At 35.7% G+C, this 72089-nt stretch overlaps 4 protein-coding genes across 6 annotated transcripts; 1 reads left to right on the forward strand and 3 right to left on the reverse strand.

The window, feature by feature from the left end:
- Positions 1–8248: 8248 nt before the first annotated feature.
- On the reverse strand, positions 8249–9580 carry LOC127111930 (uncharacterized). Its single transcript, XM_051046206.1, has one exon. The coding sequence runs from the start codon at positions 9578–9580 to the stop codon at positions 8249–8251; it is 1332 nt and encodes a 443-aa protein (XP_050902163.1).
- Positions 9581–19779: 10199 nt separating this feature from the next.
- LOC127111946 (uncharacterized) lies at positions 19780–29189 on the forward strand. The gene is made up of 14 exons (XM_051046207.1): positions 19780–19918; positions 25606–25610; positions 26070–26266; positions 26377–26458; positions 26559–26662; positions 26762–26888; positions 27086–27180; positions 27441–27564; positions 27677–27757; positions 27919–28017; positions 28115–28294; positions 28365–28466; positions 28573–28629; positions 28756–29189. Exons 1-14 carry the CDS (start codon positions 19780–19782, stop codon positions 29047–29049), a joined length of 1686 nt encoding a protein of 561 aa, XP_050902164.1. The 3' UTR covers positions 29050–29189.
- A 176-nt stretch (positions 29190–29365) lies between these two features.
- On the reverse strand, positions 29366–32523 carry LOC127076137 (myb family transcription factor PHL7). Its single transcript, XM_051017704.1, has 7 exons — positions 32302–32523; positions 31176–31394; positions 30914–30990; positions 30787–30829; positions 30401–30461; positions 30131–30200; positions 29366–30050 (listed from the first exon to the last, which is right to left on the reverse strand). Exons 2-7 carry the CDS (start codon positions 31381–31383, stop codon positions 29535–29537), a joined length of 975 nt encoding a protein of 324 aa, XP_050873661.1. The 5' UTR covers positions 31384–31394; positions 32302–32523; the 3' UTR covers positions 29366–29534.
- Positions 32524–47037: 14514 nt separating this feature from the next.
- Positions 47038–51479, reverse strand: LOC127076146 (protein PHR1-LIKE 2). 3 transcript variants are annotated; one of them, XM_051017723.1, is made up of 7 exons: positions 51319–51479; positions 50976–51179; positions 48574–48650; positions 48436–48490; positions 47979–48057; positions 47812–47881; positions 47038–47689 (listed from the first exon to the last, which is right to left on the reverse strand). In XM_051017723.1, the coding sequence occupies exons 2-7, from the start codon at positions 51166–51168 to the stop codon at positions 47219–47221; spliced, it is 945 nt and encodes a 314-aa protein (XP_050873680.1). In that variant the 5' UTR covers positions 51169–51179; positions 51319–51479; the 3' UTR covers positions 47038–47218. The 3 variants fall into 3 exon arrangements, with proteins under 3 accessions (XP_050873680.1, XP_050873689.1, XP_050873671.1); XM_051017732.1 differs by having other exon boundaries at positions 48478–48490; positions 51266–51421; XM_051017714.1 differs by having other exon boundaries at positions 51266–51421.
- Between the last annotated feature and the right edge of the window lie 20610 nt (positions 51480–72089).

Raw genomic sequence — 72089 nt, forward strand, 5'->3', positions numbered from 1 at the left:
CCTGAGGCAAGTAAGGCAATTCCGCTGAGGAACAGATGATCCCATTGAGGATGGGTCTTCCAGAATAGATATCACTTGGAGGATACCGGGATATCTCTGCAGTCTTGAGAGTCACTGGGGATTATCGGATGGATCCCAAAAGTGTTGTCAACTTAAAATCTCGCTGGGGACTGTCTCTGGGAAGATGCTGGTAATGATCAAATGCTTATGCAACACCGAGACTTATCGGGGAGCAAAGAGATCCTTCACAAATTTCCATGAGTCAAAGTAACTTTCGTTTCCAAATGTATTTCCGAGAAAATTATTTTGGTTTTGAAAACACTTTTCACGTTCAAATTTTATTAACAAAAGCAAATTGCATAACAAAATAAAACGGAGATAATGTGAACAAGGAAATTGAATAGCAAAAGGTACATTTTATTGAAGAATGGTAACTTGCTAAAGGCATAGCTCCATGGAAAATTACAATTTTAAATTGGCAATATGGGAAAGGTTACATTGAATCCAACGACCTACTATCCCTAATGACTAAGACTACCCAAAGCCTTGCTCATGAAGAGAGTGATTGGATTTGAAGTGGACTTCTGTAAATGTGTCTGCGATGTTTGGTGTCATCCGATGCAGTGAAATGCCATGTCCCTAACTTTTGCCTGGACTGCCCTTTCGGGTTTTCAATCCACCGGGACGCTCATTTTTGCCTAAGCCGCCCTTTCGGGTTTTCAACTTAGCGAGCCATAGTATTATTTTTTTTATTTTCTTTAGGCATAATATTTTCGGACTGCATCGGAGTTCACAGGATGTGCGAGCTCTTCTCCATCCATTGTTGTAAGAATTAGCGATCCTCCGGAGAAGACTGTCTTAACAACAAATGGACCGTCGTAATTGGGCATCCACTTCCCGCGCATGTCCTTGTGAACTGGCAAGATCTTCTTGAGTACAAGTTCTCCTTGTTGAAACTCACGGATTCAGACTTTCTTGTCGAAGGCTCTCTTTATTCGTTTCTGGTATAGCTGACCATGGCACATAGCCGTCAAACGCTTCTCGTCGATGAGGTTTAGCTGGTCGAATCTGTCTTGAACCCACTCGGCTTCATCTAGCTTGGCTTCCCTCAATACCCTTAAGGAAGGTAGCTCAACTTCAATGGGGAGGACGGCGTCTGTTCCATATACCAATGAGAAAGGGGTTGCCCCTGTTGAAGTTCGGACTGTAGTTCTGTATCCATGCAAAGCGAACGGTAACATCTCATGCCAATCCTTGTAAGTCTTGACCATCTTTTGTAGGATCTTCTTGATATTTTTATTCGCGGCTTCAACAACTCCATTCATCTTAGGACGGTAAGGAGATGAGTTGTGGTGCGCAATCTTGAAGTTGTCACACAACTCTTTCATAGTCTTGTTATTCAGATTGGTACCATTGTCAGTTATGATTCGGCTCGGAATTCCATAGCGGTAGATAATCTCCCTCTTGATGAAGCGAGCAACAACCTGCTTGGTCGCGTTGGCATAGGAAGCGGCTTCTACCCACTTGGTGAAGTAATCAATAGCAACTAAAATGAACCGGTGGCCGTTAGAAGCTTTCGACTCAATCGCCCCAATCATGTCAATGCCCCACATTGAGAAAGGCCACGACGAAGTCAAAACGTTCAACGGTGCCGGAGGTACATGCATTTTGTCGGCATAAACCTGACATTTGTGACACTTCCTGGCGTATTGGATGCAATCTGATTCCATAGTTAACCAGTAATATCCAGCCCTCAAGATTTTCTTGGACATGGCATAACCGTTGGCATGAGTTCCGAACGTCCCTTCATGAATCTCCTGGAGTAACATATCGGCTTCACGTTTATCAACACATCTAAGTAGAACCATGTCGTGGTTTCGTTTGTATAGCACGTCATTGCTGATGAAGAACTTGGATGCCAATCTTCTCAAAGTCCTTTTGTCCAGATGAGAAGCATCTGGTGGATACTCTTGCGTGAGCAAATAATTCTTGATGTCATGAAACCAAGACTTTTCATCAGTTTCATCTTCTTCAATCACCAGACAGTAGGCGGATTCAATTCTACGTTCGATTCGAATGAGTGGCGCTGCATTGACAAATTTGACCTTCCACATGGATGCTAACATGGCTAAGGCGTCAGCAATATGATTCTCAGACCTCGGAACATGCTCGAACTTGATCTCATCGAAGTATTTAATCAACTCCACAATATAGGCTTTGTAAGGGACTAGCTTCTCATTCTTGGTTTCCCATTCACCTTTCACTTGATAGATAACCAAAGCTGAATCTCCGCTTACTTCAAGAAGTTTGATTCGGAGGTCAATAGCTGCTTCAAGGCCAAGGATGCATGCTTCATATTCGGCGATATTGTTCGTGCATTCAAAGTCTAACCTTGCTGTAAATGGGGTATAACCACCTTTTGGATTCATCAAAACGGCGCCTATGCCGTGCCCACTGTAATTTGAGGAACCATCAAACATCATCTTCCACCAGAGACCCGGTTCGGGACCCCCCTCGAGCTCTGGCTTCTCGAAATCTTTTACCCACATAATGTCTTCGTCCGGGAAGTCAAACTTGAGAGGCTCGTAATCTTCGACCGGTTGGTCCGCAAGATAATCTGATAAGATGCTTCCTTTGATAGCTTTCTGAGGTACGTACTGGATGTCATATTCTGATAACAACATGTGCCAACGAGCAAGTCTCCCTGTCTGAGCAGGCTTTTCGAAAATGTACTTTATTGGATCCATCTTCGAAATCAACAAGGTGGTATGACACATCATGTATTGCCTGAGACGCCTAGCAGCCCATGCTAGCGCACAACAAGTTTTCTCCAAGAGTGGGTATCTGTTTTCACAATCGGTGAACTTCTTGCTCAAGTAGTATATAGCATGTTCTTTTCTTCCAGTCTCATCGTGTTGCCCCAGCACGCAACCCATAGACTTCTCGAGAACCGTCAGGTACATGAACAAAGGTCTTCCAGGAACAGGAGGGATTAAGATAGGAGGCTCTTGCAAGTAATCCTTGATCTTTTCAAACGCCCGCTGACAGTCAGGATTCCAATCAATAGTCTGGCCTTTGCAAAGCAACTTGAATATCGACTCACAAGTAGCAGTCAGGTTAGATATAAACCGGGAGATGTAGTTCAAACGTCCAAGAAAACCTCTGACTTGGGTTTCGGTCTGCGGAGCCGGCATGTCTTGAATGGCTCGGACTTTATCAGGGTCTACCTCGATTCCTCGTTGGCTGACGATGAAACCAAGTAGCTTTCCAGATCTGACACCAAAAATACACTTAGCGGGATTTAGTTTCAACTGATATTTTCGGAGTCGTTCAAACAGTTTTAACAGATGAACCAAATGTTCCTCTTCGTTATGAGATTTGGCAATCATATCATCCACATACACTTCGATTTCTTTGTGCATCATGTCATGAAAGAGAGCCGTCATAGCACGTTGATAGGTTGCCCCTGCGTTCTTCAAACCGAAAGGCATAACTTTATAACAGAAGGTTCCCCAAGGAGTGATGAATGTAGTCTTTTCTCTGTCGGTGGGATCCATCTTGATCTGGTTATAACCGGAGAAACCATCCATGAATGAGAAAACTACAAAACTAGCTGTACTATCGACAAGGGTATCAATATGAGGCAATGGGAAATCGTCTTTTGGACTAGCTTTGTTCAGATCCCTGTAGTCTACGCACATTCTGACCTTACCGTCCTTTTTGGGCACTGGAACAATGTTGGCAACCCAATCAGGATACTTTGCAACTGCAAGGAAACCCGCATCCAACTGTTTCTTAACCTCATCTCGAATCTTCAAAGCCATGTCAAGTCTCGTTCTTCGAAGTTTCTGTTTGACAGGAGGACATTCTGGCTTAAGCGGTAGTTTGTGAACTACAATATCTGTGTCTAAACCTGGCATATCTTGATACGACCATGCAAACACGTCAACATAGTCCTTCAACAGCTTGATCAATCTCTGCTTGACCTCGACCCCAGGTATTGCGCCAATTTTGACCTCTTTCTTGTCTTCATCTGTGCCGAGATTAATCAAATCTACCTGCTCCCTGTGCGGTTGAAGCTTTGTGTACTCGTACTCAACCAATCTCGTCAGTTCCGCGGGTACTTCAAAATCCTCTTCACCCCCATCTTCAGCTTGATAAATGGGTGAATCCCAATCAGGAGAGACGATAGAGTCATTGGATTCAACAAGGGTTGTAATGTCACTGCATGTTGAAAGGCTTGTTTTATTGAATGTTCAAATGAAGATGCAAGAGAGTGGAAATGCTTTATTTTGTAGCTTTTGAAAAGATTGCCAATTTCATTTTAAAAGGTGAAAACGAAAAGAAAAAAAATGCTAATAGAACAAAGTGGAAGCAGAACAAAATGCATTGATTAATAATTGTTTTAAAAATGAAAGGTGGCCCTACAAAGCAATCCAATAGCCTTGGGCAGAGCTATGGATATGAAAACACAAATGGAACTGTTAATTTACTTCGAAACGGGAAAAATGATAGGAATCTCTATAGCCTCCCAGTTGCTCAAAGCTGCATCGCTCTTGAATACCAGGTTACTCAGGTCTTCGTCTTCATCATAGTCACTGATGGCATTGACTTGGAAACCTCTGCTGACAAAAACTTCTTGAAAAAACTTCGGACGCCCTTCGACATTTGTAGAAGCTTTATCATGAGTTGGTCTGTAACCCAACCCGTGGCGATCAGTTTTGGTCTTGACGTTGATTATCTCTCCCCAACCTTCAGGAATGCCCCTGTCAATTGTTGATCTGGTACTCTTTAAGGATGAAAAAGATGGATTACTCTGGCCTTCCACAGTCTCTTCGACCTCCACTAACACAGCATTGGCGATCTCAAGTGCTTGGAAAGAAGTTTCCAACGCGTCTTCATCGGCCTCAATATAACGGAACGAAGATAAATTACTGACCATTAAATCCTCCTCACCGTGAATAATCACCAGCTTATCATCAACTACAAACTTCATCTTTTGGTGCAAGGTAGAAGTCACAGCCCCAGCAGCATGGATCCAAGGTCTTCCAAGTAGACAGCTGTAATTGGGATTGATATCCATGACTTGGAAAGTGATATTGAAAACATGCGGACCAATCAGAATTGGAAGTTCCACTTCTCCAATCACAGCTCTACGAGAACCATCAAACGCCTTGACAATCAAAGAAGTAGGCTTCACCATAGCCTCTTTATAGGCCAACTTGCTAAGAACTCTCTTGGGTAGGACGTTCAAAGATGAACCGGTATCCACAAGCACCCTGGCTAAATTATCCTCTTGACACTTCGCTGATATGTGCAAAGCACGGTTGTGATTCGGGCCCTCTTTCGGTAGCTCTTCATTGCTGAAGCTAAGAGTATTACATGCGGTAATATTGGCGATCACACTATCAAACTGACCGGTAGTAATATCTTGAGCGACATGAGCTTGCGTCAATACTTTCTGCAAAGCAGCCCTATGAGCGGGTGAATTCAATAACAGAGACAGGATAGAGATCTTCGAAGGGGTCTGATGAAGCTGATCAACGACTTTGTAATCACTCTTCCTGATGATCCTTAAGAATTCAGCATCTTCATCATTAGTAACAACCTCTTTATTTTCATCTCTGGCAGGCACAACAGTGTTAGTAATTGTCTCTCTAGGTGGAGCCTCATCAAAACGGGGAGTGTACACGCGACCACTGCGAGTCATCCTGCTTGCCCCAGCTATGTTAGTCACACTTTCACCATCAACCTTCACTTCTTCTCTTGGAATGACCTTCCCAGATTCTTTTTCAACCGCGGTTACACCATACTTCCAAGGTACTGCTTTGGGATCACTGAATGGAAATGGACTCGGTTTTTGGATAATCAACGGTTTAGGCTGGTCCACTGTTGGAGTAACGGGAGTCGGTATACTGAACACTGGCATGACAGAATTTGGTGCTGGAAGATTAAACACTAGTATCCTACCCCTTGATTCTGGCAAGTTGAAGGTAGGCTCAATTGCGGCTACTTCTTTCGCCTGGTTAACTACTTGCAAAAAACCATCATCAATCAATCTCTGAACGTCTTTCTGAACCATAACACAACCCTTATCACATCCCTTACAGCTCGTACAACCGATATGGGAAATAGATACTAGGCCTGCTTTAAACAGCTTTGAATGGAATTCCTTGAGCGGAGTCTTAATCTGAGCTACATCAAGGATAGAATTCTCTTCAGACGAAGCATCAATGGCATTAACAGCCCCATGGTCAGGCAAAGGGTTACTTTTGACATTGGGCGGCGGATCGTTGAATGACAGAATCTTCTTTTCCATCAGATCCCTCACAAGGTTTTTCAAAGCATAACAGTTCTCCAAATCGTGACCTGGCGCACCCTCATGAAATAAACAATGAGCGGCGGCGTTGTAGTTGGCTGGCAAAGGATTCGGAGGCGGTCCCAAATCTCGAGTAGTGACCAAACCGCGTTGCACTAAGTAAGGATAGAACTCGGTGAACGTCATCGGAATCGGTGGACAAGTCTTGTATAGTCTCCTTGGAGCATTCTGGCGAGGTGCCTGGTTCCTCGGTTGTTGACTCGCCTGAGCGTTGGATGCTTGTTGATAATTCGGAGGAGGATAAACCGAAGGCGGATAACCAGGAACCTGTTGCATGGGCTGATAAACGGGCGCTTGTGGAGCTTGTTGGTTAAAAGATGGTGCAACAGCAGCCACGTATGGCGGTGGTGCATACTGAACCGGGTATCCCTGTGGTTGGGCATACTGTGGCGGATATTGATACTGCCTATTCCTTCTCCTATCTGAAGACACAGCATGAGTCTCTCCTTCCTTCTTTCTCTGAGGATTGACGGAAGTCTTCTTAGCTTGGTCCTTCGAACTCGTACTGCTAGACCCACTGGACATCTTTCCACTCTTCATAGCTAATTCAACCTTTACTCCAACAACAACAATATCAGCGAAATTCGTGGTTACACTACCCACCATCCTTTCATAGAACTCAGAACGAACGGTGTCAACAAACCAGTCAGCTAATTCTTTATCAGTCAATGGAGGTTCAACCTGGGAAGCAATTTCCCTCCATCGCTGGGCGTATTCCTTAAAGGTCTCAGAACTTTTCTGCATCATACTCAAACGTTGTCTCCTGTCAGGAGCCAAGTCCATGTTGTACTTATAGTGCTTAATGAAAGCGTCAGACAAATCTTGAAAAGACTTGATGCGAGATTGGTCCAATGTTAAATACCACTTCGACGAGGCACCTTTCAGACTGTCTTGAAAACAGTGGATCATCAACTTGTCATTTTCCACGTGGGCAGCCATCCTACGGTAGTACATTATCAAATGGCTTTTCGGACATGTAGTCCCTTCATAGCAGTCAAAGTTCGGAGTCTTGAACTTTGGCGGAATAACTAAACCGGAAACCAAACAGATGTCTCTAGCAGCAGCACCAAAGATCTGGTCTCCTTCCATCTTTCTTAATATTTTATCAATAGTAACAACCTCCTCACGGAGCCTATCACGCGGCTGGTACCCTTCATCATTATCATCCAGAATTTCATAAACAGGCTCATTAAGATAAGGCTGCACCCGAGTATGGACATTAGCTTGTGTGAAGGTAGGGACCACCTTTGGAGGCTCGGGAACCAAAGGCACAATCTGTTGAACGTTCTGTATAACCGGCATGGCTTGTTGACCACTTTGTGCAACCGGCATAGTTTGTTGAACTGACGTAACAACAGGCGGATGTATGAAACTCTGCGAAAGACCATAAGGAAACGGGTTCTCAACTAAAACAACCGGCGGATCTACGGCAGCGGTAGTGTTGATCTCAGAAACCACAGTAGGCTGAGTATCCATCTTTGCATTGATAACCTGAAGTAGTTCCATAATTGTTCCTACATTCCCTCGAAGGTCTGCTAGCTCGTTGTTAACGCGATCCATCTCTTGAGCGTGCTCTTCCATCCTTCTTAGAGCTTGAGCTCTAGTGTTGTATCAATTCAGAGTGACGAAACTGTACGCGAGAGAACCGAGTATGAGACAACCGGGAGACACATGAAATGCAAAATGTGATGCAAAATGCGAATGAAAGATTTCATGGAATTCAAGCCTTTATGAACATCGCGGAATACCACTGGGATCTTTATTTATTAATTTGAAAATGGATTACAAATAAATATTCTTAAAAAATCTTAACAAGAAAAATAGCTAAATAAAAGCTACGAAAGCCCTAAGGAAGCGTAGTCCACGACTTCAACGAGTAGGCGGAGAGTCGGAGGAAAATAAATCCTCGTAGATTCTTCTCTTTTTGCAGGAAAGCACTTCTTCATTCTTCGCCTGCAGCTGCTTTTGTAGCTCTTCATTCTCACTGACGATAACCTGATATTTATTTTTCCACGTTTCTGCCTCATGTTGTGCTCTCTTCAAAGCGATTTCCAACTTTTCAGCTTCGGACATGAATACTAAAACAGGTTCTCTTCTCGGAGGTAAAGGATCTTGGCGAGGATAAGGCATGTTCAGCTTGATGGCTCTTTCCCGGACCCAACGAAGATAAGGTTCCATAGACACACAATTCGGCTTTCCCAAACTTTCTTTGCCCTTCTTGTGCAAATGACGCCAAGCGGATACAATCTGATCTTGAAGTTCTTTGTCACCCTTAAAGAAGATTTTCTCCACATGAACACTTTTAGGCGGTTCTTTCAAGGGATACCCTAACTGTCGGCGAGCTAGGACTGGATTGTAGCTGATTCCTCCATTAAAACCAAGTAAAGGTACGTTGGCAAAGTCTCCACAGCTGTCAATAATTAGTATTCCATCATACACACGATTATACCAAACGATGTCCGAGTGTGTCAGCGCCATGACCCTTGGTGACCAAAATCCCTTGTCAAGACTCAAAAAAGACTTGGGCAAGTGCGAAATAAACCACTTGTATAATAAAGGCATGCAACAGGGGATCATTCCTCCACCATGAAAATTCCGGAGATGTATGGAATGATAAGTGTTACCCAATAACGTTGGTACTGGATTGTTCTTCATGAATATTTTGATGGCGTTAATGTCAACGAATCCTTCAAAACTTGGGAAGAGTAGCATTCCATAAATAAGCAAAGCAAGGATTGTCTCAAAGGTAGGCATGCTTAAATGATCGGCATAATATTGGGCTTTCTTGATTAAGAAATGCGTAGGTAACCCTACAGTTCCACCTTTGGTGATCATGTTGCCTTTGATGTCGGACACCTTTAAGCATATGGCTTTAGCAATGTCTTCCTCTTTAGGGTCCTTCTCTAAGAAAGGGAACGGAGACTTATCCACAATAGGTAACCCCACCAACTGAGAGTACTCTTCTAAGGTAGGTAATAGCTGATAATCTGGGAACGTGAAACAATGGTAATCCGGATCATAGAACTGTAGTAACGTAGAAAGAAGTCCATCCTTCACTTGGATTCTCAATAAGGATAATAGCCTTCCGTACTTGTCCTTGAACCCCTCTTGATCTTCAACCAAAGCTCCTAGCTTCCTTAGGTCATCCAACTTAAAATTCTTAAAAGAGTATTTCAAGGTGTTTCTCTTATTGTAATCCATGGTAGCCTGCGATGTTCATAAATAAAGTTTGAATTCCATGAGATGTAATGCAATGTGATGTTTTATGGATGTAATGCACATAAACACACAAAGTCCTAGGTTAAAGGTATACGAGCGGAAGTCAAAGTCTACCCATCCCATAGAGGTATGTACTATAGGGTTAATTGTACCTGCGGAACAAGGGTTCTAAATCGGTGCCCAAAGTCATCAGTCCATCTTTCGGATATTATCAATTTCCCAATTGACTCGGTGGTTAATAATATTCTCAAGAGAACCTCTTTTGAGTGTGGTATCGCGTAGCAACTATTTTTGGATTACTCCCTCATAGTCCCCGCACTACGTCCTAGATAAGGCCAAAGTGGTGTTAAGGTAACTACGGTCCCCAGTGTCATAGGCTCCCATCGAAGATAGTAAGTGTCTTCACGATTACTCGTTCAACAGAACTACCTTTCAAAAGGGCCTCAACTGAGCGGTGATTCTCAAGTCGGCTTGGTCGGGATTCAACTCCCTATAAGCTTCGTTGAATCTATCACCTCCTATAATAAGTTCACTCAAATCCGGGTGTAGGACTTACCTCACAACAAAGATACCCCTCATAATACACAATAATATATACATACAATTAATAGTATAAAATATCATACAATAAACAAAATAGGGGCAACCCTTAATTATGTTGCTCCCCAGTGGAGTCGCCATTTTCTGTTGCGGTGGAAATAGGATACCAAACTATTAATTAGTTTGAATCACGATTCAAATTCACAACCGCTCTTTGATTTATCCGAAGGAAAAGGTCAAAAGAGGGAAAAACTTATTTTTGCATTGTAAACTAATGCGAGGAGAGCTCTAGGTAAGGGGTTGACTAAGCTTAGGGAAGGTACTAGCACCATAAACTTCTGTAGTACTCTACAGGAACCTTTTGTTTACTGTATGCTTTTTTATTTTTATTATCTGCTTTAAATAAATACTGAGCTAAGGGATAGAGTGACCTAAAAGACCTAAGGGGTTAGTCCTAAATTTACTCGGCAAGACGTCGCATCTTGTGCCTACATATCCTGACGGGAATGGAATCAGAGTAATTGTAGTTCCCCTCGAAAGGGAGGTTAGAAATTTCTTGACTGTGGTCAAGGTTCCGATGGGGAATAAGCATTTCTTAAGGAAACGCTTACGTGGAGTGTTGAAACTCCTATTTCTACGTTGAGACGTTGAATTAAAATTAGGGATAAAATTAGGGATTCCACGGCGGGAAACCCTAAAGCAGAGTACAGCGACTCTTTGACCTAATGCTAGGGTAAAGGGCATTTTCGTCCACGGCGGGACGCCTAGGCTATTGAGGTTTTGGAAACGGTCAAGGGTTTGAAAAGGGTCAAAATTTAGGGTTATTGACTCGGCGGTCACACTGCTAAACCTAATTCCTTCGGAGGGCAAGGCGGTAAAAACATGCCAGCAACGGAATCATTACATGGCAGGCATAAAAATATGAAAATAAAGCAAGCAGTAAAGGAAAGCATCGCGACCACTCGCGTAAATTACAAATCCCCAAAAATGCGAAATAAAATAAACCGCGACCATGGCCTCGCGTAAATTACATCCATGGAACAAAAACGAGCAAATGAAATAATAATGATAAACCGAAACAAACAAACTAACGAGGGTTAGACGAAAATGAAACGGCTAAGTCAAAACTGAATTTTTGAGATTTTTCTTTGTTGAAAAGAAAAGTTATTATATATTTTTTCATATTTTTGATAAGGAAGGGTCATTTTAAGGCTAATGCCTTTTTTCTAAAAAACAAATTGTTTTAATTTGAAAGGTTTTTTTGATTAAGAAAAGAACTTATTTTTAACTTTTGTGGTAAATAAATAAAAACAAATTAATCTAAATATTAAAAAAAACTGTGTTATTATTATCCTTTTTTAAACGGTGGAGAATGATAAAAATAAATTATAAATTATGTACCTAGCTTTTAAAACAAAATAATTATAAATTATGAATAAAAACAAATTAATTTAAATAACAAAAACAAACTTGATTATAAATTATGTACCTAGCTTTTTTAAACAAAGAAAATTTGTTACGTAAAAGTTATATATAAAAAAATCTTACTTAATAGCAATTATTAACGTTACTAATTTTATTAATTAGAAGTTATTAGAAAACTTTTCAATTTACTATGTTAATGACTAATTGACTCTTAGTGGTGCTTTTTTATTTAAAACAATTACTAATACCAATTTACCAAAACCAAACAGACAAGCATAAACGTGAATAGAAAAAGGTCATTTGGCTTTGTGCTTGCTGCTAGGGTTTGTCAATCCTTTCTCTTTCTCTCCTTATACCGGCGGCGGCCATTGTTGCATGCTCCATCTTTCCTTCTTCTATCCTACACATCTTCTTCTTAAACCTGAAATGCACACATTAGAGCAAAACGATTTACGGTGATAAAATCCTACCTGTACGCGTTTGTTATTGACGGCGTTTGTTGAGGTTCGTTAGCCGATGATGTTTTGCGACTGAGGCGTTGCTCGATGACGGTAATGGGTCCCGGTGGTAGTGGCAATCAGAAGGATCCACGGCCGCCACGAGTTCCCGACGTTGATCCGTTACGACGAAGCTTCGGTTCTGGCTTCTCTTTCTTGTTTCAGGATTTCAGATCCCTCTTAATATTTATATCCCCCTCGAATCCACTATGGGCTTTGGTTTTTCATGATTTCCGCTGAAGTTGTTGCTAGATTTGTTGAGGTATTTTTGGAACAGATTATTAATGAGTTTTTGACTGAACGGCTTTGTTATGTTGTTGCTGTGCTTTTGGATCCGGATTTTACGTTTATTGATTTTATTTCGGATTTGCTAGCTGGTATTGTTTTGGATTTAATTATGATTTACGGATCTTGGATGAGTTTGATTCTTTTATGATGTTGATTTGGATATCTGTTTTATTTTCAGATATTGGATTTGCCGAAATATTATTCTTGGATCCATAGCTCCAGATTTGGGTTTTCTGTTGGCTTTGAAATCTGGATATTTGGATTTGTCTTGGATATATTTACTTGATAGATGGATATGGATTTTAGATTCATGTGGGTAATCCGTTTGGCTTCGAAACAATTTTCCGGCAGAATCATTTTCGGCCCAGGACTTCTTTTTCTCTTCTTCTCTGCTGTCCCAAAAAGAACGGATACTACCGGTTGATGCCGAGTTCGTGAATCGGAATGGGAGCTGGTTTCGGCAATTGTCGTGCCCTCCCGACACCCAGTGATGACATTTTTCTGAGGGTGTCAAAATAAATTCTAACACTTTTTACTCCGCTTTTCTGTTCTTTGTCTGTGTGCAGGTACGGAAGGAAACATCGGATGAAGAAACATGAAGAACCGGCATGAAGATCATAGGACCTAGAAATAAAAATCAAAATGTATTTCCTTTTATAATTTGTAATAAAATTATTTATGAATAAAATTCACAAACATTTCTACCCAAGAACAACGTTTGATTCTTCTTTCCATGATTTAATTTTGTCGCAACCGAACGACCCAAAACAATATCTGATTAAAAATCAACTTGGTCAAAATTCTCTGAATGAAATTAATCAGTTAAATTTAAACGATTAATAATAAAACCAACTTCACCGTACGAAACCAATATGAATAAATTCCAGAAAAACCCAAATGAATTAAACTTCGTCATCTCAAACCGTGTTGCTTAAACATGATGTAACCTTCAGTTCCAATCCAATATTTCCAGATTAAATCGTGCTTGATGATAGAATCGATGATAGTCTTGAACGAATTAAAACAGGAAGGAAGCAGAGAAAACCGATTAACAGTGAAAACAGAAATATATTCCGCATTAAAATTCAATTTGCATCTCTGATAAAATACCAAACCATAAACCAATTCAGCCCATAAACCTCAATCAAACAGCAATCAAAACCCGAATCTGAATCAGAATTTCTACTGCTTTGGCTTCAAAAAAAACTGGCAGATAGCAGAAGAACAGAAAAATAAACTGATTAACAGAAATTCCGCCGTATGGAATCTTGTCCCGATTTGAATCGAACCAGCTTAATGTCTCATACTCAAACCCAAGTGACAAAATAAATGTCTCGGAACTCAATTGACGACAGAGTCTCAGCCCGTTGAATTAATTACCGTATCTCAAGAATCCTGATGCCAAAAGTTACCGTGCATCTCTGTTTATCCTCAAAGAAAATGAAAATAAAATAAAAAACTCGGAAGCGAAGGCCCTAATTATTCAATAAATCCCTGATGATAACTTAGCTTCGAGGACTGTCAGTAAACAACGTGAAAATGACCATTTTGCCCTTTAACAACTAAAGTGTACCAGACGCGGTTTCTGCAAAACGAAACAAAACTACACAACCCGTTAATAGTTAGCTGATGCGAAAATGAGATGACATGCGACATGAATCGACTAATCTGAGGGTAAAATTTGGGGTATTACAGTACCTAAAGTAAAAAACTTAAGTGAATAATGTGGGTATGATTTACAATCTCAAACGTTAAATGATATCTTAATTGTGTTTTGTCAAGAAACCCTAAATTGTTCTTCGAGCGTAAATCAAATTTGATTGAACCTGACCATGAGTGATAATTGAAGTTATTGAGGGATAGTGAGCGTGTGGTGTACTAGTACAAATAATATATTTTATCACAAAACTTTCACTTCAACCAATTAAAAATTGAGGTTAAATGCATTGGAGTGCGACATTTTTTTTTTATAAATTAAACCTACTCCTTTGATTTTTTTGTTCAACTGACAGGAAATATTGCTTAGGGTTTGAGACGATTCTCAACTTATGCAATTTTGTATTTTATTTAGAACCAAAATGACACCCTTATTTTATTTAATTTTTTAATGACAATAAAAGTCATCTATTCCTTCTTTTTTTTTGTTCAACCGACAGGAAATGTCACTCGGGATTTAGAGCTTCGATTTCCACCTCCTGTAATTTTGTATTTTATTTAGAACCAAAATGACGCCCTTATTTTATTTAATTTTTTAATTATAATATATAAATAATCTATTCACTCATTTTTTCAACTGAGAGCAAATGTTGTTCAATATTTTATTTTATTAAAATAGAATTCAGTTTTTACCTCAATTGTTACTGCCAATCTATATATAAAATCCAAATAATATTTTATTCCAACATCATAATGTTAATTCTTATTCACTTTTGCATTTCTCATAAAAAATATCGCCCTAACGAACAAAACACCCTCTTCATCTTCTCCATTAAACCTTAAATCAAACTCCATCTTCCAAGTCGAATGAAGTAAACAAATTAATAGGAAGGAAGCTCAAATAAGGAAACTCGATACTCAAGCCAACACATTTCTTGATTCTATCATCATGTTTCCGGAGGTGCTCCCCGGGCAAACCTCGCATCCAAGGGGACCATGAAGAGAAAGATATATGAGTTGTTGGTCGTCCATAAAAAGGATGGTGGTACATTGATAAATACCTTGGACTGACCTATGTTATGGTTTCGTGACTCTGAGATGGTGGGAGGCATTCCTCACGAAATCCCCCTGGTGATTATAGCTACAATCAAGCAATTCAACGTCTCTCGAATCCTGGTTGATGGTGACAACTCCTATGATATTATGTACTCATAGTTGTTTGAAAGGATGCGTTTGGAAAGAGGAACCTTATGGCCATATGAAGGCTCATACTCGCAAGCATTCAATGAGACGGCCACCTATCCATAGGGGTACATCGATCTAATGGTATCAATAGGCAAAGGGAAGGACGTCTGGGCAATCAATTAGTAATTTCTCGTCATCACTTGCAGGAACGTGAATAATTGCATTATAGGAAGACCTTTTGCAGCTATTATGGACGTTGTAGCCTCATCGATGCATCTTAAACTCAAGTACCACAACCTTCAAGGGGAGCCGATCACCCTTAATATCAATCTCGAGGGAGCCAAGAGAATCTATTAGGCGCTTCAGCGAGACCATAGAGGGCATGATGATTAATATCAATGTAGTTTCTCTAAGCATCCAGCTCATAAGCATGAGCATCTGTACCCCAAGAAGTAGCTAAGCAGTTATCCTGCCTGGTTATTTATTTCCCTATTTGTATTAAATGTTATGTTTATATAATCACTCTTTCTAAAATATGACAAATTTTGAAATATTCATTTCTTTATGATTGTGCACAACAACAACGAGTATGGGGTACGAGCGACGAGATCGAGGTCCGACATAAATAAGTTTAGGGGTGCTGTCATAGACGCCTTTCTCTTACGACTACATCAATCAATTCCCCACAGCACAAATCACACACAAAGAAGTTCAGGGGTGTTGTCAAAGACACTTTACTTGGGCGACTATAACAATAAACTACCCATAACACAAAGCACACACAAAGAAGTTCAAGGGTGTTATCGTAGACACTTTGATCGAGTGACTACAACAATCAATTTCCTGCCCACGGGGGTGCTTTTGAAAATGCCTCGCGTGTGTGACTACAACAATCAATTCCCTACAGTCATAGGTGTTGTTGTAGACGCTTTACTCATGAGACTATAATAACCAATTCCCAATAGGAAATAGTGGTTTACCCCTTATGGAAACTATCCACTCCAAAGGTCGCAGTGGGTTGACCACACGTCTACCTCAGACCAGGTTTTCACCTAGGGAAGAGAAGAGGAACCGACCCTTGGCCGGAAACGACCCTAGTGATGTCCAATAAACTTTTAGGAAAGACCTCGTAAGTTCACACATAACCAGATCTCCACACTCAGAATCACACAAATACACCTCATATAGGTAAAATAAAACAAAATTAAAAATTAAAAAAAAAACATTTTGTTCCAAAAAAGAATACACATATGTTCTTCCATTACAAGGTACTTTGTAGATAATACACACAAAAAATAAGTGTGCAGGACTACTCCAGTAGGGAGACGACCTCCCCATCTTTGAGCATTTGATCCAACCAAACCTACTCTCTCGAGACACGTAAAGGAGGGTAGAAATGCTCTACTTTACTCAAGGTATTCTCAAACGAATGCAAAACACCCAAAGGTTGGTGGCCGTACAATCTGCCAAGCACTGAGTCAGAAAAGCATTCTCAAGGCGTGGAGACTCCAATTTCCTTTGAGCTACTAAAAAAGATGCTTGAGAAGAGGATAAATTTTCCCAAGCAGAAACTAGAGCCTGGTTCTTCCTCACCATGGTCCTCACCAGATGAGTGACTTGGTCAGTTAGAAAATCAGAGATATTAAGGGGGAGCAAAGTGTCCCTTATCCCAGTGAGAGAGGTAAAAGTTGTATGTATTTTTTGCAGGTACCTATCCCAATGAAGCATCGGATTCTGATCACTTTCCTATAGCTGATGCTTCTTAGTGTATTGCTAGTCAGACCAAAAAGCGTACCATCGACCAGCTCCACCGAGGGCCGAACTAAAAAAAGCATGTTAAGTATACAAGTCATATTCTCCAATTATTCCTCCAGCGCACGTCTGAACATGTTGGACATATAAGATCAATCCTCCTCTAGAGGAGAAACCCGACACTCTCTAGAAGGGTGTGGGTTTAATCCTGAAGTACCATGCATCCGCTTAAGAGAATTGAAATCAACAACACTCCCAGAGGTCTCCAAAGTATTATAAGGGCTTGCTTTAATCCCTACCAGTTATATTCCCCACCTCATATGCTGGAGCTTTATTTCATTGGTTATTGAATTTGTGTGGAATTATTGGCAACTGAGGCCGAAACAATTGTTAGCAAAACAAATACATCATGAATAAGAAAATTGAAGGCGAAAATCCAAAAGTCTTTTAGACATGCCAAAAATAATCTTCCTTTCTTCCCTATTACGGGCCTCCTTCAATAGATAAGTATTGATGATGCGTTTCTAGTTGGCTTCATCCTGGGGAATTCCGCCCCTGGGATAACCTAAATCTTTGACGAAACTCATCAACCTTTTCTTTTGGATAAAAGTTTTATCCCTCTCGCAGACTGAGTTTCCCTTGTCTCTTTGAGTTTCTTCCCACTTTATTTAAAATCACTTGCTTTCCAGAGTAACTTTCATCGCACATTCATAATTTTAAAACATTAAATTTTTTATTTTTCAGCTTCATTACTTGTTTTAACTCCTTTGCCTTATTACTTCAAGGTACCTTCTCTTCTCCTCAACTTTTACTCAAGTTTTTATCATAATTTCATTACGATGAATGGTAAACCTATTACCGTCGAGAGTGACTCGGAGGGTAATGTATCTTCGTCTTCGAAAATGGGAATAGGTTCTGAATCACATTCCTTCTCCTCTATTAGTGGGTTTTTTTAATCTTGAATCATCATTTTGAGTGATGATTCAAAGATGGAAGATTCATCTATAAAATCTTTGTTAGATGAAGCTTTATCCATGAATACTTCAAAATATTTGTTTCTTTTTAAATCTAATGGGGTGAAAACCTTTCTGAGAGACTGAAGCTTCCCCTTGTCTTGGCCGAGGCAGAAATAGAGGATGCTCGTCAAAGGAGGAAACTTGGTGATCGCTTTGCCCAAACATACCTGGAGTCAACTGGTCATGACCCTAATGACACTGAAATTACTTATCATATAGAGTGCCAAGGGCGACATGATATCGTGTCATGGGTTAATCTTGATGATCATCATAGAGCTTATGTATTGGCCACCTAAATAGTTGGGACTCCTTTTGTTCTAAACACCATCTAAGTTGTAGCCCATGCCAACATCATAGTTGACAATCCCTCGGATTATCCTATTCTGCCAGTAGGTTCGGATGAGAGGGTATCCAACTTTTTCAAAGGTTGTTTGATTCCTCTATACGAGTGTCTCTTCACCAAGTTAGGGATATGTCTGCCATTCTCTGACTTTGAGGTGGGTGGTGATGAATCATCTAAAAGTTCCCCCCTTACATCTAGCTTCATCCGGAGCTTGGGCCTGTATGGTGGCGTTATAGCTTTGTATTGGGTACAAGTCTTTGAAACCTTCATTAGGGGTCTTTTTCTACCTCTTCTTCATATCTTGTACTTTGTTGGATAATGCTCGGGATCAAGGATTAATCTTTCTTCGTCCTCAAGTACCCTGGTTCAACTCTTTCTCTTTTGCCTGATAGGGTTTTCTGGATTACTTTGTATTGGTGAACGCGTCACTTCTGAGGCTCACATGGCCTTATGCTCATCTTTGAATCCAGTGTGGAGTGTCTTTTCTTGCAGAGGTGGTTTTCAAAAATATTGGTCCAGAGTTCATTTCTACCGACCTATCTCTTCTTAATACTTCGTGCCAACTTTTATGTCTCCCGAGGAAGTGAAAATGAAAGAGGATTTACATGTATGATATCAAGGACTCAAATATGAAGAAGTGTTTTGTTCCGGTGAAGTACTTTATTTTCAGCAAAAGAAAAGGCAAATAGATACTTGTGCGATCATTAGTTAACCTGGACATTCCGAGAGACAAGGCGAGGATGGGGATCTGGGCACTTTTATTTAACCATTCAACTTGTTCTTTCGTAGATAACATGAATCAGTTGAGTCAATTGCGGAAAGTTATGGATCTCATGAATGATCAGGGTCTTACTAATGACTTGTCTGTCCCGGTGCTGTAGGCACATGTCGTTGCTTCCTATTATTTTACCTTCTAGGGTACCTAGTACTTCATATGAGTTTATTGCTGTCATGGATGTTGAGGATCTAGATTTTGTATGAGGTTTATCTATGGGTTACAAATAGAGCCTTTTTGAAGATTTTTCTTGTACTTTGTTAAGGGCCGAGTCCCTTGTTTCTATTGTAGCTGTTGGCCAGGACGCCGTTCTGGGATCTTGTGAGCTTTCAAGGGAATATGATGAACTTATGGAGAAATATGAATTCCTTAAGTGACAAAATTTCAATGCTGAGAAGGAATTGGTTGAGCTTCGGGAAAATGTTGATGCTCTTGGATCTTTGAAGGAAGAGGTGGATTGGTATGGTAGGCCTTCCATTTTGGATGCTCGGATAGATAGGTTGAAGTCCTCCCTTACTGACGGGGAGAAGCGCTATTAGAAGGTTTCTGAAGATGCGACTAAAGCATGTTGTGCATTGGAATTGGATCGGAAAGCTCTTCAGCAGAAGAAGGATGATCAAACCAATGCGTTGAAGGCTCTCGAGGAGGAGATGACTGATGATCAACAAAAATCTTGATAATCTCTTCAATGGGAAGTAGAGGCCATGTGCAAGGTCCGAGATGAGATGTTGGAGTTGGCTCGGTTGTTTTGTCTCGGCTTCCCTATCACTACTAACCGACTGAACCCTTTAGCAGATTCTACTGAGAAGAATATCAGGGGTGGTCTTGCATCTAAGGAGCCGGGTGCCGACGCTTGAGCATCATTTTTTTATTTTTCCTTTTATTTGCTCCTCTAATATTTGACTGTGAATTTGTGCCTCGGTTTGTTAATAATAATTTTATATATGTATTTAAGTTTTACCTTCCATGCTTGTGCTTTTTGGTATAATATTTCTAGTTTTTCAACCATCGTAATTGTCCAGCTGGGACTCGGGGAGAATTAGGATTTGAAGATAGATAAGGATTGATTTGAAATCCTGTAATTTGCATCCTTGTTTTCTATAGAAAACAATTAATAATAATTGCTTAAAGTGTAAATGACCTTAAGTCTTTTATGGATCCGTGTATGGTTGTTACGCTTGGAAACGTGTTGCGTTAAGACGTAGGTGATGTCTCAATAGAATGCCTAGGTAGTAGCACATGGTTGGGCTTGCACGGAGGAAACGTTATTGTAGTTTGAAGGGTCCGTATGTAGGATTGAAACCAGTGGAACACGAGTTCGGCTCTGAGTGTTTATGCTCCTAGTTGTACCTGTAAGTGTTTCATGGCAGACCAACTAGACGCGATTATTCCTTAATCAATTTTACATGGATAGGGTATGAGTCCTGTTAATTGTGGTGGTGTTTCGATTTTATACTTATAGACGGGGGACATGAAATCGACTAGATGTGGCCATGTTTTGAAATACGCTTCGTGTCATATAGGATATTACCCGGCCAGAGGTAGAGGATCTTCATCACTGCCCCCGAGGCGATAACTTGGATCAAGATGAACGTCTTCCGACTTCACCACACTCGCCCTTGGATTGGCTATATCCAGAGGGGGTGCGCAAGCTACACTTGAAAGCGTGTACTTATTTGACAAGGGGTATTTGAATGTTTTATTCGGATGTGCAAAGCGTCTCTGAAAGCATCCATGGGGAAATTGGTTGTCGTAGTCAGACGTGAAAAGCGTCTCTGACAGGTCCTCTGGATTCTGAAGGGGCATTAGGCGTTGCGGGAATTGATTTTTGTAGTCGGGTCCTCGAAGCGTATTTGTTTGCACCCCTGATTTTTGAAGGTGCGCAAGGCGCTGCGGGGAATTGATTGTTGTAGTCAGACGCTCAAAACGTATCCAACAACACCCCTGAATTTTGAAGGCGTATGAGGCGTTGTGGGGAATCGATTCTTGTAGTCAGGAGCTTGATGTGTATCCGACAATGCCCATGAATCTTCCTGTGTTCAAAGTGTCGGGGGATTTTGAATATTGTATTCGGACGGGTAAAACGTCTTCGATAACACATTCGGGTCTTTTTAATTATTCCTCGATTCGCTGCAACGTGCATTTGCGTTTTTATGCCCTAAAAATGGAACAAGACAGAAAGCAGAACAAAAAAAAATAATAGCAATCTCTCTCTCTCTCTCTCTCTCTCTCTCTCTCTCTCTCTCTCTCTCTCTCTCTCTCTCTCTCTCTCTCTCTCTCTCTCTCTCTCTCTCTCTCTCTATATATATATATATATCTATATATATATATATATATATATATATATATATATATATATATATATATATATATATATATATATATATATATATATATATATATATATATATATATATATATATATATATATATATATATATATATATATATATAATTTTGCAGTTATATAATTAATTTACAAATACATTAATTAAATCTTGTGGTTGACTCTTGCGTATACCGCCACTTTCCTCGAATGTGGTATCTGGATGCCTTTAGGTTCGGCTGGCTCTGTAGGGTCGAGCCCTTAACTTGGGAGGATTCGACCACTGTTGTGCATGTATGACTTTAGTATCTGAATTAAGATAGACCGGTTTTCTTGGGATCATACATGCTTCAGGAGGGCTCTTGTCTGGCCATATGCCGAGGGGATTCTGACTGAATTTGTTGAAGTCGACAGATTTCTGACGCTCCTCCGGCTTCGTGTCGTGCATAATCTCCAAGGTAGTTATCGCATAGCATGTTCCATAGGCGTTGACCACTTTCATCTCTGAGTTGCACCCCGCTGACTTCCCTAGTTTTCCTCTGGGAAGAAAATCGGGGTGTTAGAGACCTTTCTATGGGGCTACCTCACTTACTCCATCGGCCGGATACCCAGATGGTCTTTAATCCCCTTAGTCACCTCATGTATGGGGCTACCTCTCTTCTCGTAACTCCCTTATCATGTTGGGATCCTTGAGCCTTGTTGATTGTCCATGACCGGGCTCCTGATGTTACGATGAAGAGATATCGAACATGAGGCTTTTACGATGATGAGATACTCGACGTTCATCATCCGGGTTGGTGTTTGATCCTCTGTGTCTCTTGGAGGTGATTCCTTCCGACCTTGTCTGTGTTTTGGCTGAACTTTTGCCTCGAATTTGATGAGACTCATCCAAAGGTGAAATTGGCAAGGACAGGCCCATAATGTTCCTCGATTGAGGGCTACATAAAACTCGACCGACCTCGAATTTGTGGATCTGAATCTGAAGGTGTCCACCGACCAGATTTCCCTAACGCTTGAGCTTGATGCCTCTGGTCGACCGAAACATTTCAATGGTGGGATTTTGATTTGAGGCTTCCATTGGCATCATTTCGAGGTGGTTCAGAATCGATGTTACTGCTTGTTCGGTGTCGGATCGGAGTTTGGTGGATCCAAACGAAACAAATATGAGATTTTGGCTTCGCAAAACTTTGATTTCTTCGTCGGAGATCTCTTTGGAGCTCATATCTGAGGATCGAACATTAAATCGTGAAAATCATAGGAATCAGAAGTCGGTTCCCACAAACTGCGCCACTGTTTCATTTTGGAACCAAAAACGGTGATGATTATGGAAACTGCAGTAGAGTAGAGCTTCTGATGCACTACGTTGATGTTGTTGGTGTAAGCCCTAGAGGCCAATAGTTTTGGTACTTGTATCGAATTATTTATTAATAATAAAAGACTTTTTCTTTATTATGTTTGTTTAATAAAGTCCCTAGAATAACTAGTCCGTTTAATGTATCAAGTGTGACTTAATCATGAGATCCCATTAAACACAAGGACACTATTCTTAAAGTATCCGTAGTCGAGCTTTGTTGTGAAGTGGGATAACATTAAAGCATTAAGACTATTATGTATATAGACTGATGATCACATCTCATGGATCATGGATAAGGAGTTATCAAGTCTTAAACATAAGTATGAATATTGAGAGTAATATTTATACTGGATTGAACCTCTATGAGAATACTATATAGAATGTTATGCTAAGTGTCATACGTTATTCTCATGGTGATAATGGTGCATATCACCCTTTGACCTGAAACCACTATGTATCCTAGATGTAGAGTCGAGTGCCTTATTACTGATCAAACATTGTCCGTAACTGGATGACCATAAAGACAGTTGATGGGTACTCCTCGAAGCATGCTGAGGGACATGAGTGACCTAGATGGAATTTGCCCATCCCGCGTAACAGGATAAATGTCTACGGGCCCAATATTGAATTGGACAAGGATAACACGGTCTATGCCTTGTGTTCAATATAAACATAAGGGCAAAAGGGTAATTGTACACATAAGTATTATCACAAAATGATTTGTCAGATCACATGACATTTTCGTGTCTTGGATAGCAGTGATGTGTTGCTAGATACTGTTCACTGTTTATTATGTTAAATATGTGATTTAATATAATTGCCAATGCCGCGAAAACCTATAGGGTCACACACAAAAGGACGGATTGATGAGAGATAGAGTAACTAAGGAACACCGTAAGGTACGGTGCACTTAAGTGAATTGTAGAACATCGTAAGGTACGATGTACTTAAGTAGAATACGAAATATGGTAAGGTACCACGCGCTTAAGTGATTTTGACATATTATAAGATATGGGTCACATACGCTTAAGTGGGATTTTTAGCTTGCAGCTCGCCCAAGTGGTTCTATAAATAGAACCCTTGTGCAGAAGCATTGGGGTAGTTGCAATTTCGTCTCTCTCTCTCTCTCTCTCTCTCTCTCTCTCTCTCTCTCTCTCTCTCTCTCTCTCTCTCTCTCTCTCAAAGCCTTCATTTGTAGCAGCTAACGTTGAGATTGAAGGAATCCGTTCGTGTGGACTGAGTAGAGGCGTTGTCACAATTCAACGTTCGTGATCGCTCCGTAGATCTGCATCAAAGGTTTCAATTGCGACAAGAGGTAACGATTCTATCACTGATCATGCCCATTCGTAAGGATCACTAAAGGAGTTTTTTTTAAATTCCGCTGCGTTTTGGATCGCTCTTCTCCTTCAGATGTGACACCGTGCATTGAAGGTTACGAACACTGCGCTTCTTGAACCAGAGGTATCGGGTTCGGTGCGATGTTGTTAACCAGTGTTTATGATCTCCAATACATTAGACCGAAGGGGGGACCTACTTAGTTAGCACTCCAACGTCCAATTCAGTTTAAGATTCAAGATAGTTTGTAGTTAAAGTGGAGATTAAAGATTGTGTACATGAGAGCCTTTTACGAAGGTATTTATATCTTAGATCAGACGGGAGTAGACTAGATAATATGCCTCTTGCTATTAGGCCTTTGCTCGGTGCTGAGTAGTGGATCCCGAGTCTTTAGCCGACACTGAACAAATACATTTTCCCTTTTTATTCTACTTAACAAAATTAATAAGTTTTGAGTGTCTTACCCAGAACTTCAATTCGACATATATTTCTCCATCATATTTGTTGTCTTCTACATATTTTTACAATTCAACTGTATCACAATCATTCTTAAATAATTTCATGGTTTTTTTTCACTACATCTTCTTGAAACTTGAAATTCATTCTCTTAAGTATGTCATGAACCTCAAAATAGGATCATAAATTAGTATCTTGACAATTATAGACTTACAATTCACCACCTTCGTACCTTAAGTTTTTCACTTCCACAAAGCAACCTTAAATAAACATGCATGTTGCAAACAAAGGAAAATACACGGCGTAAATATCATTACCATATATACACTACTAGACCATACATACATTGTATTTCAACTTCATATAGCATACATATCACGCATATAAAACCAATACAATCAATACATACCAAAATTACAATTAAAAAACAGATTCTCTCTGTTAACAAAAATAACATACAAGTGGCATTGTCATGTTAACTTCTTTCAGTTGATGTTAGTTGAGAGACTAATATTATAGACAGAAAACTTACAAGACGGGTATTGAAAAAAATAACTAAAATTGAATTTTGTTATATTTAAAAAGTCCACAAACATATTTAAAATTTAAAATAATGATTCAAAATCTCAACATGACTATTTTTTTAACATGAATATTAATTAAAACTCTAAAATCCACACACAAAAAAAGAACGTGCTATGCTGTTATAAAAAAAAATTATGAACCAAAAAACAACAACAGACAAATAGAAAACAATAAAAACAGCAAATTGTAAGGAACACAAACACCACCTGGCTGCGTGAGGTGTTGTGTCTCTCTTTCTTTCCTCTCCGATTATTCCTCTTTCCTTTGTGAAATTTCAAAAGGAAACAAAAGAAAACTATTCTTCAGTAAATCGTTTCTGGGTTTCTTCTTCATTTCGGTATATTTGTTTACTTTTCATTTCTTTCTCTTGTTTTTTTATTTATTATTGTTATGATATATAAATGCTTTTCTCATGTTTCTGAATGTGCATTGTATTATTCATGGTATATAAAAATGTGTTGTTTTGAATTTTAGATCAGGTATGTTCTCTTGTTTACACCACATTCTTGTTTTGTAAGCTTTATAATTTCCTACAATGTTTTTTTCTTCCTCATTTTGAACTGTTTCATTGGATTCACGTGTACCCTCTAACCCAAGTTTGAATTTTTCTTTTCTTTTGGGGTTTATATGGTTTTTTCTTTAGGAAGTAGCTTTTGTAAAATTTTGGGGACAATTTGATATAGGAACGCTTTTACTTTGTTGTTGTTTGTCCTTTTTCTTCTCTCTCTCTTTCTAACTTTTTCATATGATTGATTACCTTGGACCATCTAGATTCCTTGTGCATTGTTTCACACATTGCGCCAATTGATTCAAACTTTCATCTTTTTATGGTGTTGTTTGTTTCATACAGGAATAGGACAATAGGACATTAGTAGCTTGGGTTGAAAATGGATGTAGTTGCACTTAATTGATGTGTGGCATTGGAATTATAAAGGTAGAGTAAGGTTCTCCCTATACTGGGAGGACTTGGATTTGAGATTAGTGTGCAGTTCATTGGGAAATGGAAGATAATTGAGTTATCTTCTCAGAGACTCCGCTCTACTTGTATTCCAATCAAGCGGAGCTACTCTGAGAGACGTACATGTACAAGAAAGATGATTGATCAATTCGTCAATTTTATTATTCGGCCTCCCAGGTTAGAGACTAAATTGATGGTTTATTCCTTCCTTTACGATACACTTTATTTTGTTCAAATTTCAATCGAGTTACAGTTTCGGTGTATGTACTATTATGTCACATATACAGGGCTCAGTATAATCCAGATCAGTACCTATGGGAAAAGGAATTCTTCCTTGCAGGAAAAAAATATCAGAGGAAGGATTTGGAGGCAAGTATGGACATGTTTTGTTTGATACTACAATTCCAATTGGTCATTTTTGAAAGTTACTTCACGGTTACAATTTATTAGTTTCGATGAAACCTTGCAGCTCAAGAATGCTAGAGGATATACTTTGCAGTGTAGTCATTACCTCCCTTTTTCTGTCGCGGAAGATATTTCTCTTCCTTGTGTTGTATATTGCCATGGAAATAGGTATTCCGTTTTTTGTGCACACTGATATTGCTTCACTGTAGAGTCTCTATTCTTCTCTGTATCGATGTTTCATGTTCGTATGTACGTTCAATTATGCAGTGGATGTAGGGCAGATGCCAATGAAGCTGCTGTAATTCTTCTGCCATCAAATATTACTGTTTTTACGCTTGACTTCTCGGGGTCAGGCTTATCGGATGGTGACCATGTTAGCCTTGGTTGGCACGAAGTAAGTTTCTTCTTCAGTTTCACATATTATATTACATCTTTCGTGAACGGACAATTCAACACATTCATAAACTGGCATGCTTAATTGCTTATGTGTGTAATATGTTCGCTCAAGCTTAAGTTAACTTTTCGGTTACTTTTTTTTTAATGTATAAAAAACTCGTAAACTCTTTTTGTTTCTCTCTTTTTATGTCACAGAAAGAAGACCTCAAGATGGTGGTGTCGTATTTAAGAGAGAACAAACAAGTATCGCGTATAGGTCTCTGGGGACGATCCATGGGTGCTGTCACTTGGTATACATCTTCTAACAACTTGTTTGATTTTAGTAAAAATTTATGCTCTATATATTTATATTCTAAATTGTACACAAAACAGAAGAAAAGAGAGAGAAGAAACTAGCATACACGCGCATACATATACACATGAATAGATAGAATGTAAAAGTTTATATGGCTCCAAAGAGGTTTCTAAACCTGAGACTTAAGTGCTGAGCCACTTGTTTGCGAGATTCTCACGTGTAAATGACTTCTCATTTTGCTTTGATATGATATAGCCTTCTTTATGGAGCCGAAGACCCTTCTATATCTGGAATGGTGTTGGATAGCGCCTTTTCAAACTTATATGGCTTGATGATGGAGCTTGTTGATGTCTATAAAATTCGACTTCCGAAGTTCACTGTAATAATCTCTCCCTCTCTCTCTCCCTACTTCTATCTGAATCTATATGCAGAAGTGATTCTTTAGTTTGGTTAAAGTTTCTGATACTTTGTTGTGTTTGGTTCACTGTTAGCTTAAAATGGTTGTACAATACATGCGGCGGGTTATTGAGAAGAAAGCAAAGTTTGATATTATGAACCTTAACTGTTTGCAGGTATGGATTGTTAGCTTTAATTCTACATTTTCTTTTTTAGAATTACGATTAGAACGTACCATTCTCGTTGTGGTAACATTTATTTTCTGGCTATACAAATTGTTAAGTAGAGTTATTTCCTTTCCATAACTTTTTTGAAGTAATTAACTAAAAGCTTACAGGCAGCACCGAAGACATCCATTCCTGTTTTATTTGGACATGCTAACGACGACGATTTTGTTCAGCCTCACCACTCTGATCTCATCTCTGAATCCTATGCGGTACTATATCAAACATTTTACCTATTGTTTATCAAGCAATTTGCAGTTCTGCACTCTCTTCGCATAAACAGAACGTCTTTCGCCTCTAAATTTGTAGGGAGATAAAAACACCATAAAGTTTGAGGGTGATCACAACTCTACTCGACCACAGATCTTCTACGATTCAGTTTGTATTTTTTTCTACAATGTCCTCCGCCCTCCTCATATTCCTAGATCTCGTAGATTTGAGACATATTACAGTATGAAGGATACAAGAGTCGGTTCTCCTGAGGATGAGGTAATTCGGCTTTTATCAGGTGAGTTTTAGTTGAATAATAGAATCTAACTTATTCTTGGTATCTTGCTAGGACGTATTGTATGATATAGTCTCTAGTTTACAGTCTTCAACTACTGATGCTGCCAGTTCATCTTCTGCTTCTACAACCATTTCAAATTCAATCCTATCCTCGGTAAGTGAAATTCTTTAAAGAATTGCTTCAATGACAGTTATAATAAGACAAATCTTCAATCAGTCCATAGCTTTTTTGTTTAATTTGTGAATTGCTTGTGATGCAGGAGTCTGTGATTAGAAAAGAAACAACACATGGCTGTGGTGAACTTGTAGATTCAAAGGTGATTTTATTAAGCTGTTTTTTGTCCACGTGCCGATTTTGTTTGCTAACTGTTTGTTATCAGCATCATTAGTGGTTTAAACACATTGATCTGTAAGTCCTGAAAATACTTTTGATGATTCTGCAGGATGAGCAAAATTCTCCAACTGAAGATTATTTCTCATACTGTGGCTCAACAAGAGAAAGCTTGGTTGGTGATAATGATTCTGAGGTATTTGTAACACCTTTGGGAAGTATGAGAGAGACATTGGAAGAACAAAAAGAAGGTGAAAAGAATCAAAAGAAGAAGAAGAAGAAGAAAGCTGAAACAGACGGAAAGAAACTGAAACCAGACAGGTTTGAGAAGCTGGAGTCCTTTAGTCGACGCCTGCGGCTCTGCCTTTTGAAGGGATCTGCCCATCAAAGACACAAATCCTCTTGATTGCTGTTGTGAGATCTTCATCTAACATTACTATTTTCATAACATCAATGTAATAATACAGTACAATTTTAAGGCAATCCATGAAATTCAACTTGTATATGTAGCTTGATTCTCTGTCAAAAAAGAAAAACTTGTATGTAGCTTGATTCTTTTCTAGGAAATATTCTACATGTTTTCGTGAGCAAATTATTCCACTATAAATTAACTTATCAATTATCTACTTTCTTTTTACAAAACATAGCCTTAATTTTCAAGAGAGTATAGTATGAGTATTTTGAAAGTATAGAAGATGACAATAACCTTTCTACTAACCCAATTCAAATCAATTCTCTAAAATAATTAAATTAAAGGCTGTGTATTTAGTCAAGAATTCAACTGAAAACTAAAATTTGAAAATCTATGAAGAACAAGTTCCTCCATCAACTAAGAGTAATACATATAACACAAACTAAGATACTGCATATCCTGCAGAATACACCACCAAATCACATATTCCTGCCACCAAGCTTGTCCAATTCCTCGCCACTTCTTGTAGACATTCCTAAATCAGAATCAAAGTGATCTCGGCTAAGGAAAACAGGTTGCTGGTATGACGGCATGCTTGACTCCAGTATCTGATGTGGAAGCATCATGTCTGGATTTGAATACTCTCCTTCCACACTTACTCGTTGCTTTTTAGTTGATCTCTCGCCGTTAGGACTGTCAGCGGGAGAACCGACTTGGCAACCGGAATCTGGCGTCATCGGTTCGTGGTGAGATGAAAAAGATTCAACTGAAAGACTCTTTGCTGGTGTGTGATCTTTAGCAGCTTTTTCTGGGTCGGGGGTTGCCGGTTCAGTCTTATTGTCGAGTTCTTGTTGGCACATATCTCCTGGAGTTGGTGCTGCAATACCAGAGCCAGGTGCTTCTGAAAGAACCCCACTGAGTCGCTGTTGCTCTTCGATTATCTTTTTCAAATATTTTCCCTGAGCTTCTATCCTTAACTGTAGCTGTCTCTGCACCTGTTTCACAATGAATAAAAAATCAGTTACAAGATTGACATAATATATAGCTGATAGATCGGTTCGACAAGGAGGTATACCTCTAATTGTTCATGTAGACGCTTCTGCACCTCCATTTGAAGTTTTAGTGCTTCATTAATTTGCATTCCCCTGAAGACATTGAACATTAGTTATTTATACCACCAAGAATTCGTCAAAACAATCAAGATCCTTTGATACAAAAGTTAGATTTTTTCTCACTAACAGGTTTTGAGGCATTGAATGCCTAACAAAAACAGAAACTTTTATTACCAATAAGCTTCCTTGTATAATTATGATAACCCAAAAGCATAAAAGGAAGCTATACTCACGATGAACCATCTAGGTTGGAAAGCATGTCCCCCGTTTCTTTCTTGTCGGCTTTTTTCCCTTCTATTGACAGTTAAAAGTTATCAGCAAATTTAAAGGATAAATCAAAGTGAAAAGGAAGTTCAATACTTTAAACGGACTAAGAACAATAAATCAGTAAGGCCTAAGTATTTTATATATGAACATATGAATGTGTACAACAACAACAACCAAGCCTTATACCACTAAGTAGGGTCGGCTACATGGATCAACTTTCACCATAATGTTCTATTCAGGACCATGCCTCTATCCAAATCGTTAATCTCGAGAGCTTACTTAATAACTTCTCTAGTATTTTAGGTCTACATCTACCTTTAGTTGTAAAACAATGAAAATTAGATTTGCGTACCATCGGATGAGGAGTCAGGTAAGTATTTTGCTAGTCGGTATTTCTGTATGCAACAAAAAAGTAGAATGAACACTTAAAAATGAGAATAATGGAAAATCAAGTTAAGAGGCTCTAAAGCGCACAATACCTGCAAATGGCTCTTAACATGGTAAATGGTTAATCCTTGTACACCCATAACTCTGAGAACCCCTTTAGGCGTGGCACCTAGGGAAATGAAAATTTAGAGATTTAAAACACTGTTATGATATGATATGGAAAGTTCAAGCTTGATAATTTCTTCGTCCAAATTAGGATATCGAGCCAACAAAAGTATTAGACATTTGAGTCACATATGCAACCAATTCTACACTATACATTTTCAGCTAACAAAAAAGGGGGTATATACTCACGATCAGGCCCGCCAAGTTGAGCTACCGCATCAACAAAGCGTTCATGTAGCTCATGTGTCCAGCGCAAACGTTGTTTTGAGTTGTTGGCAAGACTGTTTCCTCCACTACCTGGATCCATTCCGCTCCTACCACAATCTATGTTCTGATCATGAACTAATGAATTGCTTCCAATTAAACTCGAATTAGGAACATTCTTTGGATGATACATTTGTCATTTATCTGACAGTACATAAAAAAAAAGTGAACAGAATTTTAATAATATGAAAATTAATACAAGCATCTCTAACTTAATTGCATATCGTATTTGAAATATCAACACGTTCTGATTTCAATTCTTAATCAGAATCAGCTCAACTTTCATTATTTATCCTGAAAACCAATGGTTCATTTGATCGGAATTTAATAGATTAACACACCGGTGACTTTCCGCAAACAGCAACATCCAGCATTCATAGTTTCCTTGCAAACTAGTATTACTGAACCCGTACACACAAAATCACGGTCTTGAGTAAAGAGTATATGGAGGCGAAACCAAATATCATGCAGGAACCTAAATAATTCTAAGATGAGACATTTCACAATGGATCACAACTTTAATAACAGTAAACAGAATACAAGTCTTCTCTACCTAAAACATCTTTCTTTCGTCCTTCATTTCTTCTCTAGAAAGAGCCAAGCCTCATGAAATAGACACACTAATACCATGTCTAAGAAACTTAAACTCGGCCAATTTAGGTTAAAACTTGTCATATTTTCATTTGGCCAAGGCAAAATACATAAGCATTCATATACATAATCTATAAGTAAATGACACTTAAGACCCACAACAGAAAGAAAAAAAAAACTCCAGCATAGCACCAAGAGGTGAAAAGCTTACATCTTTGAGACTAACTCTGAAGAATTCCCAAATTCTCATGAGGAAACATAAAACTTCACACACACACACAAAAAAAAGCAACATAAAAACTGAAGTGAAAGCTTAAAAAAACAAACTTGATGCCTAAGCTGAGACATTAGCATGATGGGGGTGAAGCTCAAACTAAAGATGTCAAAAGGGTGACCAAAAATTCAAAAAATTCAAAGAATCAAAACCTAGAGAGAGAGAATAAAAAGAGTGATGACATACCCAGAAAAGATGAGATCTAGAAAGTCCAAGGAAGCATACAAATTTTCGCCCCCTTCAATTTCGGAGGTCTTCTCTCTCTTCCTGAACAGTGAGATATGAATATGAATATATGATACCCTCCAATAAAATTTCTCCTCTTTTTTTTTCTGGGGTTGCTATTGTTATCATCAAACAAATAGACAAAAATACTCTGTTATATCATATCTTTTTCTCGGAAGAAAAATTATAAATAGTATACTAAATTTTTTTTTTTTATAAAAACTATGAGAAATAAAAAATTAATAAATATTGAAAAATTTATATGTGTATATTTAAATAAATATTTTTATTAGGGAAGCAGGTTGAAAAGTTATTACTCATACGCGTTTTTCGGGTTAAAAATATTAGTCCAAACGCTTTTGAAGACATTTTTCCTCAGCTAATTTAATGTTTGTGATACCTTTATTTTAAAACTGATTTGACCAATCAAACCATAGTTTATAGATGTTGTGATTTTTAATATTAAAATAAACAATTGTAGTATAAGCTAGAGTTGAAAAGTGATAATGGAATGAGCGGCATAACTCTTTATCAACCATGTAGGACAAAGAATAATCTTTAGAATTAGATATAATACAATAAATAATAGACAATAAAAAAAATTTAAGAAATATAAATGTGTTTTTAAGATTAATTCTATTAGAATTAGAATTTAGTCTGATTCGTTGTTCAAAAAGGAGAGGGTTGTGTTAGATTGGAGACTCAGCGTAAATTTTTATTGAATCTCTATGACATTAATCAAATACGTAATAGTGTGAATGACTCTAGTTAGGGTAAAAGAGTAAGAATTGTTGCATCAATGTATGAATGTGGTGAAAAATAAACAAGAGTTTGTGAGCGGGTGTAAGTAAAGAAGTTAGTTCATGAAAAAATGATTCATTTTAGAACATGAAATATAAACACATTTATTGGAAAATCTATGGAAATAATGGACGATATGGTTAGGAAGAAAATCAATTTCATCATGGAGTTTTCGTCATCTTTTTATCTTACTATAGCTAATACCTACTTTAGGAAGAAAAAAAGATGAACATTTTATTATGTATAAGACTCTGGGTAGCATGTTCTCAAATAGATTTATTTCTTATTATAAAGTCAGACAAGAAGATTTGCTTGGATTGTAAAGTTATCCGAGAGAGAGCTTAACTATCCAAAATAGAGTATTGGTTATAGATGTAAGAGTCTATAGGGGAGCAAATAGAAAACATTCACATGGGAGCTCCACAAATCAAATGGTGGCATTTGAAGGGAGAAAAACAAAGGGAATTTTCAACATAAGATCTTGGAGGGAGAGTTCTGACAGTCACAAGAAAGTGAAAATAATACGTGGAATAAGATTACCCAAAAGATTAGAAAAATAGCTAAAGAGAAGTTGGGATAATCAATATGTTTTGGACCTAAGGGTAAAGAATCGTGGTGGTGTGGTAAAATGAAAGTGTTTAGGGTAAAGTTATAATAAAAAATGGTGTTTTAAAGAATGATCCAAATGTAAAAATGTTGAAAGTTGTGAAAAGTATAAGAAAGCCAAGAAAGACACAAGAAACTAGTGAGTGAAGTAAGAGCCCAAGCTTTTGACTATTTATACCATATTTATTAACTAAGAAAATGGATATTTATACATACGCTTGTTAAGGGAAGAGAAAGTAAGCCAAGAATTTTGGTTCAAATGAAGTATGTTAAAGATGAAGAAGACAATGTCTTGACTCAGGAAAAAGATAAAATGATTGGTGAAAGTCGTATTTCTACAATTAATTTAATGAAGAATATGACATCTCACTGGAATCTAACATGGTCGACATTATAGAAGAGTATCAAAACTATAATTACTCTCATCGAATTCAGAAACAATAAGTAAAATAAGCGTTGAAAATAATGGGTAACAGTAAGGCGGCTCAGCCAGATAATATACATATTAAAGTGTGATTTGTTTTTTTGGAGATAAGGGCATTTAATGGCGAACCAAACTCTTTAATAAAATTATGAGGTCAAAGAAAATGTCAAATGAATGAAGAAGAAGTACCTTAGTTTCAATCTATAAGAATAAGAGGGATATCCAAAATTTTACAAATATTAGGGGGTCAAACTTATGAGTTATACCATAAAGTTATGGGAAATAGTGATTGAGCGGAGACTATGAAAAGAGACTCAAGTTATTGAGCATCAATTTAGTTTTGTACTTAGGGGGTCGATCATGAAAGTGATTTATCTACTACGACATAGAGTAATATCGAATGGACCAACAAGACTTGCACTTAATTTTCATTGACTTGGAGAAGACATATTATAGTGTGTCAAGAGAGATTTTGTGGAAACTCCTAGAGAAGAAAGGGATTCACATTGCTTATATTCAAGTTATCCAAGATATGTATCAAGATGATACCGACTAGTGTGTAGACACGGGGTGGAGAGACAAATGATTTATCTATTACAATAGGATTGCACCAAGGTTCAATCTTAACCCTATCTTTTTACTTTAATTTTGGGTATACTCATGGAACACATCCAAGAACTAGCACCAAGATGTATGCTTTTTGCAAATGATATAATTATACTTTAAGAGTTAAATGAGAGGTTGAAGATTTTGAGACGAGTCTTAGAAACAAATGGATTTCCCTTCAGTAGAAGTAAGACAAAGTTAATGAAATGTAAGTTCAACAAAAGGAGAAACATTTCTAAGTTAGAGGTGAAAGTTAGAGACCACATCATCCCATAAGTCACGTAGTTTAAATATCTTGAATCCATAATACAAAATGATAGAGAAATAAAAGGGGATGTAAACCATTGAATTCAAACTGGATGGTTGGAATGGAGATGGGCCTCAAGTATTTTATGTGAGATTATCTTATGTGTTTTTATTTGTTGTAATTAGTAGAACTGTTAAAATGGGCTATCGGGTCTTAAATGGATCGGCTCTGGTAGACTTCGGGTTTTTTAGGGTTGACCAAAAAACCCTATTATAATATGGATTCGAAAATTACTTCGAGCTTGACTCTAAATGACCTTTGGACTATCCGGCCTTAAATAGATTTTTTTTAATAAAAAATTAAAATAAAAACCTCATAATATGTATTATAAATAAAATTAAAAATTATTATTTTAAACATAATATATTTTTAAGTACTATATTATCTTTTATAAATATTATAATATGTTTTTAAATACAATTAATGTCTAAATTGTATAAAATAATACTAGAATATTTTACATAAGAGAAACTAATAGAATACGAGAAAAAAATATTAATTATATTAGTGTATAAGATTTAAAAGAGAGAGATTGAATAGAATAGAGATAAAATACAAAGAGGTGAAAAAAATTAATGTGTTATACTAGAGTAAGATAATATAATTATTAATATAAATATTTTAAAATTTATAGTTATGCATGCGGGTCTAACCGGCTATCCACGGTCCATACGAGATAGTCATAATGGATCACAGACTTTTTAGGACCGAGTTAAAAACCCCCTAAAAATATAGACTCTAACTTTGAAGTCCAAACTTTATAATTTTTTGAATCTAACAGATCGATTCATATGTGTTAACCCATTTTAACAGTTATAGTAATTTGTTAGGTTTGGTCGTTTGATACTTACATTTATGAATTATCGAATACGGGTGCGCCATCAAAACGTGGATATGAAGCACATGTCATTTTGACCGAAAGAAGGTGGACCATAATTTATCTCGTGGGGCATTTATTTATTTATTTATTAACAATTTTTTATTTGAAACTTTTTTTTAAAATTACTATTAAGTAAAAAAAAATTATTTTGTTATCTCTTCTGTGCCTTCAACTTTAATAGAATGTTTTTTAAAAGAAAATTTTCTTTGAGGTTGATGCTTCTCTTCTTTTTATTCTTTTAAAAATTTTACTTAAAGATAATTCTTTTTATTTTTTCTAACATGAATTTTCTTTATTTGATGTTTAGTCTTTCGAAAATCGTTTAACCACTGAATATGTTCTTTCAAATGATTTTTTCACTGAAGTAGTATGATAGTATGTTAATGTTGATGATTCTTCGATTTTTACTTCTCCATCCTTAAATAATTGAACAAGTTCGTTCAGTTTCTCTACAATTTACTTCTTTTTTAATTTTTCTGAAACTCATAAAGGTTTTTATCTTTTTTATTTTTTTATTTTAGGATTAAATTAAATTTACAATTCTTAATTCTTAAATATTTTAATAATGAAAGTTTCAACATACTTTTTAATATTTTTAAACTATAAATTTTATTTAAAAGTGATATCTTCATCTTCTTCGTCTCAAGTGTTCATCTCATCTTGATTGATGTTTGAAAAACTCCATATATTAATCATTCTTAATATTTTTTTCTTTTATCCATTTTTTGATTTTAATCCACAATTAACTTCTTGTCCAAAATAGACAATTGAATTCCCTTGTTTTTTTTATACATTTTACTTCCACTTTTTTTTTTGTCAAACATGTCAACTTATTTACCTATGTTTTGCCAAATTTCTCACACTAGTCTCTAACATCTGTTGTTAATGAAATAAACAATCCAAAAAATCAAATTAAGAGTTTAATAATGCTATATTTTGACTGTAAACTATTTTCAATATAGTAAAATTTAGATATGTTTAGTTTACTTGGTACAAGTACTCGTGTTTTGCAGTTCATTAAATATATGACATGGGTCATTTATTTATTTAATCATCAATGTTTTTATATCTAAATATAATTTACAAAACTACATATATGTGTTTAATTCATAAATTTTAAAGATTTAAATCGAATCTAATTTACTCATAAATATTAAATAAACTTTTTTAGATATCTCTCTTTAGTGTGTTCAACTCCAACACGTCTTTTTATTATAATTTTTTTTCAATAGAATAAAATTATTCAAAATCTTCTTTATTTTATCCATTTTCTGGTTTAATTCTTGGTTACTTTTATTAAATTAGTTATATTACAATGATATATTAAAAATAGTATAAAGAATAATAATTAAAAGATATAATTTGAAAAACTAATCATTGTTTTTATATTAAATAATGAAAATAACAATTATTTTAAAATAAATTTTATTTTATTAAAACAACAGTAATTTTAAACAATTCAAAATTGATTTCATAATTTTGTACTCTTAATTTCCTTATGCTTTTTAGACAATTAGAAACAAGTTTTTTTTTAATAAACAATCAATGCATTTTTATAGTGATTTCAAGAAGTTTTAAGTCTTAGCTTTTGTGTTAGTGTAATTGTTTTAATGTATTTTGATTCAATTTGACTCGATATCAAATACATATAATATGTAAGGTTACAAAAAATCACATAAATTAAAAAATATTAATTTAATACAATGTTGTTATAAAAAGTGTGAGTTCAACCCTCCATACAACTGGTGTATGGATCTTTACTTAAAGAAGAAATAATACAAAAGGCAACAAGGAATTGAACTTAACTCACCAACCAAAGATATATAATTTCTCTTTTCCAAGTTAATCCTATGAATGAACAATATTAATGCAACAAGATAAAGTTATGATCAACTATAAGTAACAACTAAAAATGAAAATTAAATAAAAGAAAAGTGCATACCTGGTTTAATTATAATTAGCATAAGAAGATACAGTTTGAAAACTTGGGGTATCAACAATGTCTTTCTTTCTATGTTTTCTATTGGTTTTTATATTTTTGTTTTGGTTATTAATTGGTACATATATGTCTACATTATATGACATCAAGTTGTGATAATGACAACAATGTCGCTTAGTAACCAGCTAACATGGAATCTTTTACATATTATTCCGATCCTTCACCAATGATAATTTTAAAATTAATATTATTTGAGTTGGGATGAAACAATGATAACAATACACTCAACAATATACCTTTCCTTTTCTAACATTGAATGGATCAATCACTCTAAATATTTATAGTCTTATCCATTACATCTTGTAGTTCTTTTTAAATGCTTATAATTTTATACTTCATTCCCTAATTATTGTTGACAGTTAAGAGTTACAACAGACCAATGTTTTAGAATTATAATGAAAAAATATATGACATTTGTATTTAAAATTTTAAGATATATAAATGTTTAATAATCAAAACTATACAAAAATATATTTTTTTTGGAATGAATTGATTATCGTTCAATCATGTTCATATAAACTGTTTTGATAAAACCGTGTTGTTTTCTGAGTCGGAAGGGAATTCAAGATTTATATTCGTCAACCAAGTAGATATGTCCTTGAAACAGGATTCTCAAGTGCTCATGATACTAGCTTCCCTACAAATAGATAGCGAAGCTACAATCGCTAATATTCCTGTTGTGTGCAAATTCCTGGATGTTTTCCCCGATGACATTGATGATTTGCCTCTTGAATGAGAAGTCGAATTTGCAATAGATTTAGTACCTAGTACTAGACCTATACTTATGACACCACATAAAATATCCGCATTCAAATTGAGTGAGATGAAGAAGCAACTAGAAGATATGTTAGAGAATAAGTTCGGCATGCCTAGTGTATCGCCGTGGAGAGTGTCAACGTTGTTGGTTAAGAAGAAATATGGAAGCATGAGATTATGTGTGGACTGTCGGAAGTTGAATAAGGTCACTATTAAGTACTGCTATTCTCTCCTAAGGATTGATGATCTCAAAGAAATCTTTTGTAAGTAACTAAAAAAAGTTATATGTTGTGTTGTTTATTATTTATTGTGAGCTAATAAATTATTATGATGTGGGCATAATCGTGGTGATTATTTTGGTGATAATGCATGTTGTTGAGAGTCATGCTGTCATACGGTGAACTGACTTGGGGTATTTTGCTTTTTATCGCAATGTCGCGGATAGCAAGAGTCGCCACCGACTTTTCTTTTATCCAATAAGGAAAGGTGGAAAAGAACAGGAAAGACCTCAATAGATTTTGGGTTCGGGAGGTACATTACACAAAGGGAAGGTATTAGCACCCTTTGTATCCATGGTTATCCATGGGCTCTTAATTGCTGGATCACTTATATTTTTGTCTGAAAAGTGTTGGTGAATTGTTTAAAAATGTTTCGAAAAGAGAGTTTAACTTTGTAATGATTCTCGTATGAATGTATACAAAGTATTTATCTCGTTTGATTTTGAAAAACAGTTTAGAAAAATATAACTTGGTAATGATTCCAGTATGAATGTATACCAAGTGGTGATTTTCTAGGACTTGCAAAGTGTGAGGGGTGGAAAATGTTTTAGGTTATGATCCAGTAATTGAGAGTTATACCTTCCTAAGGTCGTTATGGGCATTTCCTATCCTTATGAGGGTAAAACTGTCCTTACTATTGAGAAGTAAGTAGTTTTATCCTTTGGATGTGAAAGGGTCATTGTAGGGTCATCGATAGGTCGTTGAAGGCAACAGTTGTAAGGATACCTTAGCATTCGAAGGGACGATCATCATTTAACCGTAGGCTACACCGAAGGGTCATCGAGGGACAAAATCGTATTTTCGAAGGCAACATCCGAGGGACCATGATTTATTTTATGATGATTTAACCGAAGGGTCTTTGCTAAGTGTATCCCTACATTCGCGGGACACGACCGTTATACCGTAATACCGTAGGGCAGCAAAGAGAGGTCCAAGATCACATATTTAAAGGCCGTATTTTACAATCAATTAGGCAATTAGGATGAATCTCCACATTAAAATCAATACATTAAAATCAGCTAAGTAATTGAGGGTGGATCTCCACATTAAAATTAATACATTAAAATTAATTAGGTAATTTAGGGTGAAACTCCACAAAGGGTATCCCACAAATAAAGTGGAATACCTATCTAGCTAGCTTTCTCGGCGATGTGTGAACCTTTGCAAAACTCAGCAAACATGTCAGAATACCAAATCAGGGTGCAATCGAGAATTACACCACAAAAGAAACCAGGACAACAGTAGGGTCAGATAAACAATGCATGGTTATGATAAAAATATGACAGGTGGGCAAAAGTCAGAACAGAAAAGTCGGCTGCTGTCGCGTTCGCTCCTGCTTCGCCTAGCAAAGTCTTAGCGAACACTCGTTGCATGCTCGCTTAGCGATGTGCTAGCGAGCGGCTGCGGATTCCGGTTTTAATAACGATAGAATGGCAGCAAACTTCACACCTTATAGCATTCATTACAGAGATTATGTGGTTAGACATTCAGATGTTCATGCATACTTAAATTCATATGTAAAACTTAAGATAGTTTCATAAATTCAATCATGATACCATGTGCAAATTAAGAACATAAGGTAGTAATAGCAATGCCAACCTGTTTGTAATCGAATTGTAACCTTGAATTGGCCGATCGGATCGAATTGAGCGGAAGTGACCTTGCTGCCGCCGGCTTTTCCTTCAGGGTTTCCTTTAGGGTTTTCCGTCTGTGAGCGCTAGGGTTTGCTTGCTAGGGTTCTCCCTTCGTCCTTTTTCGTCCTCCCTTTTTCTGACTGGAGTTGTGGTATTTATAATGCCTTTTTTTCATGACCTAATGGGCTCAGAGTGAAGCCCAGAATTTTCTGTTATCTGCCAGCTTCGCTAGGCGAGCGTGTAGCGAACGTTCGCTAGGCGAGCGTGCAGCGAACGTTCGCTAGGCGAAGGATTTGCTCGCCTAGCGAGCAGGCCAGTTTGGGCCATTTTCTGGATTGGGCCACTCGTGAGCTGGGCCTTTGTTCCTTTAAGATCAGTGTCATAAAAATGAGTCGGAGTGCCCTGAAAAATGTCTTGAAATATTAATGGGCAAATTTTGGGGTATGACACATGCATCATTATATACAGACTTCGGTTCAGTTTTGGTGTGCTTTGGTCTGGTGGTATGAATTCATGAGCGAGTAGCTGATTCCAGATGGTAATTGGTGAAGCGTTGCTTATGGTGATAGTAACGAATTGGTGTACTCTAATACGATGGTGTAGAATAAGGAGCGAGTAGAAGGTTCTAGATGAGAGTCAGTGAAGCGTTACTTATGGTGATAGTAACAATTTGGTGTGCTTTGACCTTATGGTGGAGATTCAGGAGTGAGATGGACCTATATTGTCTATAATGGTACCACATGCATTGTAGAGTCGGGGTGTCGAGTCTATTGCATTCATTGTTGCATATGTATGGAATGATTATGTTGATATTAACGATTGAGAATACTTTAGTGGTGTATGTGATTGAATTGTGTTGTATGATTGTTCATGTTTGTTTAGGCTACCCTTGCATACTTTTGCACCATTATATATTATGAGCGTATTCTCATCCTTTTGTTGTTTGTGTAACTCTGTGCTCCTTCTTGGGATACAGACGAGCAGATAAATGAGTAGCTGCTTAAAAGATGAAGGATGTTGTTGAGGTTGTTCTTATTTTCTATTTTATGTGATGTTTTAGATTTCGTTACTCTGATCTGTAACACTTGGCGGGTGGACGATTTTTTTTATTAATTGTTAGTATTTGCGATGTTGTTGATGTTAAAGGCATTTTGCAATAACCATGTTTTATGTTATGAGACTTATTTGGTTGTTGAGTTATTTTAATTGATTTATTTTCCGCTGCAATTAGCCTATGTAAAGGCGAGCATGTGATGCCAAGTGTTTAAATTATTGCATGTTTTATGTAACATGTGTTACGAAGCAGGTTTATGTTGTGTTTGAGTGAAACCCTATGTGTGTAGTTGTTTTATATTCATATTATTTCGTATTTCGGGGTTTAGGATGCTACAGGGCTCACAGATAGAAATTTAAAAATTCGTTGTCCGAACCAATTAACATCGGATTTCATTGATTTTCTTCGATTTTTGCCCGAACTAAAAAAATTCATGAACTAAACACCATGGTTTGGTTTGAATTCTGGTTTGTTCCTGATTTGCTCTAACCAATGAACTACCTTAAAAAAAACATTAAGTGTTGATGGTGTACCATTATAATTAATAGACCCTTAAAATCTAAAGATGTACACTTTGTTAGAAAGATCGCATCGTTAAAGTTACACAAATGATAAAATTTATGGTACATTCAATAATGTTATTACATTTGAAACATTTAAGGTCAAGAGACCAAATTGAATCTTAAATTAAATTAAGGGATCACAAGACTAATTAAACATAAATTTTAAATAATATTAAAAATATTAACATTTAAAAAAAATACATAATTAATCTTTAAATTTTTTATTAATTATTCTCTACAAGAAATATATGTTAAAGCATTCTACATATAAAATACACATTTTTATTATAATTAATTTATTTATAGAAAAATATATATTTCTTAAATATATCATTGGATCAATTTTTTTTGAAAACTCTAAATTTCTAAATCTATGAAACACTAAATCGATTATTGTCGTAATCCTTGAAATATTGTAAACACAACACTATGAAGTAAGGATGTTCATGGTTAAACACATTATTAGGGATGACAAAAAAAACCGTACTGGCAAATACCCGCAGGTAAAATTCCTCACGGACATGGAGCAGATAGTTTAAGAGATATTCGTGAATAAAATAAATTGATATTTAAATACCCGTTTTTAAATAGACATGGATGCGGATTTAATGATATATGGATATCCGTATCATTTAATAAATTATAAAAACTATTTAAATATTATTCGTTTATTATACTATATTTTTTCATTTTCTTAAAAAAAATAGTCTTCTCATAATTTTTTTTGAAAAAGTTTTTTAAAAAAAAACCTTTTACATTCCATACAAATTCTATTTGGTCATTTCATATTTAAGTTTTTCTATATTTCAGACGTCACCTCAACAATTATATTGTCCAACCAACTAGTATTGCCCTACCTTCGTCCAACCAACAAGTACTGTCATTCCCCATTTCAACCAATGCGTCCCTTCCTACTCCACTGACACTTGTCCACCCACCATAACTCACAATCACAATATCTTTCATTTATTTTGATTGAATATGAAATGCATATATATTATGTTTAGATGTTGTTATGTTTTGGTGAAATAAAAGGAAATTAATGTGATGAAATTTTACTATTAAGTTGAAAGTGACTTGTATAGATGTTATGTGTTAGATTGTAATTCATTTAAGTTGCATTTAAGTTTAATTTATCTTGCATTTGAATTTGCATTTTGTTTTCAGTAGTATATAAACCAAGTGTAGTTTTAGCTTAAAAGTGTAATCTTGATCATAACATATTTTCAATTTTCTGTTAGAGTTTGTTAGAAACTTTTCTCTCTTATCTCTCTTCCATCTTCATCATCTTCATCTTCTTTCTCTTGTGCATCAACAATTGGTATCTAGAGCTCTGATACGGATCCACGGGAAACACCGGGGAAAACACGAGTGGACGTGAGGTGTGTGTGGTTGATTTTGTTTCTTGAATTCGCGTTGAATTTACGATCGAATCGTAACAGAATCACATTTCTTGATTATGAGGGATTGAGAAACACGGGTGTTTGTCAATATCTGAGTGATTTCTTGCACAAGATCAAATATGGACTATGGAAATGGTAGCTTGAACACAAAACTTCCAGTATTTGATGAAAAGAATTAGAATCGATGGATAGATTCAGATGTGTGGGTTGTTTGGCGCTCAAGATGTTCTTGATCACGTCAATGAAGGTTATGTAGTGGTTGTAGCAGATACTACTAAAGCACAAAGGAATACATATAAAGAATTGAGGGAAAAAGACCAGAAAGCTTTGTTCTACATCCATTAGTGTATGAATGTGAATGTGTTTGAGAAGATTGTTGATTCGACGACGACGAAGGATGCATGGGACAAGTAATCATTGTGGTGAGACTCTTTCTGAACAAGTAATCATTGAGAAGGTATCGAGATCATTTACTTCTCAATTTGGTTACATTGTTGTAGCAATTGAACATTATAAGAATTTGAGCACCATGAGAATTGAAGAGCTGCAAAGCAATCTAGAGGCACAAGAGTTGCGTCTGACGGAGAGAACCTCTGAAAGATAGGTAGAGCAAGCTCTGAAAGCATCTTCTGGTAAGAAGAATCAAAAGTAGTCTTGGTGTGAGGCCAAGAAGAGATATGGTGATGGTTATCAGAAGTCTCCAACTCTGATAAAAAGAAACATCATAAGGGAAAAGAGAAGTTTGACAAGAAGAGTGTTCAATGTTACTATTATAAGAAGTTTGGTAACTTTGTTACTGCCTGTTTGTCAAACAAGGAAAAGAAATAAGAAGAAGCAAACATAATCAGATGAGAAACTGATGATGAACCTGTGATATTGATGGCTTCTAAATCTGATGGTGGATATTTGGTATACTGATGGTATATGGACACTGACTGCTCAAATCATCTAATTGGAAATAAGTAATGGCTGATTTATTTTGACTCTAAAAATAGGACAAAAATCAAATATGATGATGATAAGTATCTGAATGTTAAAGGAATGACAAATGTCAAGGTCATAGTGAATAATGGCAAAATTGTTTTGATCAAGGATATTTGATATGTTCCTGGCATGAAGAGTAATTTGATGAATGTAGGTTAGCTAATTGAGAAAGGTTTCTCAGCTATTATTAAGGAAAATCTATTGAAGTTGTACGATTCTGATCAAAAGTTGATTATGCAGTATGAATAGGGAAGCAACAGAACATTCAAGGTGAATGTGGAAACAACTGAAACTAAATGCCTTATGCAGAAGCTGCTGAAGGTGACAGTGAGTTGTGGCACAAGAGATTGAGGAATCTTAACTTCATAAGCTTAGGGCATATGAGTTCTAAGAAGCTGGTACATGGAATTCCTAAGATTTTGAATCCTAAGAAATCATGTGAGATATGCATGAAATGTAAGCAACCTAGACTTCCATTTGCATCAGAAATGGCTTCAAGAATAAAACATGTTTTAAGAGTAGTGCACCATGATGTGTGTGGACTATTTGAAGTACCTTCACTTGGAGGAAATAAGTATTTTGTGTTATTTATGGATGAGTTCATAAGAATGACATGGGTATCACTCATTAAGTTTAAACATGAGGTGTTTGCTGAGTTTCAGAAGTTCAAGGTGAAGGTTGAAAAATAGAGTGGTCAGACGCTGAAAATTCTCAGAACTGATGGTGGAGGTGAGTACAACTCTACAAAATTCAGAAGGTTCTGTGAGGAGAATGAAATTGAACATGAGGTTATTGCTCCATATATTCCTCAACACAATAGTCTTGCTAAAAGAAGAAACAAAATTTTGCTTGATATGACATTTTTTTTAGGGGTGAAGATTATGTACTCTAATAAGGGTATAATCTTGCATCAACTGAAGGATGAACTTGAGTTTCTGAAGAGATTTGAGTTGATGAACTGCAATTCTACAATCACACCTGCTGAAACAAATCACAAGTTGGATTCCGATGTTGAGAGTGATGATATAGATGCTAGGATTTTTAAATAGTTGCTTGGCTCATTGAAATATCTTTGTGATATCATACATGCCATTTGTGATGCAATTGGAATGGTGAGTATGTTTATTAACAAACCAAAGTGGTCATATTACCAAGCTGTTGTCAAGATACTGAGGTATGTTGAGGGGACTCTGAAGTATGGAGTTTTGTTCCCTTCTGGTGTGGAAACTGAGTCAGAGTTGATACGCTATTCAGACTTTGATTGTGTGGAGACAGAGTTGATAGAAGAAGTACTTCTGAATACCTTTTCAAGTATCTTGGATGTCCTATTTAATGGTGCTCCAAGAAGCAATTAGTGGTTGCATTGTCAGTCTATGAAGCTGAGTACATTGCATGTGCTTTGTCTGTTTGTCAAGCTGTATGGATTTTAAACATGTTGTAGGATTGAAGATCAAGGTGAGCAAGCATGTGAAGTTGATGATTGACAACAAATCAGCTATAAATCTTGCCAAGAATCCAGTGTTGCATGGAAGAAGCAAACACATTGACACGAAGTTTCATTTTCTGAGGAATCAGGTTCATAATGGGGTGCTTGAAGTTGTGCATTATAGCACTCAGAAGCATCGAACAAATGTTCTGACTAAGGCTATCAAGACTAAACACTTTATTCAGTTGAAAGATGAAATTTGTATTGTTGATTTTGATTAACTGAATATAAATTAAGAGATGATATTAGATTGTAATTCATTTCAGTTTAATTTAGCTTGCATTTGAATTTTCATTTTGTTTTAAGTAGTATATAACCCAAATGTGATTTTAGCTTCAAAGTGTAATCTTAATCATAACAGATTTTTAATTTTCTATTAGAGTTTGTTAGAAACTTTTCTCTCTTCTCTCTCTTCCATCTTCATCTTCTTCCTCTTATGCACCAACATTATGTAATAATAATTTTTTATCTTTAAAAGAAGCTAAAAATATTTTTTTCAAAAATTAATTTTAGAAAAAAAATTATTCATAAATATCCATGGGTATCTTAAAACCCATGGATACCTGCCGCATGGATATGAAGCGGATATAAACATCATAATTATCCATCAGAATGGTCATGTATATCATAGATATCCATTTACATCCGTCTCATAGATATCCATTCCCATTCCTACACATCACAAGTTATGTGGAAAAAAACAAGTTTTGTTATTGACTTACACTTTTGGTTTCCCAAAAAAACAAAAAACAAAGTGTCATCGTAATTTTGCAATATCACCATCGGTCGAAACATTCACTGCAGGGAATTGTCTCTCACTTGCGCAGAGAGAATATTTATACCAAAAAACGAAGAAACTCACCACTTGTATATTTGAAGGTCAATAATAAATCGGCGAGATGCAAAAACAATGGAGTAACAATCAAGAGCCGTTTGTATGGTTTTATGAAATGCTTGAAAGCCATAGGGTAGTTTTAATTTACAAAATGGATAAACTGATCCCACCTTTGTTCTCCACTACCTTACCAGACATGAAGAGGTAAGATACGAAAAGTAATGAAGCAAAATGGTGTATCTCTATTGAACCATCACCATGCTTACATGCCATACCTAGTTATTCCAAGATGGTGATTCCCTTGACCTATATTGATGGCTTGAGCTTTCATCTTTGCTTCACTCCAAATCAAAGGCGCCGCCATTGACTCCATGCCTACCATTCTCCGTTTCCCTGCACTTGGAGATCCTTCTAGAGTCAATCCTCCAGAGCTCTCGTGCGATGTTAAACAACTTTCGGTTGAGCAATCGGCTCTTTGGGGTGGGAGGCTTGGAGGAATTTCATCTTCTGGAACATTCACTCCGGCCGCCTCAGTAGACGGCAAGGAGTAAAAGCCAAGAGGGTCAACCAAGGGAGCTCTTGGTGCTTTATTTTCAATTCCTTGAAACTTTTGGCTGTCTGTGTCTATAGCAGAAGCACCTATAAATTGATCAGCCAGCATCTTGCACGCTCTTTCAAGCATTGCCATGTATCTTCGCTCCGCATCCTGGCGAATTTGCAAGTGCTTCTCTGCCTACAATGTCAACCAGTAGTTTACTTTGCATTTCTATTCTAATAAAAAAAATTTAAACAATGCGAAACAAAATTCATTAAGCAAAATTTGATACACAACTTGCGCTACGAAAATGAAGTTACCTCCACTTGCAAATGTAGTTTACTTTGCACTTCCATCTGTGCTCTTAATGCCTCCTTGATTTCATAACCCCTATGCATAAATTACTTACTCCTTCAATTTGGTATTCAAAACGATTGAGACGTGCGAGGAATAAGAATTTTTTGTACGAATAAATGAAATTCCTTACTCGTTTGTATCGGATGTAGGTAACTTCGGAGATGAGTTATCGGTGCCAGGGCTTTCTAAAAGATAGGAACCTGTCATCCCTATCATAAATTTTCAACAAGTCAAGCCACAACTGTAACAGAAAACTTCGGTATACTTACAGTTTACCAAGTCCTGGCAAGCTTTCTTCAAATTCAAGAACAGTTATCCATAGTGAATTGTACAAATTCAAACTAATTAGCGTGTTGATCATAAATTAGCTCGGTTCTCTACTTTTCCAAAATTAGACTTACTTGGTACTTACTTATTTGGAAATATATTCACCAAGATTCCCTAATCGCAATTTGCAGGAACCTCTATCGACAATATAACCTATGTTGTTAATGTATTATTACGCCATGGATTCCTATTTTATGCAGAAAATATTAAAATGAAAGGATGCTAACTAGAAAATCTATAGAGGGGAGTGGCAACTATACCATCTTTGCATCCCTCCCCTATATCTTTTCCCGATTGCTTACCGAGTCTGTATTTCTGCAATGCACCAAGGAAAAGTTTAGTTTTTATTCCATACCTTAAAATTGTGCATGTATTATTATTCAAAGTATCGAACAAACCTGAAGATGACTCTTTAAATGAAATAGAGTTAAACCCTTGACGTTCATTGTCCGCATGATTGCTTTCGGTGTAGCTTCTGCAGATGACAGACAGAACCTAGTCAGAAAAATCGTATTGAATATCGATGATAATCTAAGCATTATGATTTCAGCTGGAACTAGATAAGAAATGGAAAGAAGGCTTTAGTAGCTACTTTGCAAACAGGTCAAGCTAGGTATCATTATAAACATCGACATATATAGAAGGTTCAATTGATTAAGCCGAAATAGTTTCAACTTTGACAGCTTATGGATTCATGGAAGAGTAGATCAAACATATCAACAAAAGCATGCCGTTTGAGTTGCGAATGCAATAGATCAAATTATAATATCGCACACCATTCATTCAAAGCATATATAGGTCTTATTTGGATAAATAACCTAATTAATCGCTTATAGCATAAGAGTTTATCCTATAAGTGTTTTTTGTAACAAAAGATAAAATCAAGTCAAACTATTTTTCATATAATGTATAAGCAGTTTTTATAAGCTATCCTGGAGAGCTTATGGAAATAGGCTGAAAATAGCTTACGAATATGTAATAAGTTGTTTGCATAAGCCCTCTCAAGCAGACTCACAAGTGCTTATACCAATTAACAAGCTCGAGTAAGTCAATTCAAACAGGTCCATAATATAACGGGATGGAAAAGCTAGGTACAAGATTGCACGTAATCACGGGAAAACCAGAATTTGTAGCAATACAAACACATCATACTTCCAACACAATACAATTGACCTACATTTGAAAATATACGGTTGTGACTACAAAAACGCAACATAAACCAAAGGAGTATCCCTGATTAATTGTCTTCAAAGTCACAACTCAGCCAAACAAGTTAATAAATTTACATTTGAAGTTAGAGATTAGTCAAAATCTTTTAGAACTAAATAGTACTTATTAATGTATCAAACATTAGAAAATCTCTCGATATATCTTGTTGTACACGAGAAATTATTCATGCCCATCATAAATTTAGTTTCCTTTTTAAATTTAAATATAATCCTACCGGTAAACAAGAAAAAAATTGATGTCTCGGCGAGTTGGTGTTCCTAGATTTGTTTCCTAAATAGAACTCTACAAGAGTGTTAATTTTTCGATTACATTATCACCCGGCAAATCATATATGTGCTCCGTACCCTACATGTTCATCAATATGTCATCTTCTTTGTATGATTGTATCGATTTTCCTCTAAAACAACCTAAGAATACTTTTTAATACAAGAAACTCAATAGTTTAATAAAGATTAACTTTTTCTGCTTGCACTCACCCTAAAAGCTGAAACAAACATGCAACTTATATCAAGTGAAAAACGAAAAAATATCCAATCTTTATATTGTTTAAGTACTATGTAGTCACATTTCAGCCACAAAGGTTGCAGTTGATAATTATTTTCCCTATGTTTGGATTGACGGAATGCGACGGAATGGAGCTGAATGGAACGAAATAATGTTATATTCCATCGTTTGCATTGGTAAAAGGAGGGTGGAATGGAGCGGGACATGCATCCAATTCCATTACTTACCCTCATTCTTGTTCTATCCGATTTGGGCGGAATAACATTATTTATTGCATTCCATCCTAAAATATCCAAACGATGGAATGGGATATCGATTCCGCTCCACTCGTTTTGAAATATCCAAACATAGGCAAGCAACTCCACCTTCAACTATACCACTAAAAGTTCCGTGAAATATCTAAAAGAACTGGAAGCTCTGCAACTACTGAGCTATATCTTGACAAATATCAAACTCAAACCGTTTTTCAAATGTTTGTACATGTTCACATAGTGGCGAATATATACATAAACATTCAATGTTAAAGGTGAGAATTGAAAAGATTCAGATTATCAACAAACAAGGTGATTGAATGATAAGACTTTTCCACCTACATTGTTACAGTAACTTCTACTAGAAACACTAATTGCTCTTGATAAACAACTACTTCAATAGATGAGATTATTCACAACCAAGATAACACCTAAACAATGTAATCAAAACAAAAAAAAGCCCTTCATTTTCCTTGCTTCCCAAAGACGAAGCAAGATCATTTCAAACAAAATCCTTCAAAATCTAGCCGGTTCCTGAACCAAACGAGCCGAATTATACATAACTCGAGTTCATCTCATTCATTTCACAAGCTCAATTTCCATCTCAAAATCACCTTATTTTGTTCATGAAATCAAGTCTAATGACTTAATAGTCCAATCAAGTCCAAAAGTAACAACTTCTAATAGATTCAATTCAATTCAAATTCATAACAATTCACAAAAACCCAATTCAGATACTCTACCATTTCGGTCCCAAGCAAGAAAACACAAAAATATATAACAGAAAAGGGTTAGACAAATGAAGAATGACTCACTACTGGGACCTCCAAGCTGAGTAACAGCATCAACAAAGCGTTCATGAAGGTCTTGAGTCCAACGAAGACGAGGTTTTGGATCAGCAGTCAAAACAAGACAAGGATCACCCTTATGATTGACAGCAGCAACACCAGATTGCAAATCATCTTGTCCAACAATTCCTTCATGGGGGTGTATCAATCTAGTATACATCCTTGTTGAATCTAGAAAGTTTAGAAGAATGAATAAAATCAAAGATAGAACAAGAGATCCAATAGAGGTTGAAGTAAGAAACTAGTATTACTACTACCCATTTGAGTGAAGAGGTGAAAAAGTAGAAGATGATGAATGAAAGTAGCGTACGGAGTAAATTGACTCTGAAAATTGGCACGCCTTTCGGGGATCTTGTCCCTTTCTCCTCTTTTGGCTGAAAAAACAAAACAAATCAAAAAGACCAAATTTTTAAGACTTATTGTCTCTCTATCTAACTCTGTCTTTCATATTACTACTCAATTTTTCACAAAATTATATTAGAGTTCATTAAGTTATTTTTTTTAAATAAGCTGGTCTTTTAAGTTTTTTTAACAGCTTCTCTATTAAACTAGTATCAAACTTGTATATTGTTACCTTTTAATAGAGTACAAGTATTAATTGTAAATATAATTATTTTAAATAATATAAAAGTAATGATTTGTAATAAGAAATATAATAATCACATTTTTAAATAATTAAAATGTGAAAAATATGATGTAGAAATCATTCTAAAGGAGTTATTAGAAAAATTTAAAGAATCTGGGGTGTAATTTTGCTTAAATTTCTTTAATGTAATTTGTTATAAAAATTTTAATGTAAATGGTTGTAAATTATTTTTTAAATATAAATTTGATAATATATTGTAAGAGATTAAATGTGGCAGTCATATTGTCACAATAAAGATTTATTATTTAATCATGTTACACAATTAATTTAAAAATATCAATGTGATTTGATAGAATACATGAAAATGATTGGTTGACGATATAAAATTATTTTACATTGTTCGTGTATATTTTTTTTCTCATATTTTAAAATATAATAATTATAAATATTATACTATTTAATTAATATCATTTATATCATTTTAAATTTAATATTTTCATTTTATATTAAACTTAATAACAGTTTTATGAAATTAATTTATCTATTTTAAATTAATATTTTTTTATCGCTTTTCACAATCTTTATCCTTCAACTATTTTTATAAAATGTATTTTTAAAATTTGAGTTTAAGAGTAGTGCATAAATAATATAAAATAATATTATACATGCGACCAATCAAATTATTTATGTAATTCTTTACAAATTTCAAGACAACTAAGAATAAAAAAATTATCTATGATATTTTTCATATTAGTTTAAGTTATCTAATATTTTATTAAGTTTAATAAATATTAATTACGATGTCGTTTAATAGAAAATTATTATTCAGTTATGTTATATTATTAATTTAAAAATTACAGTTTAATTAGATAGAATATACGGTGGTAATTGATTAATAGTATAAAATTAATTTATATTTTAGTGGATATCCTATTCTTTCTATTTTATTTCATATATTTTTATCTCTTCAATAAAATCTAAAAATAATAACAAAATAAATATTAATATTGTATTAAACTTTAAAATAACAAAAAAAATCCCTACAAATACAACAACTAATGAAAAAAATTGAGTACATATACATAAAAATATTATGCATAAATATTGCTTGATGATGTAAATTTGAGATAGATAGTACTAACATTTAAATAAAAACTAGTTAATATTAAATAAAACAATATTTATTGGATGACAGGCAAAATATTATAACTACTTGGTGTCTGTTTCTCACTTTTTCTCTCTCTCATACATATGGTGTCTATGTCATCCTGTCCTTTTATTTTGGTCTGCAAATGGAGTCAGTGGAATGAGTGAAAAAAAAGGTTAGAAAGAAAAGCAAAGATGGTGATTTTCACATAGCACAACAACACACTCAGCACTGTCACTATGCCAAATTGCAATGAATCTCAATTCACAACTTTTCTCTTCTTTTTGTATTTCTTAACAATACTTTTTGTTTTTTTACTTTAATTATGGTTTAGGTGATGTGGAAAAGTTATAAACTGTGGTAAATGATGTGTCTTTTGGATTGTCAACTTTCCCCTCTCATAATTGATGTTTTGTATTACTTTTATTAATGACTTTGACCTTTTTTATGTTTTGTAAATGAGTCCTCTTTGAGCTATAATAGCAACAACCCTTTTATCACAATCGTTGAAGGATAGAAATTAAGGAACGATAACTAAAATATAAGAACCAAAAACAGGTCATAATCAAAATAGCAACAGCATTCTATATGTCACTCCAACTCACCCATGTGTGGTGGCGGTGGAAGATAGAAGAAAACACAAAAATTGTGACTATTTAGCAAACTTGTCATTGCTAAAATTTCAATATACTACATATTTTAAGGTTGAGATTGGGTGGTATCAAATTTATTAAACGAATTATTCAATTCAATCATATTACATTGCTTTGAGTTGAATAACAAAGTATATTGAGTTGAATAACAAAGTATATCGTTCTATCTTAAAATAGAGAGTAAAATATTTTTTCCTTTCCGTTCATTTTGATCTCTCAATTTTAAAAGAGAGTAAGTTGATCTTTTAATTGTTTAAATAGCGTCACGTTAGTTTTATCTGTTTGTTCTATTAGTCAAAGTCAATTTTATGATACATGTGAGTTGAGGTGGATATGAGACTACTTAAAAAAAGAAATTAAAGGATTTTGTTCATAAAACACATGCAAGTCGTATGAACGCTAGCAGAGCAATTGACGAAGGATGAATCAACTGCAATTTGCAAAAGGAGGAGAGTAGGCGAAATCGAACGCTTGTTTGAAGGTGAAATTAAAGACATTGTTGCTGATTACAGGATTGTTTCAAGAAATCTTTCTGCAATTCTAAAATATTGTACTTTTAGGTTTAGGTGTTTATGGTTTCTGCAATCTTTTTGAAATCTATTTGTTTCTGCAATTCTATTTTTAGGGTATAGTTTGAAATTGACGAATATTTATATCTAAACATCCATCACAATGGTGAATTCATTGATGAGGAATTTAGTGTGTAGAAGGAAGAGAAGTTGTTGATTTGAAAATAGAGGTTGACAAGTGGAGTTATTTTGAGTTGTTAGGTTGTTTCAAAGAGTTAGGTTATAATGCCATAGAGAAAATATATTATAAGGATCCCGCATTTGAGATGAATGTGTTGGTTGATGACAAAAGCGCCTTAGAGATTGCTGATCTTTATAAGGTGCATCTAAGTGTTGATATTTATATTCAACATACCTTGTCTCAGCCTGAGTATTATGATGGTCCCTTTGATGAGAAAGAAGTAAACCAAAATGACATTATAGATGAGAGTGAAGAAGTGATTGTTGTAATGTATGAAGAAGTAGTTAATGGAGAGTTGAAGGGAGATGAGATGAAGGAAAGTGAGCCAAATGAAACTAAGCTAAAGAAAAGTGAGGAAAATGAAGCTGAGTTGAATGAAAGTGAGGTAAATGAATTTGAGTTGAATGAAAGTGAGGCAAATAAAGTTGAGGCAAATCATGATAATGTACATGGGGGTGGTGAGGTGCATGATGATGTTAGTTTTGATGACACTGAGGATGAGAGCTTCAATTATGATAATATTTTGGAGATAGCTTTTGATGATGAATTTGATGAAAGAAATGAGAGTTGAAAATAAAGATGTTTTCAAACACATGTTGAGCACCCCACCAAGATTCTGACATAGGTTATACTTTAAGACACATAACAAGTGTGATGTTGTTCTCAATAGCATGTCAGAAGCTTTTAATAATGTCATTCTTGAGTGAAGGGTCAAACCACTAATAACCATGATGAAAGAAATTAGGACCTACATGACGGAAAGAAAGGCTACCAATATGATGCGATTTCAAAACTTCGCAGATGCTGACGTGTTACCCAATATTATAAGGAAAATTGAAAAAACAAGCACATACACAAATTTATGGCTTGTTAGGTAATTATACATGAAAAAATTGTGTCTGTTGTAACACCCTGCTTTTTTATTAGATATTTTATTATATTTTAATTGTTTGAATTATGAATTTTGATGATTTATTTTACGGTTGGGTGTTAGGGGAGTATGTATCCTTGAGTTAGGGGGTATAGATGGATGATAGAAGTAAGTAGAATAATTTAGAATTGTTTTGATAATTAAAAATAATGTTTTATTTTTTTATTATATTAATTAGTGAAGATAAAATAATTTGGCCAAATATGAGAAATTGAGAAAGTTAGTGGGAAGAAGAAATATGAGATAATTAAGTTTGAGACAAGTTTGTGATTTGAAAAAGTTTACGCTAAAAATAAGGAATATGAGAAACCTAAGTTTAGGGAGATTTTCACAATACATGACATTTGAGAAAAAAGAGCAAAGAGACAATAGGAAAGGTGATCAAGGGAAGAGAGTGAAGATTTCAATTCAGAATTTTGCAAGGAATTTGGGTAAGGGTGAGAACTTGTTCCAATAGTAAATGATATGGTAGAATGGTAGAATGGAGGAACCCTTAACCTCCTTAGGGTTGGCTGTTTTGATTCATAATTTTAAACTAGGATACTATTATGGTTGTTATATGATGATTATATAATGATTTTCGTGTGCCTTATATGCGTGTATTATTTATGTTTTGATGATTGAACTTATATTCACTACTATTAGAATTTTAAAGGTTTTAGGCATAATCTTAAAACAATAATGAGATGATATAATTGTGTTAAAATTATAAATTAACTTTAGATAATTAGAGTATTGCATGGTTGTAATTTTTTGAGCGTTTGACTTTTTACCGAATCGAAATCAGAGGTCCGGAAGACCTCCAATGATGAAAAACGCAGAAAATTTTGCATTCTATCCGTCATAACCGCGCTCAGCGCGGGAGCCTTTTTTTATGTTTTTCGGTCGAAATCATTTTGGCCATACCTTTTTATCAGTAAGTCCAAATCGAGTTCCGTTTGAAGTGTTGGATATATAAAATAAAGGGCTATAACTTTGTTTCAGGAATAAAATAATTTTGGTGATTATTTCATGGACTTTTTTGGGGTTGAAGAAGATGAAAATTGTGTTGGAAATTTTAAAAAACAATAACTTTTTAGTAACATCTTCGTGCACGCTTTTGATCATAACTTTAAACTCGTGAATAATTTTGGGTTGAGATTTGAAGCATTAGAAAGCTGACTCTAAGAGATATAATGTGATGGTGATAAGTGAATTGATTGAGTATTGTTCCTATACCAACTATGTTGGTGAAGTTTTTGTTCATACGTTCGGTTAATAAATTGTTGACACATCCCGACGATTTTTATCATAACTTTTATTTCGTAAGTCCGATTTTGATGTCGTTTGAAGTGTTAGAAAAATAACACTCAGACCTATAACATGGTAGTAATTGTTGAGATGTTTTAATAATATTCACATGCCTACTATGTTAATAAATGTATTGGTTTATACGTTTGGTTGATGAATTGTTGCATTGTTGTAATATCGTGGTGTGATAATTATGTTGTTATGTTGATGATGTTAAGATGTTGACGAGTTGATTTTGTTTGTTGATATTATTCACGTGGTAACATGAACTGATTGTTGCATGATGAATGATGTGATGCATAAATGATGAGATGTGTGTGGGGATCCTTTAGGTGAACCTTGTTGTGTTGATGCATGTTATTTGAGAGTCGTGCATCTTCGTGTACGGGCTTCGGTCCAATTTTGGTGAGTCTCAATTTTATGTTGATGGATCGGGTGCGAGTAGCTAATTCTTATTATGAAGGATTAGTGAAGCGTTATCTATGTTGATGGTAACGAGTTTTGGTGAGCCTCAATCCCATTGTGATGGATCAAGTGCGAGTAGCTAATTCCTATTATTGAGGATTAGTGAAACGTTACATATGGTGATGGTAGCGATTTTGGTGTGCTCCGGTTCCAAGAGGGAATCGATCCTATGGTGGGGATCATGGAGTGAGATGAACCTGAGTGTTCATATTTGGTATCACATGCATGTCGAGTCAGTGTTGAGTACATTGCATAAGTGTTGCATTTATATTGGTTGTTATTGATGTGTTGTTGGATGAGATGTTGTTGCATATGATGTTAATGATAATTGAAATATGGTTTTGTATGATGTTGATGATAATTGAGAAGTTGTCGTGTATGATGTTGATTATGATTTAGATGTAAGAATGTGATATATTATTGTGCATGATTATGTAGATGTTGTACTCTATTCTTAATTCTATATCGTTATTATTGAAATGAATTCTCACCCCTTCTATTTGAATGTTGCCTTTACATGGGCATCGTGCAGATACTCAAGAGTAGTATTGCTGAATTAAGTGGAAGGTAGCTTTTGGATTACTTCTTTATTTTGTCGCTTTTACTAGTGGTACCTTGCTCTGATCATGTAAAATTGGGTTGGAATAAATGCTTATTTTATTCCTTATGTTTGATTATGTTGAAGTCATTTGACTAATTTTGTTGTTGAGGATTCTTAAGATCTTGAGTTGATTGATTACAACTCTCTTATTTTGTTATTACAATTGAAGTTGAGACTAGATGTTATTACTTGCTTTATCTTTCATAATTGTGATGATAATTCTGCTGCGATGATACTTTAAAATGGAAGTGAGCATGCGGTGGCAAGTTATGAGTGTCTTATTATGTAAATATATAATACTGATCAAATGAGATGGATGTCGTATAAATATCCCAAGTATGATTCAGATAAGTGGGATGTCGTGTAAACATCCTTATTACAAATGTGTGTATTGAAATTTATTGTTGAAACACATGTTACAAAGTAGGTCATGTGTGTTATGAAGGTGTGACACCTTACGTGGTTTTATTTTATATTTAATTTATGCGATAAATTATGTGCGGGGTTTAGGGTGTTACATTAGTGGTATCAGAGCAGGTCGGCCCGTCCGGTCAGGTTGTTTAATTATGTTTGTTCCCTAGTATGCGACATGTGTGTGAGAACACTGTCGATGCTTGTTTTGATTTCCATTTGCAGGTTAGGAATGAAACAAGTGGGGGGAGAAGCGTCTACTTCTCTTAGATGTTCTAACTCTATAGAGCTTGGACATCATGTTGCTGCATGCAAGAGTGCAGTATTGGCTAGTTAACCTGTTTGAGAGTGTTGTGCTTTTCCTGAACCCAAAGAGAGGTCGAATTTGAGGATGGTGTCGGTTAGCAAAATGGTGTGATCCTTGAGGGAATACGGCCAGGTGTTCTCATTGGTCACTTCCTTGTGAGGGGGAAGGCGATGTTTTGGCTAGAGATGAGCCAGTGGTGTGTTGAGTATCCTGACGTGTTCCCTGAGGATGTGTATGGTTTGTATTTTGTTGGAACAAGTTGACGTTATTCTTGGAATGAATTGGTTGGAGTTAAACTAAGTGTTTACCAATTATTTTCTTAAGTTGGTGCAGTGTGTCGCTGATTGCAAGAGCTCAGGAAATATTAAAGATATGTTGTTCCTAACACTGAAGATGATGTGGATTCAAGAATCCTGTCTGCCGGTCAAGTTGGGAAGTCTTTAGGGAAAACGACCAGGTATTGTTAGTTTTGTTTCTTGGAGAGTAGAGAGAAGTGTGACGACTAGTGTTATCTCGGTGGTGTGTGATTCTTGATGTTTTCCTAAAGATATCTGCGACTTGCCTCTAGAGCGTGAATTTGAATTCGATGGAGGTGAAGAGTTGACGCTTGTATTAACTAAGCAAGTGAGAGAATCCATGAAGGATATGGCACAAGTTTTTGTGATGTTAGCTTCGTTGGAAGCTAGAGGACAGGGAGTTGTTTGTGATCTTCCTGGAGTGTGTGAATTTCTGAAAGTGTTTCCTAAAGACATCAGTGATTTACCTCCAGAGTGCGAAGTGGATTTTTCTATAGACTCAGTACCTGGTACTAGTCCGATGTCGATGACTCCTTATAGGGTGTCTACTTCAGAGTTGGGGAGTTGAAGAAACAACTAGAAGATTTGCTTGAGAAGAAGTTTGTTTAACCAAGTGTTTCTCCATGGGGTGTGTCGGTGTTATTAGTGAAGAAGAGGGACGATAGTATGAGGTTATGAGTGATTTGAGAATTGTATTGTAGGAATTGAAAGAGAACCATTTGTACGCAAAGTTTTTCCAAATGCGAGTTATGGTTAAAAAAAGTGAGTTTCCTTGGTCATGTGATTCTAGTGGTGGTATAATTGTGGATCTATCAAAGATAGATGTCGTGTTACTATGGGAGACTCTAAAGTCTTCCATTGAGATTAGAAGTTTTTCTTGGATTGACTGGTTACTACAGGAAGTTCATTAAAGGTTTTTCAAATTTAGCATTGTTGTTAACTCAGTTGACTTGAAAGGGTCAAGCCTATGTTTGGGATGTGCATTGTGAAAGGAGTTTCAAAGAACTCAAGAAGAAGTTGATGTCTGCTCTAGTTTTAATTTCTCCAAATCCAAGTGAGTTCTTTGTTGTATATTGTGATGCTTCGAAGATGGGTCTTAGAGGTATGTTCATGCAGAATGGTCAGGTTGTGGCTTATTCTTAGAGATAATTGAGATTTCATGAAAGGAATTACCCTACGCGTGATCTTGAGTTGACAACATTGGTATTCATGTTGAAGATTTGGAGGCACTACCTATTTGGCTCCAAATTCAGAGTGTTTAATGATCAAAAGTGTTTGAAATATTTATTTGATGAGAAGAGTCGAATATGAGGCATGGGAGATGGCTTGAACTTCTGAAGGGTTATGATTTTAATTTAAGTTACCATCCGGGTAAAGTTAATGTTGTAGTTGATACGATGAGTAAGAAGTCTTTATACAGGTCGATGCTTATGGCTCGAGAGTTAGAACTGATTGAGAAATTCAAAGATATAAGTTAATGGTTGGAGAAACTCCTAACAGTGTGAAGTTGGGTATGTTGAATCTGACGAGTGGTATTGTTGAAGAGATCGGAGAAGGTCAGAGATCTGATTTGAGTTTGATAGATTGTCTCACATTAATCAACCAAGGTAACAAATGTGATTTCTGAGTTGATGAAAATGGTGTGATGATGTTCAGAGATAGAGTTTGTGTTTCTGATGTACCAGAATTTAAGAGGAGTATTCTTGAGGAGGGTCATAGAAGTGGATTGAGTATTCATCACGGTGCTACGAATATATATCAAGATTTGAAGAAGATGTTTTGGTGGCCATGAATGAAGAAAGAGATTGTCGGATTTGTGTATGCTTGTTTGACCTGCCAGAAGTAAAAGATCGAACATCAGAAGCCGTTGGGTCTGATGCAACCATTGAATTTTCTAGAGTGAAAATGGGATAGTATTTCCATGGGTTTTGTAACAGTTTTTCCGAAGACTTCAAAGGGGTGCGATTCAATTTGGGTGATTGTGGATAGATTGACCAAATCGACTCATTTTGTATCGATGGGGATCAATTATCCTTTGTAGAAGCTGGCTGAATTGTATATTGATGATATTGTGAAGCTGCATGGTAATCCTTCAAGTATTATGTCAGATAGAGATTTGAGATTTACATCGAGGTTATGGGAGAGTCTGTAGGCTACTTTGGGTACTAAGCTGAAGTTGAGTTCTTCTTATCTTACGTAGAGAGACGGTCAAATAGATAGGACTATCCAGTCTTTGGAGGACTTGTTGAGGGATTGTATGCTAGAACAAGGAGGTACTTGGGATAGATACTTGTCGTTGATTGAGTTTACCTATAACAATAGTTTCTATTATAGAATCAGAATGGACCATATGAGGCGTTGTACGGTAGGAGGTGTAGAACTTATTTATGTTGGTATGAGTCAGGCGAGAGTGTTGTGCTCGGACATGAGATTGTTCACCAGATGACTAAAAAGATCAAGATGATCCAAGAAAAGATGAAAGCGCCGCAGAGTCGTCAGAAAAATTACCATGACAAGAGGAGGAAAGCACTTGAGTTCCAGGAGGGAGATCATGTATTTTTCAGAGTTACGCTAGTAACTGGTGTTGGTCGAGCTTTGAAGTCTCGAAAGCTCACGCTGCGTTTTGAAGTCTCGAAAGCTCACGCCGCATTTTGTTGGTTCGTACCATATTTTGTAGAGGATAGGAGAGGTGGCCTATCAGATTGCTTTGTCACTGCCGCTTGCTAATATTCATGATGTGTTTCATGTGTCTCAGTTGAGGAGATATATTCCGGATCCATCTCATGTAATCCAGGTGGATGATGTGCAAGTGAGAGATAACCTGACTGTTGAGGTATCACCAGTGCAGATAGAGGATCAAGAAGTGAAGCAGATGCATGGTAACGAAATTGCCTTAGTGAAGGTATTTTGGGATGGACCAGCTTGTGGGAGCGTGAGAAGCAGCTGAGGGAGTCGTATCCGACTCTGTTTTCCTCATGTAATTTTCGAGGGCAAAAATTTCTTAAGTAAGGGAGAGTTATAACACCCCATTTTTTTTATTAGATATTTTATTATATTTTAATTATTTGAACTATAGATTTTGATGATTTATTTTATGGCTGGGTGTTGTGGGAGTATGTATCCTTGAGTTAGGGGTATAGAGGGATGATAGAAGTAAGTAAAATAATTTAGAATTGTTTTGATAATTAAAAATAATGTTTTATTTATTTTTATTATATTAATTAGTGAAGATAAAATAATTGGGCCAAATATGAGAAATTGAGAAAGTTAGTGGGAAGAAGGAATATGAGATAATTAAGTTTGGGCCAAGTTTGTATTTTGGAAAAGTTTACCCTAAAAATAAGGAATATGTGAAACCTAGATTTAGGGAGATTTTCACAATACATGACATTTGAGAAAAAGGAGCAAAGAGGCAATAAGAAAGGTGTTCAAAGGAAGAGAGTGAAGGTTTCAATTCAGAATTTTTGCAAGGAATTCAGGTAAGGGTGGGAACTTGTTCCAATTGTAAATGGTATGGTAAAAGGGTAGAATGGAGGAACCCTTAATCTCCTTAGGGTTAGGTGTTTTGATTCATAATTTTAAATTAGAATACTATTATGGTTGTTATATGATGATTATATGATGAGTTTCGTGTGCCTTATATGCGTGTATTATTTTTGTTTTGATGATTGAACTTATATTCACTACTATTAGAATTTTAAAGGTTTTAGGCATAATCTTAAAACAATAATGAGATGATCTAATTGTGTTAAAACTATAAATTAACTTTAGATGATTAGAGTATTGCATAGTTGTAATTTTTTGAGCATTTGGCTTTTTACGGAATCGAAATCGGAGGTCCGGAAGGCCTCAAACGATGAAAAGCGCAGAAAATTCTACATTCTGTCCGTCAAGACCGTGCTCAGCGCGGGAGCCTTTTTTTATGTTTTTCGGTCGAAATAATTTTGGCCATACCTTTTTATCAGTAAGTCCAAATCGAGTTCCGTTTGAAGCGTTGGATATATAAAATAGAGGGCTATAACTTTGTTTCAAGAATAAAATGATTTTGGTGATTATTTCATGGACTTTTTTGGGGTTGAAGATGATGAAATTTCTGTTGGAAATTTTAGTAAACAACAACTTTTTAGTAACGTCCTCGTGCACGGTTTTGATCTTAACTTTCAACTCGTGGATCATTTTAGGTTGGGGTTTGAAGCATTAGAAAGCTGACTCTAAGAGATATAATATGATAGTGATAAGTGAATTGATTGAGTATTATTCCTATGCCTACTATGTTGGTGAATTTTTTGTTCATACGTTCGGTTAATAAATTGTTGACACATCCCAACGATTTTTATCATAACTTTTATTTCGTAAGTCCGATTTTGATGTTGTTTGAAGTGTTAGAAAAATAACGCTCAGATCTATAACATGGTAGTAATTGTTAAGATGTGTTAATAATATTCACATGCCTACTATGTTAATAAATGTATTGGTGTATACGTTTGGTTGATGAATCGTTGCATTGTTGTAATATCATGGTGTGATAATTATTTTGTTATATCGATGATGTTATGATGTTGACGAGTTGCTTATGTTTGTTGATATTATTCATGTGGTAACATGAATTGGTTGTTGCATGATGAATGATGTGATGCATAAATGATGAGAAATGTGTGGGGATCCTTTAGGTTAACCTTGTTGTGTTGATGCATGTTATTTGAGAGTCATGCATCTTGGTGTACGGGCTTCAGTCCAATTTTGGTGAGCCTCGATTCTATGGTGATGGATCGGGTACAAGTAGCTAATTCTTATTATGAAGGATTAGTGAAGTGTTACCTATGTTGATGGGAATGAGTTTTGGTGAGCCTCAATCCCATTGTGATGGATCGAGTGCGAGTAACTAATTCCTATTATGGGGGATTAATGAAGCGTTACATATGGTGATGGTAGCGATTTTGGTATGCTCCAGTTCCAAGAGGGAATCGATCAAATGGTGGGGATCATGGAGTGAGATGAACCTGAGTGTTCATATTTGGTACCACGTGCATGTCGAGTCGGTGTTGAATACATTGCATAAGTGTTGCATTTGTATTGGTTGTTATTGATGTGTTGTTGGATGAGATGTTGTTGCATATGATGTTAATGATAATTGAGATGTGGTTTTTTATGATGTTGATGATAATTGAGAAGTTGTCGTGTATGATGTTGATTATGATTTGGATGTAAGAATGTGATATATTGTTGTGCATGATTGTGTAGATGTTGTACTTTATTCTTCATTCTTTATCGTTATTATTGAAATGAATTCTCACCCCTTCTGTTTGAATGTTGCCTTTACATGGGCGTCACGAAGATACTCAAGAGTAGTATTGCCGAAGTAAGTGGAAGGTAGCTCTTGGATAACTTCTTTATTTTGTCGCTTTTACTAGTGGTACCTTGCTCTGATCATGTAAGCACTTATTTTATTCCTTATGTTTGATTATGTTGAAGTCATAAGACTAGTTTTGTTGTTGAGGATTCTTAAGATATTGAGTTGATTGATTACAACTCTCTTATTTTGTTATTACAATTGAAGTTGAGACTAGATGTTATTACTTGTTTTATCTTCCATAATTGTGATGATATTCCGCTGTGATGATGCTTTAAAATGGAAGTGAGCATGCGATGACAAGTTATGAATGTCTTATTATGTGAATATATAATATCGATCAGATTAGTTGGATGTCGTGTAAACATTCCATGTATGATTCACATAAGTGGATTGTCGTGTAAACATCCTTATTACAAATGTGTGTATTGATATTTACTTTTGAAACCCGTGTTACGGAGCAGGTCATGTGTGTTATGAAGGTGTGACAGCCTACATGGTTTTATTTTGTATTTAGTTTACACGATAAATTATGGGCAGGGTTTAGGGTGTTACATTTTTCATACAAGTTTTATGTGAGTATCATGTGTTGACCTAAAATTTTAGGTTGTAGGATGTCAGTTGAGCACATCTTTGAAGTGAGACACCTTGAAAATCCATTAGATAAGTTTGCAGTCAATTTGAAGGAACATTTATGTTCCTGCAGAAGATGGGAACTCATAGGCCTTCCTTGTGGTCTTGCACTTTGAGCTATGAAGAGTATAAATCATAAGGTTGATGACTATATCTCTGAGTATTACAGAAAATCAAGATACATAGCAGTCTACAAATATGTAAAACAGATAACTGTTAAGAGGGCATCTCAACCATCTACTCAAACATCTTAACAATCAACTCATGGAAGGGCATATAAGCTACATGTTAAGAAGCCATCAACACCATTTGTACCACCAGGACCTACAACTAGATTGGGTTCAACCAGGAGTGCATTTGAGCCAACAACAAGAAGGACTACACCACCAAAGAGAACCACACCAAAGAAGAAAATTTAGTTTAAGTTAGAATTGTCTGTCTGTTTTCTGTTAAACTCAGTTTAAGTTATAATTTAGTTTAAATTAAATTTGTGCCCTTATTCAATGTGTTTTATATATGTAATGTGTTTTGAACCTATGTTGTTATGCATAATATGTTATATGTTTCAAAATTATGTTGTAATGCAGAATATTAGTGGTATACACTATATATTATTAATGTGTTTTGGTATAAATCAATTGTGGCTTATTTTTCTTTGTTTTGATATAATGTGTTTTGGTTTAAACCACAAATTGTGTTGGTTTTATGTGTCAACTAATGTAAACCAAACAATTAGTCTCAACTGATAAAATTTGCAATAAACCAATGGTACAATTATGCCACTGATAATAATTATGTGTTAATTGATGTAAATCATTCAAACTGATAACAATTGATGTAAACCATTCAACTGATGCAAACACATGCAACATAACACAATTACATTAACTGATACAAACATGGATTGTTCTTACAAGCTGGAAACAAATTATTTGATAGACTTATAACATTCCAACTGATACAAACATATTCAAATTGATACACTTATTACAACATCCACCAAAATACCACCACACATAGGCGGGTCCAGACATTATATATTGATGTGGCTAAACATGAAAAAAATTATGAATTAAATTATACTAAAAATAAGAAATAATATTGTTCAATGCAATAAATTTATAATGAAAATCGTCTACCATCTATTTATTAAAAATGAGTTAAAATAACATTATTGTTAATTGTTCAAAGAACATCTTTTTCTCTAAAAGTTGCAAGACGAACATTTAACTGCTAATCACTTATTTTGTTACACAAATGTCTCAACACGACCTTCACAGCTAAAAAAACATGTTCCACGCTTGCAGTTGCTACCGACAAGACTAAAGTTAACTTCAGAAGCTTATAAACCATATAAAATGTGTCGCACTTATTTGTTTCCACAAGTTTTTCACAAAGATCTAAAATTCCTTTTAACTTTACAAACTTTTGGTCACATCGAACATTTCTAACATAATTCTGAAGTTGATGTTGCACCATCACTTCCAACACATATAAAAAATTATTTGGATAGATTTCAACCATCCTCAATAATTTTTTCACATCAAAAGCTGCAAATGACTATGAGAGACTGAAACATGAAACACATTGTAAAAGTTGAGTATTTTCTTCATCAAACCTAGCATTGAGCTCATGCAACTGAAAATCTAAAATACTAAACAAACAACCATGCTTATATGATGCAAATTAGAAACACTAGAAGTTGTACAGTGTCTCCTAGGTTTCTTCCCTTGCACATTTTGTGCATCTATATCAGGCACATTGATATCATGCTCATTGCAAATTTTTAACCTTAAATATAAGTTCTTCCAATCTCCCATTCCTCATTTCTTGTAATTCTTGTTTGGTAGCATTGACAAGTGACAAAGCATTCAAAATATCTTGATAACACTTTTGTAGCGCTATACTCAAATCATTTGTAAATCCTAAAGGATGGAATAAAATGATATAAATTTATGTTCCATTGTTTGGATTAATAAAAAAAGGATGGAATGGAGCGGAACTCGATGGAATGCATTCGATCCACTTCCAATACTTTTCATCATTTTTGTAGCATTCGGTTTTGGCGAAATGAGAAAATTGCTTTATTCCATTGTGAAATACCAAAATAATTGAATGACATTTTTACTCCACTCCATTCCGTTTCGCTCAATTCCGCTTCGCTCGCCTCTATTCTGCTTCGTTCATTTTACAATATCTAAACATAGCCTTAAGAAAGAAAGAAAATGAAATTGGGTGACTACAAGGTAGGGTTAGTTGCCAATGATGAAGAGGAATACGAGAGGAAGAGAAAAATGTGATTTAGGTGAGATCGAAGGACATAGAACGATTCTCTTTTTTTCTTCTTTCTTTCCAGTCTTTTAGAACAATCACCAACAACTTGTGATGATCACATCAAACAACAATTTTGAACAAACAATAAAACCTTGTACATAATTTTGAGTAATATATTGACTTGACTTGAATTCCAAGATAATCAATTTGATCTTCTCTTTCTCTTTATCATAATCCAAACATATATATATATATATATATATATATATATATATATATATATATATATATATATATATATATATATATATATATATATATATATATATATAGATAGAGAGAGAGAGAGAGAGAGAGAGAGAGAGAGAGAGAGAGAGAGAGAGAGAGAGAGAGAATTATGGTGTGGCTTTAGCCACATTAACACTATATATGGATCTGCCCCTCTGCCACCACACATAAAACAATAAAAAAACATAATCTTCCAAAAAAAAATTCCAGTTCACCATCTTTTTCATTTGAATTTGAAATCCCCTCAATTGTTGCTTTTGTTTCTCATTTGTAGCCCTAAGATTTTCCGACCTCCATTTTTGCTGCATCAACTTCTTTTGCTAGCTACTTTAACCTACTTTTTTGCTTCTTCATAAATTGGTCATTCTCATCTATCACATCCTCATAGAACTAATCACAAAATCCACAACCAGCTTGCGTAAAATCCTGTGTAAATTATGCAAATGGTTTATATCAAAACACATTGTGAAGCTTTTTTTTTTAAATTCTTTCTTACCTTAAAATATCGACGTCCCCAAAATTGTTTTCCAAAATTCGTAATGGTTGACGCCCTGCGAAGAAGAATCATTTCTCCACAATGACATATGGGCTTCCATCGGAGATTTGAGCCTATGTATACATTGGAATCAAAATTTTCAGAGCTCTTCTGATTAGATTTGTTTGAACAGCGTCCATAATTCATTGTTGATGGTTCCTTCGATTTTCACGAGTAATTTCAATAGAAAATTATGCAATTGATTAACCCTAATTTGATTTGACAAAAACCTAACAAGAAAGGAACGAAGAAGATGACATTTCATGTTGGAAACAAAGAAAATGGCTTTTCAAAGCCAACACAGCTGCCACACATACATAAACAACCATCGTTTGAGCAAAATCGACGGAAAGGACTTTTGTTGCGTTATTTGAAAAATTAAAGGATCAATGCCATTTTTAAAATTGAGGGACCAAAATGGACCCCGAAATAAAGTTAAAGGATCAAAAAGAGTATTTTGCCTAAAATAAATAATTTATTTTATAATTTCACATCTCAAAAAGATGTATAAATGAAAAAATAGAATAGTATTTGTTTTAAGTAAAATGTTATTATTGATGGGAAATTAACACACAATAATATCTTAATATGTGGCGGAAATAAAATTTTCAAATTTGTAATAATCTATGAAGATCAACAATAAATATATGGAAGTAGATAGAACAAATAAATGCACAAGAGAACATTGATATTATAATGTGGAGACCCCTCAAAATGAGATTGAAGAACCATAATTCGTTCATACCGAAGAAATAGCTCAACTATAATCAAATAAGAGTACAAGACAGTCTTAATGTGATGCAGAAATTAGTGCTAACAACATACAAATAACAAAGATAACTAACTTACAAATAAGAAACAAGAAGTTGAATAATACCCAAAAATTCAGCTTTAATGCGAAACCGATATCTCTCAACTTAGATTTCTTTTCGAATATCCGAACGATTAAAAGGTATACACAGGTGTTACAAATCAGCCCTCCAAAAAAAGCTCATTCCAACGATTCACAAATCTGAAATCGATGTTTTACTAAGGCTGATTACAAGAAAACGATAATTGGTTTCTCTTATTTTCTCTCTTTTGAAGTTGATTTTCCTCTCTCTCTCTCTCTCTCTCTCTCTCTCTCAACCCTAAAATGACCCTCTCCACTTAGGATAAAAAATGGCAATGAGCTATGCCTATGTAGTAGACAACACTACAATTTTTGCAATATGGGATGTCAAGCCATAACTTCCCTGCAAATTTAATCATATAGCATGAAGTGGACTTCCTAGAATTAATGACTCTAGCCATATTTGAGTCACAATGCCCCTCTACAGTATGCCTACCTCTTCCAAAATAAAGCCTCATACAAGTAGTATTGTGAAGACTCCTTAAAATCCATTTTTAGCATTTTAATGCTTTTTACTCGGATTTGACAAAAATCTACTATTTATGCCAATAACATGTGTTATATTTAGTCTTATACACACAATTGCATACATCAAACTACATATAACATGCGCGTAAGGAACAAGTTTCATATCAAATGTTTCATCTTCACTTGAAGGACTTTGATTAGAACTCAGCTTGAAATTAGTAGCAAGAGGAGTGATTACTGCCTTAGAATGTTTCATATGGAATCTCTGCAATACTCTTTTGATATAATGGGCTTGTGATATTCAAAGTTTCTTCTCCTTTCTGTCACAGATGATTCTAATGCCAAGAATATATTTAGCTACTTCCATGTCTTTCATTGAAAATGACTTGTTAAAGTGCTTCTTTAACTATCAATGTAAGAAATATTTCCCCCTAAAATAAGCATATCATTTGCGTGGCATTTGCACATTCATTGCAACCATATTCGGGTTTGGGAGTCGATTACGCAAGGGGAAGGCATTAGCATTCCTCACGTGTGTTGTACTCAACGTTAATTATTTTCTTCGAATGACAAAAGTGAAAAAGGAAAAGAAAAAGGGCCGCAAAAAGGTTTTTATTAGGGTGTTTGACAAGATTGCGGGTCTCGATCCATGTATCCCCGGGTACAATGAGCAGTCCAAAGCGACGTAGTTCTGGAAAGCAAATGTGTGTTGGTTTATTTCCCCTTTAACAAGTATACCTAACATACTCTTGTATGGTCATCTATAAATGTGATAAACCATTTTGCTTAGAGAGAGTGTACATATACGGTTAGGGCCCCAAACATCACTCTGAATAATAGAAAACAATTTTGATGGTTTATAAGGCTGTATCAAAAAATGGAAACGATGATATTTTGAAAACTCACATACTTCACATTTAAACGAATAAAAGTTCTTATTATGAAATAACTTAGGAAACAAGTGTTTTGAGTAAAGAAAACTAGGATGGTCTAATCTTAAATGCCATACCATAATGTTGTCATCTTTATTATTCAAAACAGCAAAAGACTCAAAGTAGAAACTTATTGTTTTTTAAGGTAGTTGTGATGCATATCCAATGTCAAGGTAGTATAGTCCTCCATTCTCCTTAGCACTTCTAATCATCTTTCTGAGTTCAAATCCTAAAAGACACAGTGAGATCTTAAAAAATTAGTTTGACAATTTATACTCTCGGGCTAATTTACTGACGAACATTAAATTACACAATAAGTTTAGAATGTGAAGGACATTTTTAAGAGTTAACATTGGAGACAACACAATTGAACATTTACCTGCAATGGCTGAAAAAGAGCCATCTGCAATTTTTATTTTTTGATTACCTGCATATAGACTATATGAATAGAACAAAGTAGATTCACATGTCATGTGATCAGAGGTACCTGAATCTACTATCTAAGTATGACTGAAACTAACACTAAGAAATGCATAATTACCTTTTGTTGCTATAGAGCAAGAATGGGTTGGAGACTCGAGAAGTTTGTACGGTTTGTCTAGGTGTTCCGTAGTGAGTGCAAGTTGATTCGAAGGGGATTGATGCCCTTTATCAGAATTACTAGCCTGAAATGCATGACCACATTTCTTTTTCCAGTTAGGATGTTTGCCTTTGAGCTTCCAACATGTCTCACGCGTATGCCATTCGTGCTTGCAGTGATCACATAAAGGAACTGTGTCTGACCTTTTTTCCTCGTCAAGGTTCCGAGTAGCCAAAGTCGAGCCTTCAGATTCAGAGCTTCGTGGTGTCTTGCCCATCATAATTCCTTGTTGTGCCTCCTCCCTTCTTATTTCTACAAAAGTTTCACGAAGAGTTGACAATGATATTTTTCCTAAAACTTTACCTCTTACCTCATTAAGGTATTTATTGAGCCCAACGAGAAACATGAATACACAATCATTTTCTTGCCTATTGAGAAACAAAACATTATCGTTTGTACACCTCAAATTATCATCATAACAGAGATCCAACTCTTGTCATAGAGTCAACAACTCATTGTAATAAGCAGTTACACTCCTGTCACCTTGTTTCGCATGCCATAACTTTGATTTTAATCCAAAAAATTGGGAGGACTTTTGAATATCAGAGTATGTTTCTTTAACAACTTCTAACACATCCTTTGTAGAAGGTAAAATCATGTAAGGCTTACCTATTCCAATTTCCAGAGAGCTTACCAGTCATGCAATAATCAAGGAGTTTTCAGACTTTCGTTATTTATAACGAGGGTCGCCTGTTGTCGGTTCAGTTATTGTTCATGTTAAGAAACCAAACTTCCCTTTGATATCAAATACCAAACGAACGGTTTGAGCTCGTTTGTTATAGTTATTCACATTCATTTTAGGAATATTGACCATGGGGGAGTAGGAGGAACCCTCTTGGTCATTGTCGCCATTACTGCCAATATTTGTGACCATCGATGTTTCATCTTGTATGTCATATTCGCGGCCAACGTTGTTTCTGCGGCTGACGCCCGGCTCCGGTTGCGGTTGTTTACCATGGTTGGATTCAGTGAAGGTTTATGCTGGGGAAGGCCACATGTTGTTGCTATTTGCCATAGGAGGTTAAACGGATATGTGAAGCGGGTCGGATAAAAAAATGGATCGAACAGAAACTCACTAGTTGTAGAAATCTTTACGGTAAATCCTAACCTAGTGCTTTGATACCATATTGAAGATAATAGGTAAAATGTTGTTATGTTTTGTTCTTCAGCCAAAGACTGATTTATATAGTTAGAATACAACCAATACACTTAATTGTCTCTTTAATCGAGAACAAAAGAAAATAAATGAGAATAAACATAAACAATCAAACAGGGAAAAAAATATTTTCCAACAACACTCACTATCGTCTTAACATACACGATCAACCTGATCACCTGTCTGGAATCCTAGCAGCGCCAACCATCAACATGATCTCTCACCTCACGTAAGTTGGTCCCTTAAATAGCCTCAAACACCATTGTATAGAGCTTCTCGCTACCGTGAGTAAACCCTCACCACCAAAATTTGTTATATACCTACTAGAACATGTGAGTTTTCATATCCTTGCAGAGAGAACATGCACATGTACATTTGAATCAGTACAAATATCATGATGAATTTCAAAATGTCATATTAGAGGATAATTCAAATTTTATAGAGATTAATAAACTATGGTAAAGAACAAAATCACT

This window comes from Lathyrus oleraceus, chromosome 1 (assembly GCF_024323335.1).
Source record: "Lathyrus oleraceus cultivar Zhongwan6 chromosome 1, CAAS_Psat_ZW6_1.0, whole genome shotgun sequence".
NCBI lineage: Eukaryota > Viridiplantae > Streptophyta > Magnoliopsida > Fabales > Fabaceae > Lathyrus > Lathyrus oleraceus.

Bases quoted from the DNA above. Each gene is read 5' to 3' on its own strand.
- LOC127111930 (XM_051046206.1), bottom strand. From the start codon at position 9,580: ATGGATTACAATAAGAGAAACACCTTGAAATACTCTTTTAAGAATTTT.
- LOC127111946 (XM_051046207.1), top strand. From the start codon at position 19,780: ATGTGCAAGGTCCGAGATGAGATGTTGGAGTTGGCTCGGTTGTTTTGT. The intron at 26,889-27,085 runs GTAAGTTTCTTC...TTTATGTCACAG, and splicing joins TTAGCCTTGGTTGGCACGAA to AAAGAAGACCTCAAGATGGT. The intron at 28,467-28,572 runs GTAAGTGAAATT...CTTGTGATGCAG, and splicing joins CAAATTCAATCCTATCCTCG to GAGTCTGTGATTAGAAAAGA.
- LOC127076137 (XM_051017704.1), bottom strand. From the start codon at position 31,383: ATGTATCATCCAAAGAATGTTCCTAATTCGAGTTTAATTGGAAGCAAT. The intron at 30,991-31,175 runs GTGAGTATATAC...TCATTTCCCTAG, and splicing joins TCAACTTGGCGGGCCTGATC to GTGCCACGCCTAAAGGGGTT. The intron at 30,201-30,400 runs GTGAGTATAGCT...CAATGTCTTCAG, and splicing joins TCCAACCTAGATGGTTCATC to GGGAATGCAAATTAATGAAG.
- LOC127076146 (XM_051017714.1), bottom strand. The intron at 48,058-48,435 runs GTATAGTTGCCA...AATTTATGATAG, and splicing joins AGGGGAGGGATGCAAAGATG to GGATGACAGGTTCCTATCTT. The intron at 47,690-47,811 runs GTAACTTCATTT...TTGACATTGTAG, and splicing joins AACTACATTTGCAAGTGGAG to GCAGAGAAGCACTTGCAAAT.